At 32.9% G+C, this 72,089-nt stretch overlaps 2 protein-coding genes and 1 non-coding gene across 5 annotated transcripts; 1 reads left to right on the top strand and 2 right to left on the bottom strand.

Annotated features, from left to right (window-relative positions):
• Positions 1–17,498: 17,498 nt before the first annotated feature.
• On the bottom strand, positions 17,499–25,935 carry LOC127901117 (probable disease resistance protein At4g27220). Of its 3 annotated transcripts, none has more exons than XM_052437361.1 (5): positions 25,756–25,935; positions 23,035–25,538; positions 21,924–22,400; positions 19,209–20,024; positions 17,499–18,096 (listed from the first exon to the last, which is right to left on the bottom strand). In XM_052437361.1, exons 2-5 carry the CDS (start codon positions 25,510–25,512, stop codon positions 18,061–18,063), a joined length of 3,807 nt encoding a protein of 1,268 aa, XP_052293321.1. In that variant the 5' UTR covers positions 25,513–25,538; positions 25,756–25,935; the 3' UTR covers positions 17,499–18,060. The 3 variants fall into 3 exon arrangements, with proteins under 3 accessions (XP_052293321.1, XP_052293320.1, XP_052293319.1); XM_052437360.1 differs by having other exon boundaries at positions 17,500–18,136; XM_052437359.1 differs by lacking the exon at positions 17,499–18,096 and adding an exon at positions 18,312–18,762.
• A 20,757-nt stretch (positions 25,936–46,692) lies between these two features.
• On the bottom strand, positions 46,693–47,550 carry LOC127900801 (uncharacterized). The gene is made up of 2 exons (XM_052436034.1): positions 47,347–47,550; positions 46,693–47,250 (listed from the first exon to the last, which is right to left on the bottom strand). Exons 1-2 carry the CDS (start codon positions 47,548–47,550, stop codon positions 46,693–46,695), a joined length of 762 nt encoding a protein of 253 aa, XP_052291994.1.
• An 898-nt stretch (positions 47,551–48,448) lies between these two features.
• Positions 48,449–48,555, top strand: LOC127901562 (small nucleolar RNA R71). Its single transcript, XR_008053803.1, has one exon. It is a non-coding gene; the product is annotated as a small nucleolar RNA R71 (small nucleolar RNA).
• The last annotated feature ends 23,534 nt before the right edge of the window (positions 48,556–72,089 follow it).

Here is a 72,089-nt window from a genome sequence, read left to right as displayed (position 1 = left end):
TCTTTTTCCATTTTCTTCATTCCAAATTTGCTGCTGCCAAATTCTTCTTCTTCTTCTTTGAACAACTAGTTGCTGACCATCTAGATGGCTGCTTCAAACCATCTAGATGGCTGGCTGCTTTTGACACTTCCAGTGTTGTTAGGTTCTCAAAAGATGCAGAGGATGGCACTATATTTATCAAATCGTCGCACCACCAAATTTCTAACGTTTCAAGATTTTGAAAAACTGAGTCTACTTTGTATCATTATTTCCATATGTGCAGGAGATCAGAAAGTTCCCACAACTTTAAACTTTTGATCTGTGTAAGCATTCCAGCATGTTTCTCAACCTTTCCATTCGAAAATATCTCTTTGTATAAACTGTTTCTTAGTTCAAGCTTTTCCAGATTGTGAAATCTCTGAAGGAAACCAATTGACAAATTATCTGATTTATCACTCACGATTTCAAGACATTTATGGTGTGTTTACTTCTGGGTTTGGGGAATGGGAATGAAGGAATGAAGGAATGAAGGAATCAGAATGAAACCTATGTTTACTTGACAAAATGTAATTTAGGAATGTAAATAAAATATGTGGGTCCCACACAATTTGAGAATAAGGAATGGAAGGAGAGTTGGAAATGAAAATGTGGAAATAAAAATAAAATATTCTATCCTTCTAATTTGTTCATATTTCCTAAATTACCCTTGTTCAAATCACAAATAATTTTATTATTTTAAATGTCATTAATAATAATAATAATTATTATTATTAAATTTTATTATTTTAGTTATTATTAATTATTATTATTATTATTTTCATTAATATTATCATTATTAACAATAAAAATAACGATAAAAATAATAATTAATAAAAATAATTAATTTATCATTATTAACAATATTATCCTTATTGTTGTTATTATTATTATTAAATTTTATTAACTTTATTGATTTAGTTATTATTAATTATTGTTATTATTATTTTTATTAATATTATCATTATTAACATTTATCATTAATAATAATAATAATAATAATAATTAATAATAACTAAAAAAATGATAATATTGTTAATAATGATAAATTAATTATTTTTATTAATTTTTAATACTATGGATATTTTAGTAAATTAATTCTCATTTTTATTTCTCATTCTTATTTATTTTGCCAAGTAAACACATCAATAACATTCTAACACATTCTTATTCCTATTTATTTTTACTAAATAAATATTAAAATCTCATTCTCATTCTCATTTTCGTTCCGTCTATTTTCATTCTATGCCACCCCCATTCTCATAAAATAAACGTATCATAAAAGTTTTGAAAAAGGTGTCTTGGCAAATGGTCGTGGCACATTATTCTGACGTCCTTTCCACTCAATTTGAGTTCCTCCACGTTGGCGATTATGTAGGACATCCATGGGGAAAAAGCGGTTTCACGGAATATGTAGGACTATAAAATATTCTTAACAGGAAAAAGTAGGAAACATTAAATTGATTGATGTGTCAGGCCACAGCCAACTAACATGGAAAATGTTCTTAATTCTCTCTTCATTCTTCGTCAAATGAAATCTTAATTCAATTAAATTTTAGGATTTTTTTGGGTTAATTCCGTCCTGCCCCCAATTGTTTTAACATATTCCACCGCGCACTCAAATATTTCAACAATGCTTAATCCACACCCAAATCCGTTAATTTGACCATTTATTCTAACGATCAAAGAGCAAATTTAGAAGTTCATACCCTAAATATTATTTGATAATGATAAATTAAATTTATTTGATAAATTAATTGATGGGATTATTATTAATTACTTTTGATTAAGAATTTTTAATGTAAATATTAATTATTAGATTAACATTTTATCTCATTTAATTCTTTTCTAATTCAAGATAAGGGGTATTTCAGACATTTCATTAACTTTCAAATAGCTCCGTTAAAAATAACGGTCAAATTAAAGGAATTGGGTACCCAGTGAAAAATGTTGAAAAGTTTGAGTGTAAAGTGGAAAATATTGAAAAATTTGGGGGTTAGGTGGAAATAATCCTTTTTTTTTACATAACGCAACTAGTACTTTTCATTTAAGCAGAGCACTACCAGTATTTACGTCTCATCCCCACCTATGTTAGTGGGGCATGAACCCCAGCAGACTCTAAGAAACATTAAATATCAAGACTTCAAAACTTTCAATATCTAATTTATGAGTTCATTTAGTATATTTCAAAAAGAATCTAAACAAAGCCAACTGACGGTCATAATGACCTTCACTTCAAAAAAAATAAAAACCAATAAATAAATAAATAGAGATGGCGACTGGCGAGCATCATTTGAATCACTAAAATATTTGCATGCTGGTAAGCCATTGTGTGATTATCTTATAAAGCTAGTGCAGATTGTTTCCAATATTCTGTAATGGAATCGATATTCAGCAAAATTCATTGGTCTCAAAGCAACGAACACACCACTGATGACTTGAATGCAAGCACGCGTCCCCAATTAAGATTAACATGTATCAATATCTTAACTGGAAGCTGCCACAAGAAAACCCATAAATCCTTAATATTTTACAGAAGTGAACACTAAATTGGCCACGATCACACTAAGTTGGAAATTTAAAAGGAAATAAGGCTTATTCCACATGGAAAAAAAAAAGCCTAGGAATTAGTGTTTAAATATAAACATTAAACCATGTATGAGTAAGAATTATAAGGATAGAGACTCTCTCCACACGCGCGTGCGCAGGGAAGGTGCGAATCCAAGACCTATTTGGTTGAATTCGTATGCACCCACGCGTCTTGCGTACACGAATGTCAGCCCAAAATCATCCATGCAAGCTAGGCACGTTTTTAATTCCTTTTGAATTATTTCTTGCTGTTATGTAATTCAATTTTTGAATTGAATTGTTTAAATTAACATGTGGTAAAAAAAAGTAAAAAAATTTGTTATTCTCCAAAAGATTTTTCAAATAAAAATAAGTTAATATTATTTTAATTAAATAATTTTTTTAAAAAAATAAATAGTAATTAAAACACTTTTCTCTCTCTCTTTAATAAAAAGTAACTCCACAAAATTGAAAAGAGATAATTATTTCTTATTTAAAGAATATTAATTAGAGTGTTTTTTAAAATCTTAAATGCGGACGTGACTTTTTAAATAAGTAATAAAATCTTATTTGAAGAATTTTTTAAAGATGCTGTGAGGGAGCAAACAAGAGAGCAATTTTATTCATAAAAGAAAGAGAAAACACACGTAAACACTGATAAAGTAAACGCAGGCTATTGGTTTGTCAAAGTGGGTTGCTTCGTTTGCTGGTGTAGTTCTGACCTTAGTAAACTGAAAGCCAAAACACTTCTATGTTTATTTCTATCTCTCCTTGTTCTCCTTTTGCATTTCTTTCTCTTCGAAAAATCAAAGAAACTTCCCACTTCTCTCATTCTCTTATCGGAAGGCTCCTTTTTTTCTTTTTATTAATCAACTCTCTTTTTTTCTCTGTTATTCTCAAGGGAATTTTTTTTTTTTCTGTTAAAAAATCGATAGTCCAAATAATAATACGCATGAAATTAGGGCTCTGCCTCCATGCAACAATAGTAGTAGAACCAGCAGTGATTCAATCTCCACCCGAGTTTGAGTTTTGGATTCTATAAGAAACTAGCTCAAAATTTAGAAACCTTCGATTTTTTAGAATTTCAGTATAACACAATTTTACGGCTGCAATGCTATTAACTAATTTTACACATCCTACCGTAGAAACCACTCTTTCTTTAGATCTAATGGTGACATCACAAGAAGACAAAAATTGGGATACCATGCAATAGTTAGGGGAAAAAAAGAGTATAACAATAATATATGAAGACTACAGCTAAACTATAATGCTTTTAATTAATCAACATTTTTATAATAGAACAAATAAAAATTAAAAGTATACCATAACATTAATAAGAGTATAAAAACATCGTACCATTCATTAATAATACAAAATTTAATTCTAGTTTGATAGCATAATTTTTAGTTGTAAAAATATAAAACACAAATTAGTTATACAAATCTAATTTTAATTATAATTTGACAAATTGTTATTAGATTTAAAGTTACTAAATTTGGAAGCAAAGATTCAGGGACAAGCATCCTAGTTTGGGCTTTTGTAATATACAAACATATACAATAAACTGCTATTTTTGTATTTTTACTTATAGGAAGAATCATATAACTTTAAACAATAATCAAGCAAGTATTTGAGACTTTTATGAATTTTTTATACCACCCTCATGTTTTAGGGCGAATCTAGTGCATGCATGTTCCTGAAACTATCTGCAGGAGTGTCAAAAAAAAAAAAAGTTACTCCTATTGAATGCTTCATTTTGGTAAAAAATTCTTTTATCTTCAAATTTATCCACCATTAATCTCCACTAAGTACTGGGAATACCAAGAGATTGTGTTAGTTTGACCACTCCTCAACTGGAATAAAATCGTCTACATTACAAAACCACTCAAAAGTGGACATGCGATTCTGACGATGCACGTTTAAAACATAAACATAACCTAAACTTTAAATAGAAACATGAAACACCGACATACAAGATGGAAAAGAAAAACATACGGCCAGATGTGAAGGTATAAACTTGAAAACATCAATAATCTGCAAATGAGAGAACAAGCAAAAACAACCTTAGACACGAGAAAATTGAACTAAATTTGGAAAGTATAAATTGAATTTTCAATTAAATCCTAATCAAGATTTATAAGCAGCATGATTACATAGAAAAGATATCATCAAGAGATTTCCTGGATAATTCTAGTCAAAATGTAACAAACAGCTGTGGTTACATATCAGTTTATCAACAATCCATGTGCTCCAGATTCATGATACTCTATTAGAAAATTAGCTCTCGGCATCGCATTGGAATTTCAAGCCTGAATATATTTCTCTAAACTAAAGAAATGATTATGCAATTACTAAAGCCTATTCATAAAGGGAAACAATCCCATTGCCATGAACCTCTAAAAGCAAACGTCACTCGCAAGAGATAGAGCAGAAAATATAGTTAGAACCCAATCCCTATTGCCATCAGTATGTGACAGACGACCATGATGCAACCTTGCTGCTCTCAATCAGAAGAAGAAAAAATAATAAGTAGGGGAAATTATTTTACTATATCCCACAGACTTCAATAGAAAAGTAGAAATATCAGTAAAAGAAAGTGAAGGATTAACAAGACTAAAACTCAAATAATATGCACCAGATAAACGACACAAAACCCTTAAGAAATTAACTCATGAATACAACAGCAAAGAACAGATTTTTCAAATTACAAATCAATCACCATACGCCCCTGCTTAATTCATCACGTCAGTTTTTCTGTCAATACCTCTCTACCTCGCCATCACTCCACAACTATCTGCCCCTCATACAACTCGTAGGCATTAGCGACACAGCCACCATCCCACTTCCGCTAGTGATGAACTAATACGATTAGCAACTTCTATCAAGCCAACTACATTTATGAATCAAATTGTTGCAATTTGTGTGACAAGAGATCAATCAACGCCAAATTGCAGCCCAAGATCTTTAAATCAAACCAGACAAGATGCTTACGAAATTGAATCAGGATTAAGTCTAATAAACTTGAATAAACCAAAAGCAAAGTTGAAAATCGAGATTGAACAGAAAAAGAATCAAGAACAAGATGATTTAACGTGGTTAAGCGATTTGCATCAGCCTACATCCACGGAGAAACAATATGATCAGCTTGTATTGATTATCAAGAAGAATTACAGAGCCTTTCAGAGCACAATACACAGATCAAGAAGTCTCTAGAAATGATCCCAACTTCTCTCTATATAGATCACAGCCCTCCCCTGTTTGTTACACCAGAACCAGCTGTTTTAACAGCTCTGCAACTGATTTTACGAAGAACAGAAACTCACGTGATTGTGCACGTGCAATAACAGACTTTAACGACCTGGCTTGAGCGAGTGTAAGGCTTGTGACTAATTAAAGCTCAAACGGCATTTCGAGAAGTCGTTTTAGAGAGTGATAATAAAACCCATCAAAACGCTGCTTTCCATGTCGTTTCACTTATACAAAGTCATCCCAAAACGCAGCCATCCCATGTCGTATTGGTCAATTCTGATTTGCTTCACCAAATCCTCATCACAAATTCATGAACGACGTGCTCAACCTATAACTTTTACCCACAAAAAAAAAAAAAGAAATTATCACAACAAAGCATGTAGTGAGTTGCTTAACCAGAATAATCAAAAAAGAGTTTAGTTATTGCATAACATGTTACCTGCTTTCAGTTTCAAGAATTAAAACAAGAATCATGTTCTATGATTTTCAATCTATTGATAACCAAGTCATGCAATCCCAACCATAGTATGCCTTAATAGAGCAGGATGGATTTGTACCCGGCATGTTCAGATGACATACAAGCCACAGCTCAATATTGTGTACACAAATTCAACTATACAAGTAACACCAAAAAGAAAAAGAAGAAGAACGAAAAGAAAATTAAGGAAACCTTCGAGTTCAAAATCAATAAACCATTTGGCACAAATCAAATCAAGGATGGTTTCACATACCCAGAATCTTGTAGTAAGCTCTATAAATGATTGAGGTGCCATCAATAAGCGTTACTCTACCATTTGAGGATTTTGGATTTAATGCACTTTCTTCAAACTTCGCTGGATCAAGTGCCTCTACGGATAATGTTTAAAATTTGCAAGACCAATTCCACGTACATTTGTACTCAAAATATTAGATAGATGGCGGTAGCCCTAGGAAAGAAAAACCAAGTCCGAGAACATATCAATCAATAGTAGACTCCAGTAGCCGTAGGAAAGAAAAACCAAGTCCAAGAACATATCAATCAATAGCTGCATGCTAGTAATTGCCTCAGAAAAAATGGGGAAAAATAAAATATATAAAAATCTTTCTTTCTTTTTTTAGAAGAAATTAGAGAAACAATTATTAATTAAAAGAAAAAAAGAGTGAATGAACAAGATGTGCATAAAACTTTGGAACAACCTTAAGAATCACAAAGTGTATCTATTTACAACACAAACTGAGCACTGAACAACCATTAAACATCTTCTACCATGTGTAGAATAAACGAGGCACACATATCACATGCTAAAATTTTAATTTAACGTGAAAAAAGAAGATACAATTAATCTACATAAATCATATAGCATCAGAAAGCTACAATGAAGCAACTTCCTATTCCTATTTAAAACATTAAAAAGAAGGCTCATAACTTGGGGCGAAGCCAGAAAAAATTTTTTGGGTGGGCTAAATTTTTTTTCTAAGTCCAAGTGTTATCCCAACTGAAAATATAAGGCTTAATGAAAAATTTATTAATATATAAGAAAATAAATCAAATCCAAGAAACAATTCAATTACAATGCTCGTTCAGTCGTTGATAAGCTTCATAGCTGAAAATGCTCATTTAGTCGTTGCGGTTGAAATAAGAAGAATCAACACTAAATGAATCAATCTACTTATCAAAAAGTAAATTTGAGAATTTCTTGTCTCAACTAATTTTCGACATAATTCAGAAAGTGAAGAAATACATTGAAACTCAACAAGACAAAGCACATCAAAGCAAGTATCTAAGATTGAGTAAAATCTTGAGGATAAAACAGAGCTCAGAGTAAGAAGTTCCATCATCTGATATGTAAATATATTATTTAACTCCGTCAGCTGAAAATCTATTACAACATTAAACAAATTAATTGATAATAATGCTCCACAGTAACATAATCTTTCTGCTAATAAGAACGCATCGTATCTTTCATATGGTGATAATTCATTCCAACCACATCAATATGATGACTTTCACAAAATGATATCACACTTTTAATAAAAGTATCTCAACCATTCTCCCTTAAGCTTTGAAGAAGTAATTTTGTAGCTAATATTAAATGTATAGCATTTAAAATGTCTTGAGATTTCATTTGTAATGCTTGACAAAGTAAATCACTTATCCCTAAAACCTAATTCATCAAATGCAAGATGAAAACAAATTTAAAGGTTGACATTGCATCATACACACCTTTACCTTCCCCTGTATGTCATTATTCGATCCATTGCAAATCATCTTTTCAAGATACTCATGAATAGCACCAAACATACTAATCAACCTACTGATCGAAGTAAAACGAGAGCTCCAACAAGTTGCTTCAGGTCATTGTAATGAACAAATTTGATTAGCTCTTGTACCAGTTTCAAGCTCCCCAGAGGCAATCAAATCAATAATTTCAGCATTTCTAGATTTCAACTCAGAATGACGCTAACATTAATAATAGAATTCAAAGTTGAAAAAAATATCCATACATCAGACACATCTTTGGAAACTTTCACTAATGCAAGTTGCAGCCGATGAGCAAAACAATGTACATAATATGTGTTGTGCAAATTTTATTGAACTCGCAAGTGCACGAATCTATTGTAGTATAGATCAATGGTGATAAGTGTCGATCCCACGAGGAGGTGGATTTTAATTGTGTGTAGAATTAATTTTGTAAATGGGTGATTGGATTTGTGGTGGAAATGATTTGGAATTTGCTAAAACTTAAATTAAAATGGCGAGAATAAATTCTAAAATTGAAATTGAAATGGCGAGAATAAATTGAAGAGAATTCTATTGAAATAACGTACTTGGGTATCTGGATCCATATCAACATGCATCATGGGCTAAATATTCCTTATTAATGCCACTTAAATCATGAGGGGGAAATCCACACCTCATGAACCACACTCTAATCAATATGGTGCTAAGGGCTTATCGTGCCAAATAATAATAACCTTGTACTAGAGAGCCGGTGTAACCAAGGCAGTACTAGACAAGACTATTATTATTTGTCGACGAGAAGTCAAAACATCCACAAAAATTAGGGGGGAAAAGAAAATAAATTTACCAAATAAAGCTCATGGCACATGTTGAGACTTCACCTTCAACCCAAGCTTGAAAGAAAATTAGCTACTCATAATTGAACTAGGGGCAAAGTGGGAATTTATTAAAATACGTAGAAAAATACAAGATGGAGAAGAAATTACAGAAAATGAATCCCAAAAATGGATTCAGAGCTATCAAATTAGGGGGGAGAGACCCCCTTTTTATAAATACATGGAGTAAATCATGGCCATCGGATTAAAAATAGTTTGGACGCTCAGGATTGCGCCACGTCATCAGTCAACAGTACGCGGTTTGACCACGCAGATGAATAGTAACACGGTTTGACCCGGGTTGAACAGTAACGCTGTTTGGTTGAAAATAATCCTGTGTGATGCATGTACCGTACACGAGATTTTTCGTCCACTAATATGCTGCCACGTCACCATCAACAGTACATAAGAATTTTAGTCCAACAGGATCGTGACACCTCAATAGTCAATGCCACATCATCGGTCAATGTCACGTCATCGTTCGTCTATGTGAACAGTGTCGTGAACAGTGTCATGAACAGTAATGTAGACAGTACCGTACACGTGAATAATACCGTATATGTGAATAGTGTAATTTTTCCTTTTATGCTCCTCCTAAGGTTTTCGATTATCCTGAGTTCAAAAGTGATGTCTGTTTTGCCATCTAATCTCTCGTTTATTGTGAAATGACTATGATGCCCCTAAAATACATAAAATACTTAATTATAATAAAACACACGGAATTAAATCAAAAGAAGGTTAAATTCATAAAAGTAAGGGTGTTAGTAAAACTTATAGTGTAAAATGACGATTTTCTCCTTTATAAATATACATTTTCTAACGCTCAACACACCCCCCAACCAGCTTATTGCTAGTCCCTAGCAAATAAAGCGAAAATAAAATTCAAATCCAAAATGATTTTTTTTTTTAGGAACTCTCATGTTTATTCAATCAGATTAACGATAGCAATCAAATAAAAGTATAAGCATTATCTCCAGTGTAAAGCAACATCACACTTACATCAACCATCCACATGAATCAGCCTAGTAGACTTTGTCATAACTACCTTCAAGAATGACAGGTCAAACCCCAAAATCTCACTGGAAGTAGTGACACTCTCACAAAGAAATTAAACCCAATAAAAATAGTCACTCTAATAAATGGTAATTGAGAGAAAATAATTAAAAAAATGATATCACATGCTCTCACCAAGATGAAATAAATATGCCCTCAGCTTAGAAATAATACGATCTCAAGTCAAACAATCCATACCCAACTTGATCACCCATTCTCTTCAATATGATCATTTCATCATTCGAATCCTTAAATACTTTAGGGTGCGCATCAATCAACCATCCTATAAACCCCCTAAGAGTATAGGGGATGAGGTCATATGTGCCTTAGAATTTGATGGCGTAATGGAGTATGGGTGAAGTTTACCGAAAATAAGAGCATTATGATTGCTCCGAGTAATGATCATCCTCTAAGTGATATGGTTCCTATTGGTCAGCTTCCTGATTTTTTGTTTCTTTTCTGGGGTCAGTGTAGATGTCAGTACTCTCCTATATCTACACCTAATCTTGATGCTTCTACATCTGCTGTACCACCTCCAGATCCTTATGACTCCAAAGAGATTACTCTTCAACTTATGGACGAGGTGAGGACACTTTCAGTGCAGCAAACCAGCATTTAGCAACACATTCTCGAGGCACATCAGCGTTTCTCACAATAGCATCAGCAGCTCCTTCACGGACAGCGCCTCCTCTTTGAGCACTTTGGTATTCCGTATCCGTTTTCACCTCCATCACTACCACCTCAGTAGTATCTTTCTCTTATGTTTGTATTGGACACATCAACATTTATTGTTTTATATTCTTTTAATTTCTATTTTGGATTATGTGGATGTTTATGGATGATTGTTATGATTTTCATTTTTTTTTAGATTATGTGGATGTTTGTTGTGATTTTTGCTCTGTTTTGGATTATATAGATTTGATATATATGTTTGTTATGTTTTTCAATTCTGTTTTCGATAATGTGGAATTAATGTGATTGTCTTGAGATTTTAATAATTGATAGGGGGAGCATTTTACTCTTTTAAATTATGAAGGATGAGATATGATATGTATTTGTTTGTTATAACATTTTTTGTCATCATCAAAATTTTATAACATTTCTTGTCATCATAAAAAAAGGGGGAGATTGTTAGCCTATATGACTATAAAATATTGATTTTGATGATAACCAATCACATGTTTTGGATAAACAAGGAATTACACTTTATGGCTTTATAAAACAAGAAAATGAATATGTTTGAAACAAAATGTATTTTTGGAACTAACTGGATAACCGAATAAAATAAAATGGCAAACCGAAAATCATGAAGTTGCATTCTGGAGACAATTGGATTATCGGATAAGCTAAACGGCACAAGATACAACAAGGATATATTCTAGAAAGCAACCATCTATTCGGATTCACCAAGCGGCAAACCGATTAAGAGACAACAGCTCTCTAAAATTAAAATGGCTAATCGGATTCAACAAGCGACAAATCAGTTATCAGGAAGAAGCTCTCTCAAATAAAACGGCTACCTGGATAATAAGAAGTGGCAAACTGGTTATGTAGAAATTCAAATCTTTGACTATAATGGTAACATGAAGCGGCAAACCGATTAGCATAAATGGCAAGCCAGTTAGCACTAGAAAGTCAATAATGGCTAATTTTCTGCTCCAATTATAAAATGACTCAATCAAGTTCAAATGTATGGTGGACAACTTCTATTATCATTGAGCATTCTTCTGCAATCTGAGCTTAAAATTTGTGTATTCATTTCATTCATTTACATTGGACTTCATTTGTAATCAAATATATCGTGTGAGAGAAATTTATTTGTAATCCTTTTTGTAAAATCAAGTTGGGAGGTTATAAGTGTTGGGATATAATTGGGTTAAGAAATTAGGAACAATCTCTTGTTGTAAAAGTCTATTGACGCCTTGGAAATCAATTGTAAGCGTTGTTGAAGCCATGGAGGCTCGCTAGTGAAATCCTTAAGCCCGGTGAGCTTAGAGGCATAGACGGAGGCACGGTTGGCCAGACCATGTAAAAATCACATGTTTGCTCTCTCTTATCTTATTTCTTTATTTTTCATTGCACATTAATTTATTTATTTTGAATTGGTTGCTTTGTTTAAATTGCATTAAGTTTTAATTGGTTAATTTTAGAATCTCAATTCAACCCTCTCTTGGGTTGGTTAGTTAGTATTTTATCATATTATCGATGAAAATTTTTAAAAATAAGAAGAGTAAATAATTGTTTAGTTTCTATATTTTGATTTACATATATGTTTAGCCTCTATAATAAGTTACCTCAAAACTCCCCTTAGTTAAATATATAATCTTTACCTACCTTTTCTTTGCTTTTAAAATAATACCCTTCTAACAACATTCTTAACATTAATTAATTTATCTATAAAAATATATTAGCCAACAATTATAAATTAACCAATAAATATCTGTGTTGAAGAATTAGTATTTTTTGTACTTGTATAACAATCTTATTAATAATTATTTACAAACAAATTCATATCAACCAGCTTAAAGTAATGTTTAATATCTAGACAACAATCTTTCTAATAATTATTTTATAATAAAATTAATTTACCAAATTAATCCTAAAATTAAAATAATAATATAAATATTTGTGTAAATTTTTATGTTACATTTAAGATTATTGTGATAAATTATTATTTTTTATTAATATTTCCAAGAATATTATTGTAAGGATATTATTGTGAAAGGAAAGAAAAAGTAAGAGTGCGAGTGTAACATATTTAAAAGCTAACGTGTTTAGAGTTTTCTTTTTTTAAATGTAAAGATTATACGAATAGTTAATTGAAAATATAGAAACTAAATGAGCATTTACCCCAAATAAAAATTACAAACAAGCATATTGCTATCGAGCATATAGAAAAAGGTGGAGTCACTCAATAGTATGTTTGATTTGAAGAAATGAAAGTAGAGAAAAAGAGAGGAAAAAAAGGAAAAGTAAAGGTAATACAAGAAAAAGAGATGATTTCATGTCAAAATTTGAGATTGGCTCTCTTTTTTCCTCTGTTTTTCTCCCTCTCTCCTCTTCTCTGATTTCTTCCAACTAAATATGCACTTAGAGTAATTATCTTGACCTATGTTACTTGGCATGTTTGGTAAGAAATGAAGCGTGAGGAGAGGAAAGAAGGAAAAGAGAAAAAAATAAAAGAAAAAGAGTTGATTCTATGTCAAACCAAAGAATAAAATGAATTTGACTTTCTTTTTCCCTTATTTTCCCTCACCCCCCCTCTTTTCTATTCCTCTCCTCTCCTCCCATTTCTTTCAACCAAATATGTATTAAACCCATGTTTAGTTGGAAGAAATGAGAGCAGAAGAGAGAAATGGAAATGAAAGAAAAGGAGACAAAATGAAAATAAAATAGGCCAATCTCAATTTTTGCTTTTGTTTGATTTGACATGAAATTCATTTTTTCTCTACTTATTTTCAAATATTTTCAGTGTAATCATGTCTCTTGATTTATTTTTTCAATATTTTGAGAATCTATCCATATTGATTAGTTATTTTGAGAAGCTATCCATAAAAACTGCTGTAAATTTGTGGGGTGGGGAGAAATTAACTTTAAGAATAGTAGTGTAAAATTTTCAACAATGCGATTTTTTACTGACGGAATTCATTAAATAAGAAAGATACACTTTGTTGACTAATTGCATCTGGAAAAAAAAATTATAAATGTAGTGTTATTACACGTTGAAATTGTCTTCACCCTTATTTTTAGTGGGTGTAAAATATTTGGGCAGTTTTAGAAATTTTGAGGTGTACAGATTACAATCTTTAATTTTTAAATTTTAATGATTGGTTTATTGAGAAATTTGGTATGAAAGGAAATTTAGCGAATCCAAATATTTCCTTCTAAACTAAATTTTAGAAAAGAAAAATAATTTGATGATATTTTCACCTTACATTTTGTGTAAAAATACTTCAATTTTTTTATAAACTTAAGGGTAAAGCCTATTTAGTCCATATAGTTTAAGATTAGTGTTCATTTAGTCCTTGTATTCTTATAAATACCTTGAAACGTCCCTGCTATTAAAGTATTAATACCTCTACCGTTACTTTTTATTTCTTTTGACTTACTTTTACAATATTACCCTTTTGTAATAATTTTTTGTTTGGACATTAATAAAAAGAAAAATAATTAAATTACCAATTTAACCCTAAAAAATAAAAATAAAAATTTATATTATCAAAAATTGTATGCAAACTACCAAGTGTGCAAATGGTGCTTGCAAAAAAATTAATATAATTTTTTTATTTTCTAGGGTTAAATTGGTAATTTAATTATTTTCTTTATATTAATGTCCAAAAAAAAATTATTATAAAAGGATAATATTATAAAAGTAAGCCAAAATAAATAAAAAGTAACGGTATGGGTATCAATATTTTAACGGTATGGATATTTTGAGATATTTTTAAAAATACAAAGACTAAATAGACACTAATTTTAAAATATAAAGACTAAATGAACTTTTACCCTAAACTTAAAAAAAAAGTAATAGGTAAAGCCTAAATTTTTTTTTAGTCCCTTATCTTCTCCAAGATTCAAATTTAAATGGTTAAATAAAACTACCTAAAAATCAATCTGACACACTATAAAAAGCTTTTTATAAACTTCCAGTTTTATCCGTTGAGTTGTTGTAGCTATGTCCCCACCCTTCTTTTTTCATTTTTGTTCTTTACTTATAGCCATTTCCGAACTCCGACGAGGTGTCACTGATTTTCCCAAGAACAACACAAAAATCTTCTATTGTCTTTCCCATGTTTTTCAGATCTTGTTTGGAAAATAATGATGTTGAATTTTTTTTTTTTTTTCATAAGTTAGTTATCACAACTTCACTTATAATTAAGTTCACATATCAAAATTCAGTGATTAGAAAGATTAATTATAATTACCACAAAAAATATCAGAAAATTTATTACCCCCAATTTTAAGCATGGCGTAGCTCCTTCCTTCAATTTCTACTTCCAATAGTTACTAAAATATTCGAAGGAGGAAGCTAAAGGGGAACATACTTTCGAATATAAATAAGAAGGATGAGGCTACATGTGTCGTGAAAATTGTAGTAAACATTTTGTTAAATTAATAATATTAGGATTATAAAAAAATTAATTTAATTAATATTAATATATTGATAAATTAATAAATTGTTCATTGATGAAGAAATTCTTTATTTTTAAAAAACATGATCATGTTTATAATATTTATTTACCTTAATTTATATTTATTATGTCTAATTTGAAATAATAATTACTTGTCATACACTAGTAGTAATTAGATTATCGTAAAGTTCTTATTACATTGGTAGTAAGAGGTGGCCAATGGGCCGGATGGCACGAGGCACGGCACAGCACGTCACGAGCACATTTTGATAGAACACGCGGCACGGCACGGCACGCATGTGAGCTGTGCCAGGCTTAGATTTTAGGCACGTGGGCCTTAAAAGCACGGCACGATTAGAGATAGATTAAAGCACGCAATAAACACGTTTCATTTTTTAATGAAATTAAACTTAAAATTTTATGATTTTATAAATAACTTGAAATTGAATCTTTTAATATATTGGCTCAAGTTTTTTAAATTTATTTAATTGTTAGTTTCAAAAAAATTATAATTGATTTATGTTTATAATTTATTAATTAAATAATTGATATCATGATTTTATAAATATGTATTAATATTATTATAAACTATGATATATGACTACGTAATTCCAAGTTAACAATTAAGTTAACCCTTAAAAAAATTATTATTATTGTTGTTGTTATTTATAGAGTCAAACTTAACAACTAATATTACATTCTCTTATTACTATTAATTTATTATTATTGAATATGGACTTGAATTTTGAATTTTTTATTTTATTAAATTTAAATAAAGGCGCATGGATCGAAAAAAAGTAAATAGACTTGAAAATAATAAAACAACAATTTGGCATGCGCTCTTAAAAAAATAAAAAAGAAAAAAACTTAGTGGGCTATTTTTCCTAGGCAAGGCACGGCACGGCACGACATGTGTGGGCACGCCATAAATGGGCACGCCACGACACGAGTACGAGCACGCTTGAGTTTCTTCTAATGGGTGTGGGCCGGCACGGCATGGCCCGTTGGCCATCTCTATATTTAAGGAGCCTGTCTTGCTCTTGTTACAATACATATAAGAATTTTACATTATAAAAAGAGTTTGAAATGAGATCTAATTCTAAATTAATTTCAAGAAGCAGTAAACAATTTACAAAAGCTAAATGATATATTATATGAACTTAGTTTCAAATTAGGTAATTATTAATTTATATAATAAGTAGGTCCTTGAAAAAAATAGGATGATGATATATCATGTGGATTTAGTTTGAAATTAAATAATTATTAATTTATATAATAAGTGGATCTTACAGAAAGATATGATTTTTAGCGAAAATTATTATCTTATAAAATTATTAATTTATTAAGTATTATTTTATTAAAATATTGTTAATTTAACGAGTAATACTTTCTTAAAGTTCTCCAATTTAAGGCTGGTTCTATTTTTTTTCTTAATTAATAATTCACGCATCAATTGAAGTAGAAATTCAAAACTTCAGCTCTGAAAAAATCACTCCTTGACACAAGAGCTAAACATTAACTTTGCCCAATTCAGCAATACTCAATAAAATGCTCTCTAGACATCACTAACTTAAATTACTATAATAGCCCAAGATTATGTATTTAGCACTCTTCTTTTACTGAATTTCTTTCACCATTTTCCCCCTCTTCCTCTAACCGCCGTTAGTTCTCCTGTTTTATATACTTTCTTTTATTTTGAAGCATCTCTTGTCAAATATGACTTTTCATTCTGTCACACTATACAATGACAATTAACTGAATTCATAAATCGAAAATAAGAACAACGAAGCGCGCATCACTCTATGGGGTAGATGTCTCACGTCTATTAAACCAACGTCTCCAGGCACCGGAAATAAAATGCCACGGGGAAAATTCGGATATATATATATATATATATGCACATCCCTTATTATCTCAATATTACCATACTACTACCACGAATTATAGTTATTATTAGAAATGCTAGACAACACAGGGTGCCCAAGAAAGTAACATCTCCAATTTTCTGTTATCTTGATTTGGCAGCCGATTGTACAGATGTTAGGGATGGCAAAATCCTCCATGATTTAATTTTGTGGGATTTAATTTTGTACTCCCCACCCCACCCCTACCCTAATTCCCATTATATATAAATATATTTTTAATTCTTATTAATAATTTTTATTTTATCAATTATAATGTCAATTAATAATTTTTTTTTTAATTTTCATACAATATAAACAAGATATGAATGAAAAAAAATCCTCTAATATTTTTCAACTCTAAAACATTGTTATATTTTCTTTTCTCTTTTAAAGTGCTACGCTCTTTAAATATTTGTCACTTTTAGTATCATTTCAAGATATTATTTCAAACTTTTAGATATTTTTTTAAAAAAATTTAAATATTTTATAATATGATGATAATTTTATTTTAAGTCTCTAATTTTTAACTTACTAAAATAATGTATTTATACATTATAAAATAAATAAATAGGGAATGAGATAGGGATGAAGAAATCATTCCCCACATAGGGATTCTCCATCCCCACCCCACTAAATTTATTGGGGAATTGGGTGGGGAATGAAGGCAAAAATTTATAACAGAGTGGGGAATGGAGTAGGCCTCCCCACCCCCACCCCACCCCATTGCCATCCCTAGCAGATGTGCAAACTCGTGATTGTGCAGAACTCCTTCATGAGCTATTGAATCTTCACATCTTTCTTGTTTAAGTCAATGACTTCTAAATAGCTACTGGTTTCCCACCTTTGTCATTTATGTAAGATGACGGCCCCCATTTCTTCCAAAATCCACATATGGCTTTTCTGTAAACCATTTCTGAGTGGTAGTTGCTACTTAAGCGAGTGAAGAAGTACATTTGCTGGCGACAAGAATCATGTTTATAAAGTTGTATGTCTTTGATAAAATGAGAACCTCCTCCGTCAGTCAGACCAGACACCTTCCCAATTTAGGCAAGCCACCATATCTTCTTACACTGTATCTTCTTCAGTTGGATTGAATACCACACCAGGTGGAAGCATCACCTAAGATGACTAATCATTAGCAATACTTGATAAACACACACACACACACAAAATAAACAAATAAAAATACGGAAGTTTCAAACAAACCTCACGATAACAAAATTAACAATACATTTCTTAAATTATTTTCTTTCATTATTGTTTTTTTAGGTTGGATTTTAATTTAATATATGTGTTGAATAAAAAAATTATGAATTTATCATGTATTCTTACAGAGAAAATAGATAACCGCTGTACAATTTTAATAACACTGCAACCTGAACTACATCTCACAATAGTGCGAAATTGCTTATCTTATTAAAATTGTACCAACCCAAAGGATGAAGTTAAAAAGGGCACTATATCTTAAGGACGAAGCCTCCCCATCCAATATCAATTACTTTGTTTAAGCATATAAACCAAATTATCAAAGTAAATATAACAAACTATTGACTTAAATAATTTTTTTTATTTCTTTTTAAAAGGCTATCTAGGTAGTGATGAAAATTAGCCATGGCTGCCAATGAGAGTTGGGAAGCGTTAGTCCACGGTGATAGCTTCAACAAGAGAGAATGACGGCAACTCTATTGATGGCATAGGAGGCGGAGATAGAGAAAGCGAGATGAGAATGGCACCATAGGTGGCAACTGGAACAAGAGATATGAGAAGAGATCAATATGATTTGGCAGTTATGGTAAAGATTATACGTAGGCCTTTGCCATATGTTTAAATTTAAAACGTCAGATGTTTGATGGGTATGTACAATGGGAAGCAATAAACATCCTTCTATTTGAAAATTTGCAAACCTGCTCCCATTGGTATGGAATAGGAAGCAGATCTAGGGGATAATTAACTGCAGCTACATTATTAGAGATTCTACATGAACGTTCCTAGTAGGCGATATTTGGAGAGATGAAAATTATACCCTCAAAGCTATTTTACAGAATCAAAATGAAGAAAGACAGAAAGATCAAGTCAAAAGAATAGGGGATTTTCTAACATCTAGCAAAAGGTATTTTTTATGTTTTATTAACAGAATTATCTTTAACTGCAGAAAAGAATTAAAAAACACCCACAAAAGAGAAATTCGTACCTTATTATTACATAACTTCTGTATGGTTGTATTAAGGTTACCCTCCCAACACCCTTTATCTAGGCCCCAGTTTTTGCGTACCTCTCGTAACCTTGGTGTGCTTAAGACTCCAAAAGAGAAAATCATCATCTTGGGACAATCTATCACAAATAAATCTTCTAGAGATGGGAATTTGAAGGTGCAATTGCCAGAGCAGAAGCTTGTCAGACTGTCTAAACATTCAAGTGACAACCACTTCAATCTGCTGAAAACAATCTCATCTTCTTCTACATCTCCCTCACTTGATATTATTTCTGTCATCAGCTTACATCCATCTATCCTCAGTTTCATGAGACAAACCAAACTTTTAGCAGTGGATGAGGATACCAAGTTTTTCAATCTTTGGCAATAAGATACTTCCAATGTTGTTAGGTTCTCAAAAGATGCTGAGGATGGCACTAGATTTATCAAATTGTTGCACCACCAAATTTCTAATGTTTCAAGATTTTGAAAAACTGAGTCTAGTTTGTAGCATTGTTCCCATATGTGCAGGAGATTAGAAAGTTCCCACAACTTTAAACTTTTGATCTGTGTAAGCATTCCAGCTTGTTTCTCAACCTCTCCATTCGAAAATATCTCTTTGTATGAACTGTTTCTTAGTTTCAGCCTTTCCACATTGTGAAATCTCTGTAGGAAACCAATTGAAAAATTATCTGATTTATCACTCACAATCTCCAGACTTTTAAGATTTTGAAAAAGGTGTTTTGGCAAATGGTCATGGCATATCATTGTGATGTCCTTTCCACTCAATTTCAGTTCCTCCAAGTTGGCGATAACCTGCACATCCATGGGGAAAAAGCAGTTTCACAGAATATGTAGGACTATAAAATATTCTTAACAGGAAAAAGTAGGAAACAATAAATTGATTGATGTGTCCAGCCATAGCCAACTAACATGGAGTACATTCTTATTCTACAACCAGCCTGAAGGATCCCCTAAAAAGACACCCAAAATCAACACACTATGAGATTTTCCCCACAATTCCATTTTTCCTTTTTTCCCACCATACATTTGGGACGAAAGGAAAAGCCAAGATAATTCTCTCTTCATTCTTCATCAAATAAAATTTTAATTTGAGTACATCTCAAATCAATAAATTCTTAGGATTTTTTTAACATAACACAACTAGTACTTTGTTAGACCAATAAAACTTATGTTAGGCGCAAATATAAAGAGGCAGGGACAGGTTAGTAATTTTAGGAGTAGGGGCAGTTTAGTAATTTTATTTATTCGTTAATTAGGGTCCAAGTATAAATAAGAGATTAAGGAGTCATTTAGAGTTTATGTTGAGTTTTGTCTAGTGTTAGGAATACTTAGGAGTTTTGAGAGAGATTAACCTACCTCTCGAATGGTAAGTCAGGATTGTTCTTTCTTTTGATTCATCAATAAAAATCAGCCCTAATTTATCCTCATGTCCTATCATACTTTTTATTTAAGCAGTGGGCAACTAGCAATTACATCTCATCCCCACCTATGTAACCGGGGTATGAACCGCAACATACTCTAAGAAACATTAAATATCAAGACTTCAAAATTTTTCAATAATTTTATAATTTATGACAATTTATGGGTTCATTTAGTATATTTCAAAAAAGAATCTAAACAAAGCCAACTGATGGTCATAATGACCTTCACTTCTCAAAAAAAAAAAAAAATAAATAAATAAATAGAGATGACAAGCATCATTTGAATCACTAAAATATTTGAATGCTGATAAGCCCTTGTGTGAATATCTTATAAAGACAGTCCAGATTGTTCCCAATAATCTGTAATGGAATCGACATTCAGCAAAATTCATTGGTCGCAGATCGACGAACACACAGCTGATTACTTGAATGCAAGCATCCCCAGTTAAGATTAACATGCATCAATATCTTAACTGAAAGCTGCCACAAGAAAACCAATTGAAGATCGTAAAAAAGTCGGTTTTTCACTATAGGCCTAGCAAAAGAAAACTTGGGATAGGACCCTATCCCATGGGATCTCATTAAATTGGCCACAATCAGACTACTAAGATCACTAATTAGAATACACGGGTTTAATAGAAGAATAATTGCTTTCGTATGATCTCAAGATAAAATCTTTGGAGGAAGATGGAAAAAATTTAGGATAGGGAGTTGAAGCTGCAGTGGACCTTAGAAGGCTCTTGTTAGGAAAGAAATGGTTGTTCCTTGAAGTTAAACAGGTTGTAATCGCTTATAGGAAATAAATTATTTCTTGCAACCTCTGTAACTAAGAAGTTTCAACACTATTCTTTCTTCTTCATTATTCTAATTGGGAAGAAGTTTTGGGTTAGTTGTATATGTTTTATTGCTTATTTTTATGATAGAAGGATTTGGCATAGCGCAAGGTGGGTTCTATACTCATAGGTTTTCTTGCATATCCCAAGGATGTTTTAGGTCTCAATTATCTGCATTTAGTCAATTTTCATCTCCTAATTCATAGATGAGATAGCTTAGCTTTAGCTATTCAATGTGGACTTCCTGCACACTCTTTGTAAGTACTTTCTCTACAATACAAAATGTGTGCACATGCGTGTGACAAGAATCATAGTGACCAATATTGTTATGTTACAACTTTAGATAACATAGGGGTGAGTTAAAAAAAAAAAGAAGAGATTTTCAAATCTCTCTCTTCATATATTTATTTTTAAAAAATTGGAACTAGGTCACATACCTTTTCGACTAAGAAGAGGGACTGCTGTGCCGGAATAATGAGTTGACCTGCCACATTACTCTGAAAACCAAAAAATCCTGAAGTAAATATTTTAACTTTGTCACAACCATATACCTCCAACCTTTTTAACAATGGCCATTCTGAAGTATGCATTCCAGAATAGAATGTTCTAAGCTCTGACAAGTTCCATAGTTTCAAGAAAACGACTTTTGGAAAGACAAATGTAGCAGATGCTTCTGCTCCTCCTTCCTTTCCAACAATCTCCTCCAATGCAGTGCAGTAGCATATCTCAAGGTGTTTGAGCTGGACAAAGTTTCTAACCATAGAAGATGGAAATAAATATTTTAATTTGTCACAGCCATGCACAATCAAGCATGTTAAATTTTGAATGCAAGACACTGTTGCAGATTGGTTGCACCAAATCTTTTCAGTACCAACTGCGCAAAGTTCCAAGGTTTCCAAGTTTGGGAACACAACCTGCAAAAATAGTTCTGGTTTCAATTTCTGTCATATACGGTAAATGGGTAATAAATTTTAGACAGATGACATCCCATAAGGGTTAAGAATTTCTCTTTCTCCGCGACAAACTAACATTCAACTTTTCCATGCACAGAATTTCGCAACGACATTTTAATAAAAAATAGTTTTTCCTAATTCCAATAGTAGTTGAACCAAGCCTGTACCAAGCTCTTCTCTTTTCGATAAAATTACTATATAGGCACAGCAATTGCATGTCGATTTGCAGCTATAAATTAAAGATCAAAAGCAGTTCTGAGCAGCCTAAGGTTTAACGAAATTCAGAAAACTTCAACAATTAAAACCAAGAAAATGTAATGGAAGAAACCATTGACACAGTAAATACGCACATCCAAACACATTAATGATGCATGCAGCATCATTTAAGAACCATTAAAGAGAAAAACCTTCAATCTAAGGAGACAAATAATGATTGCAATTATAAACCAAATGGATCCTAATGGTTTAATGTGAATTATAATACATTAAGAGCTGAGTGAGGGCGGATACCCTTTTTTCTTCAGGGTTCATTTTTCAGTTCCTTTTTAACAACTCAGAATAAGCAGAAAGAATAAAATTGTAGAAGCAGAGGTACCATTTCATTAAAAAGAGGAATTGGAGTGTCAAACTCATCCTTCAGAATGACTTTATTGGTCCATCTATGAGTTGTCAACTCCCTATGTGTTTCTTTTGCTGTAGCAGATGCCTCCATTTGAAAGTAGAAGCTTCTGAGCCGCGGAAGAAATTTTAGAGTCAAGGAGCGTAATTGACTGAACTCAATCTTATTCACTTCCTTGCAGTCAACATAACCATCTCTTTCCATCATGAAAATTTCTTCCACATTCTTGCATTTAATCACTGTAATTGTTTGGAGTTGTGGAAGGCCTCTGGCAATAGAAAATGAGAAGACATTTTTTAATCGATCACAATTTCTCACTTTTATTATTTTCAAATTACAGAAAGACACTGCTGTAAGTTGACTATGACATATCTTCTCCATGTGAATCAGGTTATGAAGAACCAGTGACTCCAAGAGAGGAAAGGCATCAAAACATACCCAGGCCGTTGAGTCAGTGATACATAATATGAAGGGATTATTTTGGACTTGGAGATGCTTCAGCTGTGGAAAGCCCTCTCTCTCTAAATCATACAGAACATTCTTGATCCCTGGCACTTCGTCCAAATAGAGGTGCTCTATTCCCTTCAACTGCATGAGGATCTCATCCAAGTAAATGCTGGAACAGAGCTTGAGTTTTAATGCTCTCGTATTGTCAGACTTACCAGACCAGTCCCATTCATCTCCAATGTATATTTTGTACCTTTCCAGCTTTTTGGAAAACAAACCCTTTGGTAGAATCATGGCATCTTGTATTTGAATTTCCAAGGTAGTCAGCTGAGACAAATGCCTCAACTCCTGAAGGCTTGCATTACTTCTTTCAATGTTGAGTCCTTCAAACTCCCATTTGACAGAAGTGTTACCCATATACAGTTCTTCTAGTTGGGTTAGCTTCGATATAACATTTGGTGGAATAACTTTTAGATTCCGGCAAAAGCTCAAGTCTAGACACCTTAACTGAGTCAATTGACCTATTTCATTGGGCAACCGCTCAATATCTGAATCGACAAGGCTAAGGATTTCAAGTTTCTTTAGGTTCCCGATAATAGATATGTCTCCCACTACACATTGATCTAGACATAATGTTTGAAGGTTTGATAGGAGATGAACTGATGGTGGCAGCGACAAGAGCTGCATCTCGGACAATGCTAAACCTCTTAGCTTTGACATCCCCGTGAAAAAATTTTCAGGCATTTTGAAAAAAGGATCCTTGGAGTTCATACAAAAAAAATCAAGTTGAGGATATTCCAACCCTTCAGGAAGCACCCCAGTTTTAATATCATTAAGGAAGACTGCACTGCAGTTTTTCAGTATGTCATTATTCAGCCATTCAACTAGAATGTCATTTCTCACTCTGATCACATGATGATCTCTGGATGCAATTGATATGGCAACATTACGAACAATATCATGCATAGAAAACCAGTCTTCGGTACGACCATCAAGCAATAAACAAGAGTCTTTGAGTATGTGGACCAATGCATATACTCTATCTCGTCTTTCTTGCATTGTATAAATGCCTTCAAATAAACCTAAACCCATCCCATGTTTCAACAGGTCCATAACAGAAGCATCATAAGGATGTTTCAGTAAACCACAAAGCAAGAAAGCTGACTTAAGTACCTGATCTATCAAATAATTGTAACTCAACTCAATACTTGAATACACTAGTGCATCCAGTTTTCCAGCAGAAGACCTCAATTTCAGCAAAGCACCCTTCCACTCAGACAACGGCTTATTTCTTAATGCTCTTGCAACTATTACAATGGCCAGAGGCAAACCTCCACATTCATTGGCTACCTGAATAGCAATCGATTCCAAATCACTATCTTCAACATAATCACCTACCATCTTCTTAAAAAGGCTCCAAGCTTCTTCTTTATTTAAAACAGAAACACAGTAATTATACTGAGAATGCATCTCACTCACCAAAATATCTCGATATCTAGATGCGAGTAATATTTTACATCCCCTATGAGCATTCCCAAAAGGAATTCCTACAGTCACCAAATCTATACTTGTGCAAATATCATCCAATATAACAAGGATCTTGTTCTCCTTCCACAATCGGTCAAATAGTGTCCTTGCTCTTTCAGATTCAGTCCCCTTACAGAGTTCCAGACATAGCTGGTCAGCTATTTCATCTTGAATCCTCTTAACGTTTGCTGTAGAGGATGCCAACACAAAAATAACCTGGTCAAAGAGATTCTGTTTCTTGGCTTCAAAAAGAACTTCGTGCATTAACGCCGTTTTGCCGACACCACCAATTCCATACACTCCAATCATGTTGACATTAGGAGAGGTTAACCAATCTAGTATATCACACAAAATGGACTTTCTTGATTCAAAACTCTTGTATCCTTGGTTAGATCGAAGCCACATATCTTTTGAACCGGTAATCCAAACATCATCCAATTTTCCTTCTTTTGCAGCAAAAGTGCCAACAAATTCAGCCATTTTCAGAGCTTTTCCCTTTCCTGAAACTAAATAACAGACCAGCAATCGACAATGAAAAGATAGCAAATGATTCTTCGTTCGTTAAAAAAAAAAAAAGAGTATCACTCGTCATCAATGAATTGCATTCACATAATAATATATGTAGATCTGCAAGAAATTTGGGTATTTTTAACTGATACAAATGACCTGTATCATGCTGGGGATAAAAAAAGTATCAATTAAATAATTCATATTCATACTTACGTTAGCTACTTCAAACCCCAACGCCAATCAAACAGAAAGAAATACGAGCTACTCTTCGCCTCCGCAGCCGCGGAATCGACAAAGAGACCAACCGTAAGTAAAACGGCGACGTCAGGAGGAATGCTTGAGAGGTTAATTGCTGTCTGCGCTTTTCGACTTAGGGTTACTGGATTTGTTCCCTTTTTTTTTTCAATTTTAGCTTATATATTTTTCAATACAAATTAAATTAAATTAATATTATAATTAAAATTAATCCAAAACCGAATATTCGATTTTTATACAGGATAACTCCATATCTATATTTTTTTAAAGGGTAATTTTCAGAAACCTCCCTTGAGGTTTGATTTATTCTCACTTAGATAGAAAGTATTCATGTATTCTCAGTAACCTCCCCTATCGTTAGTATTCCTACTCTTAGACCGTTTGTTGACTGATAAAATGACCAACATACCCTTGACTTCAAAACAACACATTTTTTATATTAAGATTAATGTATAGTATGTACTATTGCTTAATACTATCATATTTGTTTTGGTGCCAAATAGATATAAACACAATGAAAGTATTAAATCACCCTTCTCATTTTCTAAAATGACTTAGCTAAAAGAGAAAAAAATTTGAAGTCTTTTTTTCTGGGGGGTAGGAAAAATTTGAATTTTTTAAATAGAAAAAATTTGAAATTTAATTTCAACTTGCTTCTAAAATAATTTCAACTTGCTTCTCAAACTCAAGATATAAGATAAAGCATTCATCTTCCTTTATTAGTAACAAACCACCACCGCAAATATCATTTTATCTCCACATCAATTATTTACAAACTCTTTCAACAAAAATCATGAGACTCCATAAGGCATTAATTTTGATCATTTATCAACAAATGGAGACTGCAACATTAATGGCACACGCAAGAGCAACAACTTTGTTCCCGCACCTTCTTGCATGTCATGAGGGTCACTGCCAGCCGTAGCAATCCATTCCTTTTGCTTATCCACATCTTTGTATGAATATAAATGTCAAAGTGTGTTGCAATTGGGGAGTCATAGTTCTAAAAGCAGGGTAATGTCTGTATCACCACAAAACCAAGATGGACAAGTTCATGAAACACAAAAAAAGAAAAACTGGCCAAATAAGATTAAGAATGAACATTTCCAACATCATCCTTCCCCAAGTCAACAAGCATAATATGCTCTACACATTGCTTTTTATCATTCAAAATTTTCTTTTCAAACACTAGATTGTCATTAGCAGTCTTGTCTTTTCTAACAGTGCCAAGGGGTTGATTAATAATCTTTCTTTGTAAATAATGATAAAAGGTGAAAATCTGCAATCATCACAACAATACAAACAAAAATTCTGATAGTAGAAAATAATTAATGCATAGAGTGGGAAACAAATCTTATATAGTCATTATGTATCCCTAAAATCAAAACTTAAGGAGAAAGAGAAAAAAAATGTGAAATTAATCATCCCAAAATTCCTTCAAGTATTACTAACCTTCTTCATACTAGTAAGAATTTTTGGACTAAAAGCCACTAGTAAACTCGATTTAACATGATTAGAGAAATAAATAAATAAACAAAAAGCTTGGAAACTAAATATTATTTCTTGACAAACAAATAGTGTTAGGGAAAAGCAAACAAACTTGTAACTAAGTCATGTATGGACTTGAATTAACATCTCAATGTTTTCATGTATGGACTTAATATGATGTGGAAAATGTGACCAGGAAGGACATATTGGACATATTGCTTGGTATGCAATGCAACCTCCTTGTATGCTTCACTTGTCATGCTTGACCTCTCCAATTTCGGACCAAAATGTTGTGTAACTTTATTGAACCTAAGCAGAGCTGTGGTCTGAAATTGCATTAAAAATAAAATGTCAAAAAAGCTAACTAGAAGAAAAAACAATGAAGAAAATGATATTGAAAAATATAAATTGAACGACAACAATTTGCAGAATTTTTAATGCAACTATCCATGCTTCCATTTATACAAAACCAACAAGTTATCACTAATCATAGGTTAATATAATTTCTCCATCACAAATTTATCTGGTTTTTCCACATATAACCATTACTTTATAATTTCAGTGCATGCCCCAATAAAGCCATATAATGCACTTCATTGTTGAAACTTTTTTCCTTGAATTAAAACAGACATGCAACTAAAATAGCTCATGTGCACCCTAAACCTATGGATCTAAAGAATACAGCAAACCATTTCATTTTTCGCAACCCAAGTCATGTAAATAACACGATAAAAACCCAAAAAAAAATTCAAAAACCCCTTTAACAGAATACTACCTATATACACTTCAAACTATCTTCAACATACATTTTTATATTTAATTTTACTATAACTATCATGAATCTATTGAAAATAATCATAAGAAACAAATAAAAATCTAAAAAGTTTTCAAGAACTATTTTTCAATCAATCATAAAGGCAGCAGAGATATTTAGCTCTATGTTCAACGTGCTTTTGCAATACTCATTTAACTACAACTAACACTAAATGATGGACAAAATCAAAAGCAACAGCAACAATCTTAAAAAAATTTCAAGATCCATTTGCTAATTTTTCACCGAGACTACCAATTTCAGCTAATAAAACTAGCATGCATTGAAAGAATTAATACCTTATTCGTGGCTTAAAACAGTGGGATGATTGGCTAGTTGTCGGAAAAAAAAACTCAATCGCGGTCGTGAATCATTCGTAGCCGATATTAGAGCTGGCTTCATTGTCATGGTCTTTAATTTATGGCCAAAGTACTTTATCAAAGCATTAGAAAGAAAATGAAACGAGTTTGGCTTGGTTGCTTTGGATTTGTGGAGTAGAAAGACGAGAACTTTTAATTTTGTTAATGTCTATTGAATAAAAGCGTGCTTCAACGTATTCTCCACTGGATATTAACAATGGTCAAATCATTTCCAAAGCCCAATGCGAAAATATTAAGTTAACTTGAATAGTTTTATCATTAGCGTGTTTGATTTACAATCTTGCCCTCACTACTCAACATATACTAAACGGAATACTGACGTCAGGGGAGGCTACTGAGAATACGTAAATACTTTCTATCTAAGTGAGAATACACCAAACCTCATGGAGGTTTCTGAAAATTATCCTTTTTTTAAAAGTACGGATCTAAAATTTTTGGGAACGGTTAAAGTACATGCATATATGTGATACATGCAAGCAGTAAAAAAAAAAGGAAAAAAATAAGAATAACTTGACAGTCAAATATTATAAAAAAAATTGGGAGCAACTGGTTGCCCCTTAAATGAATTAAATAATAATAAATATAATAATATTTAATTATAATAAATAAAATAATAATAAAATAATCATTATTTTAACATTAAAGGACACATAACAATAAAAAATTATTTTTATAACAATAAAAAAGAGTTTCAAGTTTAATGGTATAAGTATCACATTAATGGTCTTGATTTCATGTTTATTAGTCCATTAATTTCATTATTGTCATGGTTGCAAGTTAATGATCTCAAGTTTCATGTTTATTACCCTAAGTTTCATGTTCTTTCAGTTTCAAGTTTAAAAATCCAGGTATCACGTTAATGGTCATAGTTTCATGTTTATTGGTCAATTATTTAAATGATTTTCATGATTTCAAGTTAATGATCTCATTTTTTATGTTTATTGCCCTAAGTTTCAAGTTCATTGATTTCAAGTTTAATGATTTAGATATAAGGTTAATGGCCATGGTTTCATATTTATTGGTTCATTAATTAAATGATTTTCATGGTTGCAAGTTAATGATCTTAAGTTATATTCATTGTCCTAAGTTTCAAGTTCATTCAGTTTTAAGTTAAATGGTCCAGGTATCAAGTTAATAGTCCTGATTTCATGTTTATTGGTCAAATATTTAAATGATTTTCATAGTTGCAAGTTAATGATCTCATTTTGCATGTTTGTTACCCTAAGTTTCAAGTTCACTGGTTTCAAGTTTAATGATTTAGATATAAGATTCATGGTCATGGTTTTATGTTTATTGGTCCATTAATTAAATAATTTTTAAAGTTGCAAGTTAATGATCTCATGTTTCATGTTTATTATCCTAAGTTTCAAGTTCATTAATGAAATGATTTTCATGGTTGCAAGTTAATGATCTCATATTTCATGTTTATTGCCCGAAGTTTCAAGTTCACTGGTTTCAAGTTTAATGGTTTCGGTATCAAGTTAATGGTTAGAGTTTCATGTTTATTGGTCCATTAATTAAATGATTTTCATGGTTGCAAGTTAATGATCTTATGTTTCATGTTTATTATCCTAAGTTTCAAGTTTAATGGTTTATGTATCAAGTTAATGGTCATGGTTTCATATTTATTGGTCTATTAATTAAATAATTTTCAAGGTTGCAAGTTAATGATCTTATGTTTCATGTTTATTGCCCTAAGTTTCAAGTTCATTAATGAAATGATTTTCATGGTTGCAAGTTAATGATCTCCTGTTTTATATTTATTGCCCTAAGTTTTAAGTTCAGTAGTTTCAATTTCAATGGTTTCGGTACCAAGTTAATGGTTGTGGTTTCATGTTTATTGGTCCATTAATTAAATAATTTTCAAAGTTGCAAGTTAATAATCTCATGTTGCGTGTTTATTACCCTAAGTTTCAAGTTCATTAATGAAATTATTTTTATGGTTGCAGGTTAATGATCTCATGTTTCATGTTCATTGCCCAAAGTTTCAAGTTCATTGGTTTCAAGTTTAATGGTTTCGGTATCAAGTTAATTAGAGTTTCATGTTTATTGGTCCATTAATTAAATGATTTTCAAGGTTGCAAGTTAATGATCTCATGTTTCATGTTTATTGCCCTAAGTTTCAAGTTCATTAATTAAATGATTTCATAGTTGCAAGTTAATGATCTCATGTTTCATGTTTATTGCCCTAAGTTTCAAGTTCATTAATTAAATGATTTTCATAGTTGCAAGTTAATGATCTCATGTTTCATATTTATCTCATGTTTCATATTTATTGTTCTAAGTTTCAAGTTCAGTGATTTCAAGTCTAATGGTTTCGGTATCAAGTTAATGGTTATGGTTTCATGTTTATTGGTCCATTAATTAAATGATTTTTAAGGTTGCAAGTTAATGATCTCAAGTTTCATATTCATTGCCCTAAGTTTCAAGTCAGTTTCAAGTTTAATGGTTCACGTATCAAGTTAATGGTCCTGATTTCATGTTTATTGGTCTAATAATTGCACGATTTCCATAGTGCAAGTTAATGATCTCATGTTTGAAGTTAATGATTTAATGTTCCTTTAGTTTCCCTTGCTTCCCCCGAGAAGTTTCACCATTTACCATGGAAACCAAAATCTTACTTTGAATAACAAATATTGTGTTGTAGGTCAAGATGAACCGATTAAATAGCATGCAAATTGGTTTGAAATCAATGTGGGTGAGTAATTTCAGCAATAAGAAGTGAATGAGGAGTTGGCATAAGCAGCCAGCAGTTACTGCTGCTAATGGTCCTGCTGCTAATGTATATTTTGGGGACATCAATTGCTACTGATGTTGGCATAAGCAGCCAGTAGTTGCAGCAGCTACAGAAGCAGCCACCTGCAACAGTAGTAGCCACCAGCAACTGCTGGAATGCCAGCAGCAGCCAGCAGCTGCTGCTTATGCAGCAACAACAGCAGCAGTTGCTGTCATAAGCAGCTAGCAGCTGCTACTATTGCTGCATAAGCAGCAGCTACAGAACCAGTAATAGCAGCAGCTACCAACTACTACTGCTTTTGTAGCAAGCTACTACTACTGGAATGCCAGCAGTTGTTGCTGCATAAGCAGTAGCAGTAGCTGCTGTCATAAGCAACCAACATTTAGTGCTATTACTACAATAAGTAGCAGTTGCTGCTTATTATCTTCTAGACTTCCGAATTCACATATTAAGAATTAATTGCCTTGCCATCGAAGGCTCGACGAATATATAAAAAAACTTCCGAACTTGTAAAACAAACTTCCGAGCATGTAAAACAATCATCCAAATATATAAAACAAACTTCCGAACTTGTAAAACAAACTTCCGAACATGTAAAACAACCATCCAAACATATAAAACAAACTTTCGAACTTATAAAACAAACTTCTGAACATGTAAAATAAACCTTTGAACATGTAAAACAACCATCCGAACATATAAAATAGCCATCCGAACATAAAACAAACATCCAAACATACATAATGGCAAAAAGAAATGAAAACTACTGAGGCGGCAGAGATGGTGGTGGTGGAGGTGGAAACAGATAAGGAATGCCAAAGTGCTCGAACATGAGGCGTTGTCCGCGAAGGAGCTGCTGATGCTATTGTGAGAGATGCCGGTGCTCCTCTAAAACGTGCTGCTGAAAGCTGGTCTGCTGTACAGAAAGTGTCTTCACCTCATCCATAAGTTGTTGAAGAGTAACTTTGCCGGAGTCATGTGGCTCTATAGGTGGTACAACAGATGCAGAAGCATCATGATCAAGTGCATAGGTAGGAGGGTCCTCACGTCTACGCTAACCCTAGAAAAGAAGTGAAAAATCAGGCAGTTGATCAACAGGAACCACAGAATTCAAAGGGCGATCATCACTCGAAGCAAGCATTGTTTACTTAGTTTCAGTATACTTCACACATGCTCCATTACGCCACTCAAATCCTAAGGCATACACGACCTCATCTCCTATACTCCTACAAGGTTTACAAGATGTTTTGTTTATGGACACCCTAAAGTATTTAAGGATCTGCATGATGAAATTTCCATATGGAAGAGCACGACTGATCAAGTTAGGTATGTAAAGCATGATGCGTATAACGGTGTACTTGAGGTTAACCGGACGATGCCTGAGGATAGAATCAATCAAAGCAACATCCATGTGGGTAACATCATCTAAGTGCCCCGACCTAGGAAGAACAATATTCTGGATTAAACGATGTAAAATACGGGATTAGAGGCATAGACATTGAGCACGGAAATGGATTGTACAGACTTCATCGGAAAGATCAATACGCCTACAAATGTTTCTAACGGTATCAACATGAACAAAGTTATCAATCTTTCCTAGAAGAATATATTTCTAACCCATCTTCGGAGGTTCGTAGGATAGAATTCAACTCTGTATCATCAAATTCAATCAAAACTCCTCCAACGTTGGTGATTACTCGATTTTCTTTCTCCGTGGAAATATCCATATTCGAGTAAAATACTTTCACTAAGTCAGGGCATTAATCCAACCAACTTCCTCCAACAATTGCAACAAATTTCTATTGCTAATACTAAGACTACGAAGCCAATCAGGCAGAATATAAAATGTATCAACTACCTTACGGGTTATGAATCTTTGGCGAAAACGGTTGGCCAAACGCTTGTCCGAGAAGTGTAAATTAGGTTGTTTTACAGGGCCCTCATCTTTCCGTGGCCGTTTGGGTGGTGGAATTGCTTCTTTCCCTTTTGGGAGGTGGAATTGCTTTTTTCCCTTTCTCTTTCGCTCTACGTGGCCTTGAACTTGACATTATGATTTTTCAGCAATTTGAAGAGGAATATATCGATTAGATGGAAGATAATGATGTAAAAGGGATATATGGGTTTAATTTCGGTAAACATTTACCGAAGATTGAAAAATTGGTGAAGTAGCAAGTGAAAGGGGTTTACAACCTAGGTTATATCGGTTTCGACGGTTAAATAGTTTTTTTTATAGATTTTAGAAAGACCAAGTGGTGGGAAATGATTTCTAAGATTGAATTTAGGCTATGAACTGATTATAAATGGTGGCTCTTTAGAGTGAGAACATCGGAGAGAGGATTCGGCTTTTAGAGAGAGAAGCAGCTGACCGATTTTGTGATGAAGAAAATGAACAATTTTAAGAAAAGGGAAAACGGCTAACCTTTACAAAATAATAGGCTGACTGTTCAAGTTCTAGAAATCATCCAAAGCGAAAACGGCTAGCCTTTTAATTTTAGAGGCTAGCCGTTTCCCCTCCAGTGAGCACTAAAAGTGAAAACGGCTAGCCTTTAAATTTTAGAGGCTAGTCGTTTCCCTTCCAGTGAGCACCAAAGAGAAAACGACTAGCCTCTAAAATGTAAAGGCTAGCCGTTTATGCTTTGGTGCTCCCTGGAGGGGAAACGACTAGCCTCTAAATTTGAGAGGCTAGTCGTTTCCACTCTAGTGAGCACTAAAGTAAAAATGGCTAGCCTCTAAAATTTTAGAGGCTAGCCGTTACCCCTCTAGTAAGAACCAAAGCAAAAATGGCTAGCCTCTAAAATTTTAGCGGCTAGCCGTTTCTCCTCCAGTGAGCACCAAAAGTGAAAACGACTAGCCTTTATATTTTAGAGGCTAGCCATTTCCCCTCTATTAATCCAACCACAGTGAAAACGACTGGCCTCTAAAATTTTATAGGCCAGCCGTTTGTGTATGAAGAGAACAAAACGTGAAACCGGCTAGTCTTTTATTTCAAAGGCTAGCCGTGTAATGTCCAGAGAGCACAAACGCGAAACCAGCTAGCCTTTTGTAGTTAATAGGCTAGTCGTTTAAAGGATGTTCACGTTCTGCATTGAAAGTGGTCAGCCGGTTAATAGGTAAAGGTTAGCCGGACATACAAATGTTTGTAATTTGAAGGAATTGATGTATCCACCAACCCAAGCACCAACCAAACTCATAATTTAATGAAGACATTCAATGTGCCAAAAACATAACCCACGCACTACTCTCTTGTTTTAAGTCTTAAACTAGGTCAATTTCATGCTCTTGAAATGGTAGAATCTTGAGGCAAGATAACCGGAGAGCATGAAAACATCTTCAGATGTGGGAAGCATTTTTGCATGGGTGTTAGATCTCAATGATAACCTATGAAACCGATGCAAGCACATACTTTAATTGGTGGCCTCATAATAACTTGTAAGTGATTTCCCATGATATATGAATTTGCTTGACTAACTTTCTTAGGTTGTTTAACTAACTCGGATTTACATTATGCATAGTTGAGGATGGTACACATACTTGGAGGATGGGGGATAATCGCTAATAATGCACTTTTTGGATCTGAACTGAAGGGGCAGAACGAACTTTTTGGAAATCATTAAGTTATGTTATCATGTAAGAAGTGAATAATGGCAATGTAATAACATATTTTGTGTACTTAGTGATAATAGCAATATTTACAATAATTATCTTCCTTTGAACAAGTATTAATTAAGACAACCGGTTGACGAAGAAAAAAAAATCAAAATAGCCCCATAAATCCCTCTATGGCTTCGAATGGATCATCAAAAAAATTTACATGACTCGTCTGTCAACTCCAGTTACAAGCTAAATTTAGCAAAAGTTTACAGTTGTGAATGAAGTCAGCAAAAAATTATCATAATCTATATTCACAATAATCTCAGCCCTTCCGCCTGAAACGACGTTTTGTGCAACTATTCTTATAACCTTTTATGGTGGACACATTACGAGGCTTCACTATTGATGCCAACTTAGATTCATTTATGTAAGTTGCAGCGTTACTGTAGTGTGCATTAGCGAACACCAATAATTGATCGCGTTGTTCGTTGAACGGAGAGTCTATTTTATTTTTATGCTTATTTGAGTTTATTGTTTTCTATTCCATTAAGGCGTTAGATTAATTTGTTGTGCAAATTGTATTACATAATTTTTAAAAGCCCAATTCACCCCCCTCTTGGGTTGCGTAACTTGCATTTCAATTTTCTTTCAAAAAACAATTCAAACATTTAATAAACAAGAAAAATCATCAAACAACGCAATCATTGAATTTATTAACAAAGAAAAAAATAAATTTTTTTTTACATACCTAAAATCAGCTGTTCTTACTAGGGGTGGGCAAAATCGGGTTCGGACCAACCCGATCGGATTTCGGGTTGGTCGGGTTGGCTAAAAATCGATCTGAACTCCACTCGAACTTATAACTCGATCCGAATTTAATTCGGATCAGATCAGATTGGGTTAAAAAGTCGGGTGGAGTTCGGATCGGATCGGATCGGATTCGGGTTAATTCGGGGTCGGATTAAATTCGGGTTATTCGGGTCAATTCGGGTCGGGTGTAATCGAATCAAATAGTGTTCGGGTCAATTCAGGTCAATTCGGGTTATGGCTAATTTGGCAATTGGGGAGGTGAAATTAGGAAATTAATTTATTATAATTTTATTGTATTTTTTCCTTAGGGGTTTTGGTGATGGAAAGATTGTAAAAGTCACATAAATAAGCATGTCTGTTTGCACAATTTTAAATAGCTCTATCCGTTATAAAACAAGAATTTGTGCACTTGCAGAATTTGTGCACTACTGCACTTGCACTCGAAAAATAAAATGAACTTGCCATTACTTTTGCTTTTCTTGATTCGGTTTCTGTTGAAACTAAAGCTTATCCATGCAAAAATCTCTCTATATGGAGGAAAACCAACCAAACTTGTCAATACAAAGAAAAATCTTCAATGGAGTATGTCATCAATGCTTTATGCTATAACAAATACTCACACCTCTGCCATTTAAGAATGAAAAAAGTTGAACTATCATATGCATCCTATAACCAAAACTTTACACAGTCAAATCAGAAAAAATAATATATGCATGGTATCTAAAATTCCAAATAGTCTAAGCTGGATTCTAGTCTTCGATTTTTCTCAGAATTCTTCAATTGGTTTCTTTTCCACTCTTGTCACCTTGCTAACTAAGACATTTCTCTCCCATCTTCCTTGTCCTCCCTCATTCATCCATCCATTCATTTCAACCAACAAAAAAAGAAAACTACTATAGAATTAAATTCAAATGATTCAAAATTAAAAATTAACACAAAGCATAAAATTAAAATTAACACAAAGTTTAAATTTAATAGTCTCCATCCAAAGCGCAATGTCCAATTCTAAAATCTAAACATTAATCTTTAGAACACAAAATTAAACATAATTAAATAGTTTCCATTTTCCAAAACACAAATGACAAAGTTCCAAAATCCAAAACACAACAAAGTTTAAATGTAAATCTTGATCAACTTCCTCCACGGCTCCATCGTTCCTCGCAAGCGCTTTGACAACTTTTAACTTCAATTTCTTCTACTCCAAGTTGAAGAATTGAAGCATATATCCCTTAAAGAAAAATTGAAAAAATAATATATGATAACCGTTTAACTACTTTCTTTATATGATAATTGAAAAAATAAAAACACACATGCCCAATTCATATATGATAACTGTTTAATTGAAAAAATAAAAAATAAAAATAATATATGATAACCGTTTAATTGAAAAAATAAAAAATTGAAAAAACACATATGCCCAATTCATGTGTGTACTTGATTAAATATAAGAAAAAAATTTTTAGTCAATCGTGGCTTATTTCATGGCATTCATCACCAAGTAAATTTAATAATAATCATAATTCCTAAGTAATACCATTCCGCCAATTTCAATGTGTCTAAAATAAATAAAACAATTATAATATAACAACTATTGTCTATTATTATAGTGTAAATTACAACCTAAACATATAATATGAAATTATAAATAATAATATCTATTAAGAATTACCTTTTAAATATCCATAACACCCATATCAGCGCTCACTGTTTCCACCGTTGAAGCTTGTGATCTTACAAACTCTTTAAAATGTAAAAAAAAATGAAATTAGTAACTTAAGTACATGTAGATGCTATTTATAAAGTTATAATACATCTTAACTTTATAAAGTATTAGAAAAATATTACCTTCTTATATCTCCATATGGAATATTTGCTCTTTAATATCTTCCTGAAGGTTGTAGACAGGATTAGCAAAAAGTTTAGCTTGTAACCAATTTTTGGTACATATCAATGCCTCAATCATACAAGGGGTCAAAGAACTCCGATATTCATCAATGACGGGACGCCTAGTGCTAAAGGCAGATTCAGATGCCACTATGGAAACAGGAACAACGAGGACATCCCTTGCAATTTTCTTTAATATCGGATACTTCGATTCATTAACCTTCCACCAAAGCAAAACATTGAGCTTAAGATTGCTCGGATCTTCAACTGGATCACTCAAATATCATTTCACCTCAGATACTACTCTCTTGCCCTCATTCTGAACAAACACTTTCTGAGCATACCCAAGGAAAGGGCGAGAAACTCGAAAAATGTCATCACCATCACCACTAGGAACCTCCGGCAAACCAACCTCAGTTGTAAAATAAGGAGAATAACTTGTGCCACCATAGCTGCCGCTAGGAACACTCTCACTACACATTAATGGTGTGGAACTAGAACACATTGCACTATATGCATCATAAAGCTCATTCAACAAATCTTTCACTGCTTTGGTCATTTCTTCAACTTTCCAACCATCATTGGCAAAAATGATCTCAAAAATATGTTTGGCAAAGTCCATTTTAGCTTGTGGATCAAGAATAAAGGCAACAATCAACATTTTATTTATCTTCCCTGAAGACTCCCAATATTTTATCAAAATTTTCCCTCATAGTATAAGCCATAGCCACCACCCAATGATCTTTACTTGCCTCTAATGCAGTCAATGAGCTCTCAATTAAGCCAATGGTATCATAACAAAGATTAGAAGTCACACTCAAAGAGGCAGAAAATAACAATGAGGCATCATAAAATACCTTCAAAAACTTCACAATTCGTTCTGCACTCTCCCAATCCTCAGGTCCAGGCGAGCCCACCCTCTTAGCATTATTTTCTTTCTCGAGAAAGTATGTCTCATACGGTTTATCCACCTTTGCCATTGTTGGTAGGTTTTATAATCAAATGCTATTGGTGTCAATGTGCAAGTGTATACAACAAGTAATAAAGTGATGAGTATTCAAGATCGTCTCCATAAGGATTGATGTTACCAGAAATATTGTAGCAATCACAATAGTGCAAACTAATTTAAATCTGAAGTTTAACAAACGTAAAATGTGTTCTATCGTAATTAATGATTGTGAGAGAATAAAGTAAACAAAACAGTAATGAAATAAACTAAACTAAATGTGTTTAAGATTCAAGTGAGACTATGGTAGTTGAATGATCAAACTCTCCTTATGGACTGACTGTTGTTCATCAAGTTGACTCCAATTGTTACGGCAAGTGCTGCAGCACTGAGCGGAATTAATCTGCATCCTCAGTTGTCACATATTGGAACTTTCATACCCTTAAATACACTAGCAATGACCAGTTGCTAATCTACTCATGATATGTCTTTATGATCCATTTTATCTCTCTACCCTACAAGGTGAACACCTATGTCTAGTGTGTCACAAATCTTAACTTCAAGTATTGCCCTTATGGGATTCAAGATAACTTAATCCAGGAAACTTAACTTAAGATCAAGTAATACTCTAATAATATCCGCTAATACATGCTATTTTGCTGTTCTGTGTTAACTAGAACTCTTAAATGGATGGTCAACCGAAATAACAGTTATATTAATAATAACTACTAGAGTATAACACAACAACAATGACATAATAACACATAAGAACAGTCAAGAACCCATTGGATTGTTTGTCACTTAACTACAAGCAAATCTAGTTCATATTCTGAATAAGTAAAACAATCATAAACATGTTGTTCACTGGATACATTAGAATAATTAAAGGAAGAAGATAAATATAAGTTGAGCATGGTAAAAAACAAATCCAAATAATTCTGCAAGATTCCTCAATGTTGCCAAAACAGCCCTCATCAATTCCGATCTTCTTCTTTTTTTCTCTCTAATGATTTTGATAATAATTCCCTTGCCGCCTTTATATGTGGTACACGCCTCTCTTTTATACTGCAAACTAGGGTAAAACAAAAGTCCATAAGCGTGTATGAGTTAAATTAGGAAACATGCAATTCACGAATCTGCTGCTGGCCTGCGCCTAAATTTTCTCCTGCATTGCTCCCAGATTGTTATAGCACTGGTTACTCTAACATCTGCTACAACACTACACTACTTCCGATTGTGCTTTACTTCTTTTGCGGCTATCTTCTTTCCTCCTCTTGCTCATTCATTGTCTCACCATCCCCTCATGAATTAAGACTTTCTAAAAACCTACAATAATGCACATGTTTTTAGCACCAATTACTTTGATTCAAACAAAACTTATTAAAACTTAACTAAAATGAATGTTTATGCAAAATATAACCAAAATGTGATAAAAACACCTTATTTGTCCTCTAAGTAATCTTGATTTAAGTCTAAAATTGATGTAATAACTCTCATTTCCTAGAGTTATCACACCCCCAAACTTAAACCATTACTTGTCCTCAAGTAATGACAACATAGTAACACTTCACACAAACAATCATGCAAAATAACTTCAGCTCTTTTATCACATTTGCAAGGATTCTTCCCTTTCAGATCACAATCTCAATCATGCAACGTGACCACAGTAAATCAATTGTAGACTTAAGCTTCTTTCTGTCCACTGTATGTGTGTGCTACTTTGATTGTATTCCAGAGATGCTATAACATCACCAAAAGACTGCATGAATTTCAGCAGTAATAAAACTTCATTCATATATGGGGTAACATAAATTTCACATACTCAAACTGTGATGATTTTAAAATTGAAAAACTGGAGAGTATTTATCCTCCTCACTGCAACATTTATTTTTCATGTGAATGTCAATCAATTGTAATGATGACACCCAATTACTCAAATCATGCACAGATCAGAGTTGCTGTAGTAATATCTGTAATATAGTCTTATCTAAAGATATCTTTTACTTAAGGCTGAACATGGGGCTCATGAACAGACTTGGCTACTCAATGCCTTAGACAGAAGACTTTTTTTTTTTTTTAAGTGCTACAGCATTGCTCATAACTCTTGCTACCTTTGAACACAATTCTGCATATAGGGTACATACTCAGATCTGGTTATTCAGTAACTTGAGCCATTGGAACAGAGTTTATTTCATAGTTATCACAGTCAATCAACTTACTTTTTTTCCCCAAACTTAAGATCTTTTCTACTTTTTTGGCTTTGCTCTAGCAATCTCATACAATTCAACCAAAGTCTAAATGTCAGGACAGAATTTCAACCTCTATCTATAACTATCTCTACTTGGTATTCTCATAAATCTTGAATAACACTCAATGTATCTTCATTAGGTTTTTAAATCCATACACAAATATTAGAAAATAGAGCTTCACACAACACACGTATACGCATAAACACAAACATTCGGAAACACAACCCCCCCAAACTTGAGAATGGTTGTGTCCTCATAAACATACAGAACAAAGACACACAAGTGGACAATGACATGGAGGACATTAGAAAATACCACACAATTTGAAAAACATACTGAAAGAAAAGTTTTTATTTTTTATTTATTTTTTATTTTTTTAACAATAAATTAACTAGCAAGGAAGGGATACTCCCTTGTAGTTGGGACTACTGCAAATGGCGGGATGATATCAGCGCTTATTGGATGCACTGCGCAGCTTATCCTTTGGTGAAGTTTGTGGGAAAGTGGCTGGCAATGTCTTTGTCTTTTTCATCACTCGGCTGGCGAGAGGAGTTGCGGCTGGGGTAGGTTGCGTAGTTGACACCGACCTGGTTCATTTTGATTGAGACGAGGTTGTTGTAGCAGTGCCTTTAGACGTACTGCCTGTTCTTCTACTGGATTGTCGCAGACTGGTACGAACATGTTGGCTAGGAGTCCGCTGTGGAGGAATTAGAGTGGATGCATCAGCTGCCTCCCTCAGCTGTGATGGCAGCAATGATATTAAGTAGCTGCTTGGCTTCTGCAGGTGTAGGCATAACTCTGGTTGCTGCAGCAGCTAGCTCTGCATCGATTTGCTCCATTTCATCTTCAGAGGCTGGAGGTGTTGCTATTTTTGCCTTGCCCTTGCCCTTGTCTGCAAGGACTGGAATGGAAGGTTCCTCTGCAGGGTCGTCATCTTCCTCGTCTTGAATAATGTGCCTTTTCCTGGTTTTGGAATGAGTGGGAATGGACAGTTCCTCACGCTCTTTCTCAGAGTTGTCCTCTGCCTTTGTGGGTGAACTATCAGTTGCAGACTTGTCACATTCTTTCTCAGGTTGATCAGATGTTTCAGTATCTTCTTATTTAACCTCTATTTATAGTTCGGCTGCAGCTGCTTCTTCTGGTTCAACTATGGCAGTGGCTTCTTCACTGGTTGCTGCTGGAGCACCTATAGTGTTGGTATCAAAATTGTACTGCTGGAGCAATGAATTAGGGAGGTTCCGGTGAGTGCGTTTCATGTACAGAGCAAATTGGTGTAGTTGGTTGTCCAGGTGCTAAAGATAGCTCCAAAACTGATGGTTTTCCCTCTGCTGAGCTTCAGCACATTGAGTTATACTGGTGCTGAGCACCTGAATTGTTTGTTCTAAACCAATAGCTCGTCTTGCTCCTGTTACAGCAGCTGGTTCAGTTGTTATGCCAGTACTCTCGCCAGCAACTTTCTTAATGGTACGTGCCGTAAAGGCACCATCATTCTTGATGTGGTCATCTCTCGCGTCAAGACGAACACCAGATACTACACAAATGCTAGTGATGAGTGAAGGAAATAGCAAAGCAGTAGTTTTGTGATTCTTAACTGAACAGTCCTTGATTTATTTTTCGATGATGCTACCCACATCTATGGGAAGCCCTCGAACACTGACATATAACAAGACCAACCTCTCTTGTGAAACCGTAGTAGTGTGACTGGTTAGCATAAGCTTAGATTTAAGAAATTTCACCCACACCTTAGCAATAGGTTTCAAATCTATCCTATTAACTACATGCCCTTCCTCGTTAACCCATAGTGCCCCTTTGATTGTAAGAGTTGTGAAGATGGTGTTCCATTTTTTTGTGGTCAATTTATCAAGCAACTTGGCATACTCACAACTAATTTTAGTAGGTAAATTATAAAAAGTATTTATAACGCGGGAGTCTAATGGAATAAGTGTGTTTCTTACCCAAATATTATGCTAATCAGGGCTTACCAAATTGGCGTAAAATTCCTTGACTATTGGTAGCATAGGATCTCGAGGGTGGTTGCAAAATTCTAGCCATCCACGCTTTGCTACAGCATTGTGTATTGTTTGCACAATTTCGGTGAGTTGTTCTGGAAATTGAAATCATTTTTCTTCTAGAATTTTATGCGGCTCGATGAATTCTTCATATTTTTCTTCAACGTGGTAACTCTGGAAGCGTGAAGGATCTTTAAGGCAGCTGGCTGTTTTCTTATACCTTGGCATTGCTATAGTAGTAACAATTTGAGGCTAATTTCCCTGAGAGTAAAATGAGAAGAAGAGGTTAAGAATTATGAGAGTTGTACTTGCGAAAGAGATGGGGAATAGTGTCGTAGATCACTACGCACAGTGACTCCCTTTTATAGTGGACTTTAAGTGAAGATAAATCCAGTAACTAAAGATAATTGAGGGAAGAACATATTTTGAATTTAATATGTATATCCCTAAAACATAGGCCAGCGATATTAATGCACTAATTTCAGAGATTTTTTCGCAATTGCTATCCAAAGCCATGCATCCATCTGTCACGATTTTATCTCCAACGGTAAATGAGAGGCTCTAACTTTTAATTTACTATAACAGTAAAATTGGTTGTTGCAGCATCCATTTGCGTACTCTAGCAACGGCTACATACCCTACGCCAATACCCTCTGACACGTGGTTTGCCTTTGTACTCTGTCACCATACAACCCCACTGGTTACAATGGAAATTTAATGTCACTCATACTTACCACAAAAACTAAAACCAATTCTAAAATCATAATTAAAAATAAAGAGGTCAAATGATAGCAACATAAAAAAATTGCAATGATGTGAAAAGGTAAAACTAAGTAACTGGAATTGAAGAACAAGATTAAATAAAATGGGAAAAAAAAGGGATAACCGTCAGCAAAACCAAAGATGATCAAACTTAGTTTGAAGTGGCTATCTCTACAATGGGTTGCCCCCCATTGAGCGCTTGATTTAAGGTCCTTCAGCCTGACCTTCTTTCACTGCTCAATAGATGGGTTCTTTAAGGAGTAAAACCTCCTTTGAACACTCTGCTGCTGGGTGTATATAATGCTTAACCCTGTGTCCATTAACTTTAAATTTGTGGCCTGTTTGTTTATCTAAAAGATCAACAGTACCATGAGGATAATACTTTAACAGCCTAAAAGGACCAGACCATCGTGATTTTAGCTTTCTTGGAAATAATCTTAATTTGGTATTGTGGAGCAACACTGGTTGACCAGGGTTGAACTGCCGGTGTTGAATATGCTTGTCGTGCCAGTGTTTTGTCCTTTCTTTATAGATTCTAGCATTTTCATATGAAAATAGCTGTAATTCATTAAGCTCACAAAGTTGAAGCTTTCTTTGCTCTGCTACAACATGAATGTCCCAATTTAATTTCTTTAGTGCCCAGTGTACTTTATACTCTAGCTTTAGTGGTAAATGACAAGCCTTCCCATAAATAATTCAGTAAGGAGACATGCCAAGTGGGGTTTTGTATGATGTTCTATAGGCTCATAGAGAGTCATGCTACCTTGTGTCTGACTCCATATTTTGCCATAACTGTAGCAAAGACTTTGTTACAAAAATGAGTACCTTCATCACTAATAATTGCTTTAGGAGTGCCAAACCTAGAAAATATGTTTTTCTGAAGAAAAGTCACCACTACTTTAGTATCATTGGTAGGTAATGCTGCAACTTCTACCCATTTAGAGACATAATCCACGGCAACGAGGATATATAAGTTCCCAAAGGATGGAGAAAAATGTCCCATAAAATCTATTCCCCAGATATAAAAAACTTCCACTTCTAGAATGTTGGTCAATGGCATTTCGTGTCTTCTAGTTATGTTCCCTGTCCTTTGACACCTGTCACAATATTTAATAAATTCATAAGTATCTTTAAAAATAGTGGGCCAGTAATAACCTGATTGCAGAACTTTAGCAGCTATTCTGTGACCACTAAAATGTCCTCCATATGCTGCAGCATGACATGATTCCAGTATGTGGGGAATCTCTCCTTCTACAACAAATCTTCGTATTATTTGATCTGAGCACAGCTTATATAAATGTGGGTCATTCCACTGATAACTTTTAACATCATGCAGAAATTTCTTTTTCTCCTGAAACTTCAGCTCAGGTGGTAGCAACCCACTTACTAAATAGTTAGCAAAATCTGCATACCATGGAGATTCCGACTACTGCAGCATCTGTGCTTGTTGTACTACCAACAGTTGTTCATCAGGAAAAGTTTTAGTGATGTCTTTTTTTGTCAATGTGCTTGTGTCTGCTTCCAGCCGTGACAGGTGGTCTGCTACTTGATTTTCAGTCCCCTGTCTATATTTAATTTCCAGATCAAATTATTGAAGTAATAAAATCCATTTGATTAATCTTGGTTTGTCATCCTTCTTTGAAATTAAGTATTTAATAGCTACATAGTCTGTATATACAGTCACTTTAGTATCCACCAAGTAGGCTCTGAATTTGTCAAAAGCAAATACTACTGCCAGCAACGCTTTCTCTGTAGTGGTGTAATTGATTACAGTTTGAGTAAGAGTTTTACTTGCATAGTATATAGAGTGAAAAACCTTATCTTTTCTTTGCCCTAATACTGCTCCAACAGAATGATCACTAGCATTACACATCAATTCAAATGGTAAAGTCCAGACTGGAGATATAACTACTAGAGTAGTGATCGGAGCTTTCTTTAATTCTCCAAATGCTTTATGACAATCTTTGTCAAAATGAAAGGGCTTGTCATGTTCCAGGAATGAGCATAATGGTTTAGCTACCTTGGAAAAATCCTTAATGAATCTTCTGTAAAATCCAGTATGACCCAAAAAACTCCTTATACCCTTTATTGAAGTGGGGGGTGACAGTTTATCTAGTACCTCTATCTTGGCTTTATCTACCTCAATGCCTTTTTTAGACACCTTATGACCCAATATTATTCCTTCTTGCACTATGAAATGACACTTTTCCCAATTGAGTACTAAGTTAGTCATCTCACATCTTTTAAGAATTTCTTCCAAGTTGTGTAAACAATTCGTGTATGTCTCTCTAAAAATTGAGAAGTCATCCATGAAACTTCTAAAGTTTGCTCTACCATATCAGAAAAAATAAACATCATGCATCTCTAAAAAGTTACGGGAGCATTGCACAACCCAAAGGGCATTCTTCTGAAGGCAAATGTTCCATAAGGACAGGTAAATGTAGTCTTCTCCTGGTTCTCTGGAGCTACAGTAATCTGGTTGTAGCCTGAATACCCATCTAAGAAACAATAGTACTGTTTTCTTGTAAGTCTGTCCAACATCTGATCTATGAATGGAAGTGAGAAGTGGTCTTTCCTTGTGGTTTTGTTGAGCTTCCTGTAATCCATACATACTCTTCATCCAGTGACTGTCCTTGTAGAGATAAATTCATCTCTCTCATTAGCTATCACAGTTATCCCTCCCTTCTTTGGAACACATTGAATTAGACTCACCCACGAACTGTCTAATATTAGGTATATGATTCCAGCATCCAACCACTTGATGATTTTTTTCTTCACCACTTCTTTCATAATAGGGTTTAGTCTTCTCTAGTGCTCCACTGAATTGCTGTAGCAATCTTCTAACAGGATTTTATGCATGCATATTGATGGGCTTATCCCTTTGATGTCTGCCATGATCCATCCAATTGCTCTTTTGTGTTTTCCCAGCAAATCTACTAAACTCTGTTCTTAACCTGCATCCAAAGTAGAAGAAATGATCACAAGGAGTGTGTTGTTTTGACCAAGATAAACATACTTCAAATGTGAAGGTAACAATTTTAATTCAAGACTAGGAGGTAATTCAATAGATGGTAAAGTTGTTTTTACTTCCCTGTCTAAAAGATTCAGATGCTCAATAAACCTGTTGTGCCTATCAGGTTGCTTTTCTTCCATCAAATCTATCTGATTTGCTGTAACATCTTCCTCTTCTACATCTTCAAAGGTGATGACTTTGTTAATTTCATTACTTCAGTATCTGTCTATTTTGTCTGCTACAATAAAATCCACAACACTTAGGAAATTGCAATCTTCTACTTCATCAGGACTCCTTATAGCCTCTAGTACATTAAATGTGACTTGCTGATCATTTACTCTCATGGTGAGCTCTCTTTTCTGCACATCTATCAAAGTATTTCCAGTTGCTAGAAAAAGTCTTCCAAGTATAATGGGCACCTCTTTATCAGCTTCGAAGTCTAGTACAATGAAGTCTACTGGGAAGATGAATTTGTCCACTTTTACCAGTACATCCTCAATTTTTCCTTCAGGGTATGCATGAGATCTGTCAGCTAATTGCAGAGTGACTGTTGTTGGTCTGCATTCCCTTACTCCCAGCTGCTTAAATACAAACAATGGCATCAAATTAATACTAGCTCCCAAGTCACAAAGTGCTCTGCCAGCATGCCTAGTTCTTACAGGGCATGGTATTTTAAAACTTCCTGGATCTTTCACTTTTGTAGGAATCTTACTTTGGAGCATATGACTGCTTTCCTGTGTTAAAGCAACAGTTTCAAACTCTCCTAGCCTTCTCTTTCATGCCAAGATGTCTTTTAGAAATTTTACATAATTTGGCATTTGTTCCAAGGCTTCCACAAAAGGTATATTTATGTGTAATTGCTTCAGTACTTCCAGGAATTTACTGAACTGCTTGTCTTGTTTTTGCTTCTGGAATCTCTGTGGGAAAGGTGGTGGATGTCTAAACTGCTGGGTAGCTTCAGGAGGTACGAAACTCTGTTTGTTTGGTTTGGTGTAGGTAGTGGCAACTGGTATTATAACTTTTTCAACATGTTCTGGTTGATTTCCCTCTGCAGTTGCTGTAGCTTGGCCCATGTAACCAATGCCTTGATGGTTGGGTTATTGTAACATGCTTCCTTCTTGGGGTGGTTTTTGTAAAGAATTAAATTCCTTACCCTTGTTAGTCACATCAATTGGGCTGTCAACATTCTTTCCATATCTCAAATTAATTACTTTGCAGTGTTCTTTGCCCTCTCTCCTAGGGTCTTTTGTATTGCTAGGTAAACTTCCTTGAGTCCTGCTACTCATTGCTGTGGCAAGTTGTCCCATTTGATTTTCCAAGTTCCTCAAGGATATTGTTTGACTCTGCACAATTGCTTCATTCTTTGCAATGCATTCCTTAACCAATGCTTCCAGTGAAGTGATTGGATCCTGCCTGATATGTTTTTGCCCCTGACTCTGCTGATGAAATCCAGATGGTTGAGTGTTCTGATTTTGTCCATTTACTGCTGGAGCATTTCGATTCTGACTGCTCCATGAGAAATTTGGATGTTGTTTCCATCCAGGGTTGTAAGTATTTGAATATGGGTTGTTTTGAGGCTGTCGATTGAAATTACCCATATAGTTTACTAATGCTGGATTTCCAGGACAATTATCAAAGTCATGTCTTTCACCACAGTATACACAAGAAAGTTCAGCAACTTGCTTTACTACTGCTGGAGCAGATGTCATGGCTTTTATCATGTTAGTCAATGAGGTTACTTGCGCTGATAAGCCTGTAATTGCATCTATGTTATGTACCCCTGCTGATCCTCTTGCTGCTGGTTGCCTGGTTGATGGCCACTGATAATTATTATTGGCAATTCTCTCCAAAATTTCATAAGCTTCAGTGTAAGATTTGGATAACAGGGCTTCATTTGCTGAAGCATCCACCATTAACCTTGTACTTGGATTCAATCCATTGTAAAAAGTTTCCAATTGAATTCAACAAGGAATGCCATGATGAGAACACCTTCTGAGCAGTTCTTTGAATATTTCCCAAGCCTCGTACAAACTCTCATCTTCAAGTAGATGAAAAAAAGTAATCTCATTTTGCAACTTTGCATTTTTTATCGGTGGGAAATATTTGATTAGGAATTTATCAGCCAACTCATTCCATGTAGTGATGGAATCAGATGGTAATGAATTTAACCATGCTCTTGCTTAATCTCTTAAGGAATAAGGAAAAAGCCTCAGCCTTAAGGCGTCTTGTGTTGCTCCAACAATCTTGAAAGCGTCACTCACTTCCAATAACAATTTAAGATGGAGATGAGGATCTTCATTTGGCAATCCATTGAATTGACCAACTGTTTGCAATATTTGAAACATTACTGGCTTCAACTCAAAATTCGCAGCTTCTACTTCAGGTCTGATTATCCCAGGGTGTACAACTTGAGGAGTTAACACGGCATAATCTCTAATAGTTCTCTTTGTTATCAGCCATGTAAATAATATTGTTATTGCCTGGTTGTCTCTCGCTTGCATGTTCATTCTGTTCTTCTTGAATGTTGACTAGTTGTAAAGGCCCGTAAGGGTTCAGATTTCCCTCATCCTGCAAATTATTCATGCTTGAAACAGTTTTTGACTTCCTTTGTTCTCTTCGCAGTCTCTTAACAGTCCTTTCAATCTCATAATCGAACTAAAATATCACAGATCTGTCTTTGCACATGCAAGTATTGATATGCCCATAAATAGAATGAATTAAATCAAATTTGGTACTATCAAGATTTAGTTCACACTTCAAAAATAAACAATCAATTCCCAGCAACAGCGCCAAAAACTTGTTGGTAGGTTTTATAATCAAATGCTATTGGTGTCAATGTGCAAGTGTACACAACAAGTAATAAAGTGATGAGTATTCAAAATCGTCTCCACAGGGATTGATGTTACCAGAAATATTGTAGCAATCACAATAGTGCAAACTAATTTAAATATGAAGTTTAACAAACGTAAAATGTGTTCTATCGTAATTAATGATTGTGAGAGAATAAAGTAAACAAAACCGCAATGAAACAAAACTAAACTAAATGTGTTTAAGATTTAAGTGAGATTATGGTAGTTGAATGATCAAACTCTCCTTATGGGCTAACTATTGTTCATCAAGTTGACTCTAATTGTTACGGCAAGTGCTGCAGCACTAGGCAGAATTAATCTGTATCCTTAGCTGTCCCATATTGGAACTCTCATACCCTTAAATACACTAGCAATGACCAGTTGCTAATCTACTCATGATATGGCTTTATGATCCTTTTTATCTCTCTACCCTACAAGGTGAACACCTATGTCTAGTGTGTCACAAATCTTAACTTCAAGTATTGCCCTTATGGGATTCAAGATAACTTAATCCAGGAAACTTAACTTAAGATCAAGTAATACTCTAATAATGTCCGCGAAGACATGCCCTTTTGCTGCTCTGTCTTAACTGGAACTATTAAATGGGTGGTCAACCGAAATAACAGTTATATTAATAATAACTACTAGAGTATAATGCTATAGCAATGACATAATAACACATAAGAACAGTCAAGAACCCATTGAATTGTTTGTTACTTAACTACAAGCAAATCTAGTTCATATTCTAAATAAGTAAAATAATCATAAACATGTTGTTCACTGGATACATTAGAACAATCAAAGGAAGAAGATAAATATAAATTGAGCACAGTGAAAAAAAAATCCAAATAATTCTACAAGATTCCTTAATGTTGCCGAAACAGCCCTCTTCAATTTTGATCTTCTTCTCTTTTTCTCTCTAATGATTTTGATGATAATTCCATTGCCGCCTCTCTATGTGGTGCACGCCTCTCTTTTATACTATAAACTAGGGTAAAACAAAAGTCCATAGGCGTGCATGAGTTAAATTAGGAAACATGCAATTCGTGAATCTGCTGCTGGCCTGCGCCTAAATTTTCTCTCGCGTTGCTCCAGATTGCTATAGCACTGGTTACTCTAACATCTGCTACAACACTGCACTATTCCCGATTGTGCTTTACTTCTTTTGCGGCTATCTTCTTTCCTCCTCTTGCTCATCCATTGTCTCACAATCCCCTCATGAATTAAGACTTTCTAAAAACCTACAATAATGCTCCTGTTTTTAGCACCAATTACTTTGATTCAAACAAAACTTATTAAAACTTAACTAAAATGAATGTTTATGCAAAATATAACCAAAATGTAATAAAAATACCTTATTTGTCCTCTAAGTAATCTTGATTTAAGTCTAAAATTGATGTAATAACTCTTATTTCCTAGAGTTATCAGCCATTCTATCAAATGCTGCTTGAAACTTCATCGTAGTCATCAACATTAAATAGATGGAATTCCACCTAGTAGGACAATCCAAAACAACCGTTTCATTTGGACATTTCACCTGTTGAGCACACTGTTTAAATGCATGTTGCCTCATAGGGGAGGATCTCACATACTTTACAGCATTCCAGATGGCGGCAACACTAGGTGCAATTCATTCAACCATGAAACAACAATCAAGTTCAAAATATGTGCACAACAACGGACATGCATATACTGACCCGCTAATACAATTGCATCATCATTCCTCCAAGCAAGTAATTGCATAGTCACATAATTAACAGCAACATCATTTGTACTGGCATTATCAACAGTTATTGCAAAAAACCTCTCTATCCCCCAATCTTGTAAACAAGCTACAATATTTTTACCGATCGTTTTCCCTCTATGATCTTCAATCACACTGAAACTAATAATCCTTATGTTCAAACATCAATCACTATCAATAAAATGAGCTGTGATCACCATGTAACTCATGTTTTGAACAGAAGTCCATAAATCAGTGGTAAAAGACACTCGTTGTTTGTTGTTGCAAATCAAACTCTTCAACATTGTCTTTTCTTCCAAAAATAAATCCATAACATCCCTACCAATAGTTCTCCGAGATGGCATAACAAACTGCGGAATGGGTACACTACACAAATGTTTGAACCCTTTGTTATCCACATAACTAGGTGGCAACTCACCCATAATGATCATTTTGCGGACTGCCCTTCTACAAGCGTCTTAACTCTACCCTTTAGCCAAAACCATATTACTTGCATTTCCTTCCCCACCCTCAGTTGTCAAGTTTTGTTGACTTCCCTCTTGTTGTTCCCAGAATGTCTTGTATGCAAAGCAAGCCAGTATATGATTTCTCATATTTGTAATCCCATCACGCCTTGAATGACATTGATATTGTTTACCACAATAGTTGCACTTGCATTTGTTTGGATTGTCCTCAAGTAAAGTAAAATGATTCCATGTCGCAGATCTTTTCTTCATCGCTGGTCTTTTCCGCTTTGCCTTTTAAGTTCCTTCCATTTGAACACTTTGATTGTCATCATCACTTATCGAATTTGATCTTGAGTGTCCAGACATCTAAACATACAAATTAATAATTATTAATCATTAATTCATAAATTAAAACACAAAAAGACTATTAAAAAAATCTACTTAATAGTTAGTATTACAAATTGATTCAAATAATTGTTAATTTAATTTTATGAAACGTTTTGAAATCGATATTTCCAATTTTCCACCATAATGTTTATATATGATCAAGAATTCAAGATGCATATTCCATAAAAGAAAACCAAGAAATTAATGTAATTATTTAATTTATAATATCTAATTATCCATTGGCCAAAATAATATAATATTAATTACATATCTGTATCTTAAATTCTTAATTCTTATTATGCCCACATTATATGTACTTAACCACTTAATATTTACTTATTGGTTATCATGCAATTAATTAAATTGATTAATTATTTGTTGAAGTTGAAACTTGAAACTACTGCAATTAAATTGGTTCATTTTTTGTTGAAGTTGAAACTATTGTACAAGTACACATATCATATGACATATATAATTATAATTTATATTGTAACATAATATTTAATTTTAATTTTTAATCTAACATTACTATTCATAAAAAAATCAATTATTAATAAGTAACAGAAAATTAATACCGGATTATTTTCATTTTATTGATAAAATTTAACAATCTATAATTATATATAATTAACATACAAAGTTGCAATTAACATTTCTCATATAACATGTAACAAATAACAATTATAATTAATCATTAATGCATATATAATTATATATTATATACCATCTCTTAAATAAGTATAAAGGTCGGATTCACTTATTCGGGCTTCCAATTTCCAAAACACAAGAGAATGAAGAGACTTTTTGAGACTGGAGGCCGTGACCCGTGAGGCGTGAATGGGTGTGGTGGCCGGATCTCAACACTCAACAGCCGTGACCCGTGAATGCCAATGGTGGAGACTAGAGTGGATCGGAGGCAGCTTGCAGGTGGATCTTCAATCGGACTGAGTGATGGTGGAGTGGAGGATTCAAGGCGTGGATCCGGCGCTTGGTTGCAGCAGATCTGTAAATCGAGTCACGATCTTCGTGAATCAGCTTCGGCTTCGGTTGGCGTCGTTCTCAGCAGCGGTTATTGCGTGTGGTGGCCGGATGAAGCTATCTCCTTGACTGTGCGTGTGTGTTTGTTGTGTGTGGTGAGCGACAGAGGCCATAAGGCATGAATGGGTGTGGGCTGGCTGCTTGTGCTTGACAGCTTGAGTGCTGGTTTCAGTGGTTTGTGTGTGACAGTGAGGGTTTGTGATACCGTGAGGCCGTGAGTGTCTGAGTGACAGTGAGGGTTTGTGAGTTGTTTACTTTGCTTGTATTCTTTTCTTTGTGAATTACTGAATTGTTTTGTTGCGGTGAATAGTTTGGACTGAATACTGACTTTGTGAATTATTGAATTGTGTGGTGAATACTGTAAATCCGTGAGTGTGTGACACTATGAGTGTGATTCAGTGATTTTGTCGAGTGTCGTGTGAGTGTGTCATGTGTGTGATACTGTAAATCTGTAATTTTTGCTAAAATTCCTTTTTTTTGTCTCAACCCAATCGAGTTTTCGGATCGGATCGAGTGAATGATTGGGTTGAGACAATTTCACCTGATCGGATTTTGTTCACCACCCGATCCGATCCGAACCCGAAATTTTTTGGATTGGGTTGGGTCGGATATTTTGCCCACCCCTAGTTCTTACTACCCAAAATAATTAGAGAAATTATCCTTAGAATTGAACCACCTTGACTACATCATATTTCCATCTTGCTCTACTAAATTTTATTCTTAAAAGTCTATAGAATCCTATATTGGTCACTCTGATACCACAAATGTAAAAGCGTAATTCCACTAACAATGTACTAAGGTGAAATTGAAGTGAAACTGCATTTCATCAATTACATTTCTAAACCACGAAAGTAATATCCAATAATAATTTTTCTAAACCTCCAAAAGAAAATAAGTAAAGAATAACACATCCTTAAATAAATATTGTCCTATAGGAAGTTAAAATATTCATTCCTTGTTAATGTAACATTATTCCCTAAAAGAAACTGAGCTCTTATTCTTCCTCTTAAGACCATAACCTCATATCGTCTAACTTTATCTGCAAAAGAAATATGGTAACGAAGGGTGAACCGTTCACTCAGTAAGTAAATTCATTCACAATACTAAAAACTATTAAAATAACATTGATTGAATTTTATTAGAGAAACTAGAAGCAGCATGAATAGATCAATTAACTAGAAATTAGCTAATAAATATCTTATTCCATCAATAAGATATTTAATAATGGAGCTTCTTCTTTCGTATTAGGGTATATGCTCTTTTGTATATTCCATAGTTGCTAATGGATGGTAAAATAATGGTATTGACGTTGGAAATTCCTAACAAAACATCAAACTGCCATAGCTAACACTACTATCATCACTGTCCAAACTTGAATCATAAAAAGTGAGCAAGGTTGGATGTATAAAACTATTATGAACCCACATAAATTAAAAAGTAACGGTTATCGCTTTTCAACTAATGTCTTTATGCCACATCATCTTGGCTACATTAGTTTGTATAAAACTATTTGTGGCTCTATTATTATTGATTTTGAAAATAATATTTAAATATTTTTATCTCAAAAGATGGGACATTTTTTGACATATTGGACTCTTTTCAATTTAAAGATACTTTGTATTTAATTCATTCATTGTTTCATCTAGCATTGTTTGATGAGTGTTGATAGCATTATAAACTATTGTATAAACTTATTTTATAATGTTGTCTATATTTATTGGTTAAATGAAATTACAAAATAATAAAAATAAACAATGTGGGTTAACAGCTATTTAATCTAAACAAGATGAATTATATTTCATCAATTTGTAGAAATAAATTTATACAAGAGTTTGTATGATATTTTTTTTCTTAATCCATCATATATTTATGTTTTTTTTTCAACATATCCAAATTCCAAAACAAAATAGAATGAATTATCCTAATTTAGATAAATAAAAATAAAAATTAAGATGCAAACATATATAAATGGCAAAAAGACTCGACCCGAATTTTGGTCTGATTGATCCGACTCGAATTTTTTGAGCTTTGACCCAAATTTAAGTATCATGAATTGGGCTTGGACCTAGATACTAGGGCGTCATTAAATTAAGGTCATAGTGCAAGCCATATATGTCTTGACCTAACTCGACCCTGAAACTTAAAAAAATATATGTTTATTATTTACATAATTATATAGTTGAGACCTTAAGTAATTTTTATACTTATGTTACTTTAAATAGGTTCAAAAGCTTTTAAATTTTAACATACATGGGAAGGCTATGTTCATTTTTTTAAATTTAAATTAATTAAAAGTAAAAAATTTTAAAAAAATCATGGTCAAACTCAGCCTTTCAAATAATCGAGCTTGACAAAACTTAAAAGTAATTTCTAACTCCCAAGTATAAGAGGATCTTGTTATATTATAGGTCAGTGAGTCCAAGGTCGATTCACAGAGAAAAAAATTAATTTGTTTATTTTATTTTATCTAAAAATGAAAACAAAACTTCAATATAAAAAATTAATTTAAATGAAATTATGAAATTAAATTAGTTAGGGTTATGGATCCACTCTTAGTAGTAAATTAAATTTAATAAATTCTCTTTACCCTTTTTTTAGATTTATTACCCAAAAGATTAATTATACAAATTATTATTATTTTCCCATTAATTTTTATTATGGATTAAGTATTTATTGTGCCAAAATTTAATTTGTCTAGAATAAGTCAAAATACCATTTTACCATACCCTATATTAAGATATTAAGAATTTATTGTGCCAAACTGCCTTATTTGTCTACGATAAATCAAAATTTCAAAATATAAAATAAGTATAAAATTAAATAGAAAATAATTTAATTTATATAAATAAGAATACAATTTGATTAAATCATATTATTATTTAGCTAAGAATAATTGAAATAAAAATAATTATTAAAATTAAATTACTCATAGTTAAAAGTAATAAAAAAATTAGAATTGAAAATATAACTAAATTTATTTATAAAAATTATTATGAAAAATATTAAAAACACACCAAAAAAATAAGATTACAGGGAAATTGAGAGAAATTGAGAAGAGAGATGATAAAAAATATAAAAATGAGGTTTTATTTATAGAAAAATAAGTTCATAATCCAGTGTTTTGTGGTTCATTATAAGCTTCATGCATGCGCTCCTTGCAACCATTAGATCAAAATCCAACAGCAGGTCAAAATTTAAAAGTTAACATTAAATGTGGCATCTTGTGAAGCGTCCGATTTGGTCAAAGAACGGTTGAGATTTTGCGGGTTAATAGTTGGATCGGGTCGACCCGAATACAAAGATTCGGATCGTACAACCTGCTTCACCAACCATTGCCATATGGCACAATCGTGGCCATTGAATCATGAATGGTTGAGATTTAGTCAAAATTGCCAGCTATCCCATGCACTTATATTTATTGTAAGCTCATTTTATCATCTAATTAGTGATCGGTCAACAGAAAAAGTCAATTTGTTTTTACACAAGCTCAATTTTAAGCCGATCTTAACATATCTTAAGGTTTTTAGACTTCTAAAATCTAAACTTGACATCCGTTTATCTGTTTGGAGCCTAAAATTACGTGAAATCAATATTTTATCTAATAAACACACAAAACTACATAAAATTAAATATAGTGAAGACATAATCAATAATTCCTAATATATTGGATAAACACAAATATAAATTATAATATAAGCACAAAAAAACATTATTATCAAACAATTTTTAATGCTAATCAGAGCTCATTATGGGCTGCAAACTTTTATTTCGATAAATATGCCTGACTCGACCCATTGCCATTCCCATGAATGCACAATTGATCCATTATAAAATTATTAGTTAAATTCATAGCAATTCTAAATGTGTTACTATCATTTAAATCTCATACAATCTAAAATTGTAAAATATATAAAAATTTTATACTGGTTTTGGATTGGGTCAACCTAACTAAACAAATGAAGGACCAATGAATGAAGGAATAAAGGGTAAATTAATTACAATGGGAAATAGTTCTTTAGAATTAAAAAGAAACAAACACTTAGAAACATGACATAATGTTTGTAAAGTGACACTAAATGTGATGTGAAACAAAAAAATTTGTAACCCACACATAGGACTACTAAATTGAAAGAAAAAGTGGTAAATCAATTTTGGAGTGGTAAATTGTTCTTCACAATCGTAAAAGAAAAAAAAACTTAGAAAAATGACATAGAACTTATGAATTAACATTAAGTGTAAAATAAAACAAAAAAATTGTAAACTATACATAGAACTAGTAAATTAAAGGAAAATGGGATAAATTAATATTGGAGTAATAAATTGAAATAAGAAATTGTAAACGAAACAAAAACTTGAAAAAACACATAAAACTTGTTAATTGACATTAAGTGTGAAATGAAACAAAAATTTTATAAGCCACACATAGGACTAGTAAATTAAAGTAAAAAGAAGAAAATTAATAGTGGAGTGGTAAATTGATTTTCAGAATTGTAAAAAAGATAAACACTTAGAAACATGACATAAACAATATGAAATAAAACAAAAAATTTGTAAACTACACATAGGATTAATAAATTAATAGAAAAGGGGGTAAATAATGTTGGAATAGTGAATTGAAACAAGAAATTGTAAACAAAACAAAAACTTAGAAAAATGGCATAAAACCTGTAAATTGACATTAAGTGTGAAATAAAAAAAAAGTATAACCACATATAGGACTCGTAAATTGAAGGAAAAAGAGTTAATTAATATTGGAGTGGTAAATTAATCTTTGGAATTGCAAAAAAAAAACACTTATAGACATGAAAAAAAACTTGTAAATTGACATTAAGTGTGAAATAAAACAAAAAATTTATAAACCACGAATAAGACTAATAAATTGATGGGAAAAAGGGGTAAATTAATGTTAGAATAGTAAATTGGAACAAGAAATTGTAAACGGAACAAGAACTTAGAAAAATGACATAAAGTTTGTAGATAGACATTAACTGTGAAACAAAACGATAAATTTGAAATCACACATAGGACTAGTAAATTGCTGGAAAAAAATATAAATTAATGTTGGAGTTGTAAATTATAATAAGATATTATAAATGAAACATAAATTTAGAAAAATCACATAAGACTTATAAATTAATATTAAGCGTGAAATGAAAAAAAAATTGTAAACCATACACAGAATGAGTAAATTTAAGGAAAAAGGGGTAAATTGATGTTCAAGTAGGATATTGGAACAAGAAATTGTAAACGAAACAAAAATTTGAAAAATGACATAAAACTTGTAAATTGACTTCAAGTGTGAAATGAAATAAAAAATTTATAAACTACACATAAGACTAGTAAATTGAAGAAAAAGTGGTGAATTAATGTTGGAGTAGTAAATTGGTCTTCAGAGTTGTAGACATAACACAAACCTAAAAAAAAGACATAAAATTTGTAAATTGACATTAAGTGTCAAATAACACATTAATTTTGTAAATCATACATAAAATTAGTAAATATAACCTCCAACTTGAACAAAAAAGGATAATTACATGTTGCTTAGGTAATAGGTTAACTATTTATTTGGAATTAATTGTTGAGATTTTTCATTCAAATTTAATAGTTCATGTTCATTACAGAATCAATGCTGTAATTTTAATTACGGCACCATAGAATGACCCAAATAAAAATAAAAATTACTATCGTAGAATAATGATTACGAGATATGATATATCAATTATAGCAAGTCACAACTCATAATTTACAACAATGAAATACCGATTACGACAAATCACAACTACAAAAATACAAATATCAATTATTAATCATGAAATAACATTTATTAATCACAACTATAGAAATGACAAAGGTTAATTCTGTCTCGGTCTCGATGGTGAGTTAAGCAATTTTCTTTAACTAGTCATAAAATTTCAGATTTTAATCTTGATATCATTTATTCATTTAATAAATCATGAATATAAAACAATTAGATTTTTTAACTAGTCTTAAATTAATTTTAAAAATCCTCGGAATAAAATATATTAAAATGTTTAATTTCAATTTATTTGTAAAATCATAACATTTTATATTTATTTTTCATTAAAAACTTTTATTTTGATATATTTTGGCCCATATGCTATTAATGGCCCACGGACTGCGTCTTAGCCCACTAATAGAGCATGTCTATTGTAGGTCTTTTTATGTGCTATACCTTAGCCAATCTTTAATCGTTCTGTGCTTTTAAGGCCTATGTGCCTAAAATTCTAAGCCCGGTGCAACTTGCATTCGTACTGTGTCATGCCACTTGTCCTACCAAAATGTGCTTGTGCAATGTCGTGTCACATGCGGCCTAGCCCATTGGCCATCCTTAATTGTAAAGTCTATTGATATTTTTGCACTAAATATCTATCGAAACCATTTATATTAATTCCAATTTAAATTACTAGACAAAAATTTAAGAGTCTCTTTGTGGAACCTCAATAATTGCTCTCACAATTCTAAAAGTAGCATCTCACCACTTGCCCAAAGTCGAAGTGATATCGAATAGTTTCCTGAAGAAAAGCACACAAGTAGCTATTTTAAGGAATAATTTTGAGTGGAATCCACTTGGTGTAAGTAACAAGTCAAAAAGTTGTTTCAAACTCCTCCATGAGTACTTTGGAGTGGTGTTATGCTTAATATGATGCGCAAGTGAATGAGAAAATTTTGCTCAAAGTATACCCATAAAGTTGGAAAAATTAAAGCAAATGCATTTATCCACATGGGAAAGAGAAAAATGTGTGAATGTTAATATATAATTACTCATATGTATATGGTTAAGAATATAAGCATAAATGCTCTCTCTCGCTTGTGCCCATGAAAGGCGTTCAAATCCTAGCCTGATTAGCTTGACTCTTATGCCCTCATCCTCCGTAAACAACTGCTGGCCCAAAATCATGCCAAGCCCACTTTAGCCATGTTTTTATAATTTTCTAATAATTTTTTGACAGTTTAAAGTGCATAGAATTATAGCAGATGTTACAAGTTGTCAATTACAGTTTTAATTTTCAAATCTATATATAGAATAATTAATTTGTTACAAATAGATTTTAATTGGAAATTGAAGGTAGCCGTTATAGCTCCTTAATGCAATATATTTTATTGAGGTATCTGATAAGAGTATACGCAAGTCCAAGTGAGAAGCAAAACCCAACAACAAATATGACGAATATGCATGGGCACATGCAAGCAACCATGCAAGCCAATAACGAAAATGCATGGGCACATGCAAGTAACCATGCAAGCCATGCATGAGGTGGGCATCACGTTCCTTCAAGGACTCTTCACAAAATCAACGGAAAGCTTACTACGTCAAGCCGTATTGATGAAGAATTCAGATTTAATCATGATTCCTTTAAGATTATTATTTACTTCGAAATTATAGCTAAGTGGTTTAATTGATTTTAACTACTTTATTTCATTAATTTTGTTCTATAAATAGACTCGAATAATTCAATAAAAAGATATCAGACTTTTATCTAATTCAATTAGCAATTGCGGTAGTTCTCACCCTAAGAAGAACAAATTATTTGCTTGTTGTTTCCGCTAATTCTGACTGGGACCTATCAGTATCCTATTAGCACATCTTCATTCCTGTTAGGCACCATATGCAAAATAAAAAGTGCATAAAAGTTTTCTTCCTCCTCTGAAGTTTATTCTTGTCAAAGAGTTCGAGCACAATAGATGTCCACTGTGAAGCATTTCAGAGGTGTTGTTGAAATTGTTTTGTTCCCATTGTATCCTAAGAAATATATGTTGTTCAAAACCTAAAGCACCCAACAGTAGGTGATGAATTTATTTTAAGGAAATTGTCTAGTACGTGGTTTTCTTTAGTATTTCTGATTTAGTTTATATTTCTGTTATAGTTGTAACTTTGTACAGTATTTCTGATTTAGTTTATCTATTTCTATTCCTGATCAAATATTGATTATTGCTGTTCGTTGCTATTAACAATTCTATTATACCCACAATGTTGCATGTTTCTGACACAAAGTTGAAGTAATGAACTATATTTTTCTCGTGGGTAATCAATGATAATTACCCACTAAATAAAAAGATAACAATAAACAGCAGCAAAATTTGACCCATTATTCCTTCATGTTCTTTTTCTTCCACGAAACAAGGCAAAGTTCAAGCTTGCTGCCATGTGGGTGTTGTTTGTAAACAAAACTTATACCTAAACTACTCAAATCAAAGCCAACACTTTTTTTTTTTTTTGTAATTGAATAATTTTTATTTCATATCGTTTGCCTTCTATTCATTTGGAAAGTTAAAGCGTCTCTTATCTTGATGGATTATTTTAAAGTTTTTACCCCTATTATTACATAATAATTGTCAAATTTTGGCCACCACCTTATTTAGGGGTGGCCAATATTCGGTTTACTTCAATTCAAACTGGCAATCAAACTAAACCTAAATCAATTGGTTTATGATTTTATGAACCAATTATAAATCATTTATTAAAACGAAACCGAATTGAAACAAGTTAGTTCAATTCAGCTTGGTTCGGTTCTATGGTTTGGTTTAGTTTTGTTTTATTTGGATAGAGTAATTTTACTTTGTTTATTCAATAAAAAAAATTGACATAATAGTAATATACTATTAGTTCAATAATAATCTTGAGTTTATAAATCTACAAACAATAAATAACATAATAAAGTCCAAGAATAATTTGGAAATCTACTATAAATTACAAAAGAAAATTCAAAGTCTCGTTGCCAATTTTGTGTCAATGCCAATGCTTCAACCATTTCAGAAGTCAAAGAACTTCTATATGAATCTAGCGTAAGCTAGGGTTTTTAATTTTTAATTTTTAATTTTTTGTTTTCATAAATTCTTTTTTTAATTTTTCTGTGAATTGTTTCGTTTAGTAGTTTGGTTCGCTTTTAAACTGAATCAAATGAAAACTAATTGATTTAGAGATTTTGGACCATTTGGTTTTACTGTCTGAACTAAACCAAATGCAAATCTTTAGCCTTATCTATATGAAAATAAAAATTTGTAAACTTGACGAGCCAATTAATGGGGTTTAAGCAAATATTGATTTTTAGTAGAACTTACAAAAATTGGTAAAAATCAGAGCGCCAAATATAAATATGGTTAAATTTTCAACCTTGGGTGGTGGACGAGCGCCAGGTGGCGGCCTGCTAAATCACCACCAAGATCAAATAACCTTAGACATTACTTGGTTTTTAGATGAGAGGTACTTGTTAGTATGAATTCAAATGCTATTGGTGTCAATGTGCAAGTGTACACAACAAGTAATATAATGACGAGTATTCAAGATCGTCTGCACAGGGATTGATTTTGTCAGACTTGCTACAGCAATCTTAACAGTGCAGATTTTTTTTAATTAAAATAAAACAATTAATGAAATTAATATACTAATTAAAATAAGAACGCAATAAATAAAATGTAACAAAGTAAATCATCACGTCAAACTCAAGGATAAAACCATCGAGAATATAGAGTAGTTGAGTGATTAAACTCTCTTAATGGTTTTGACTATTTTTCTAATGTTTAGCTCGGTTGTTACAACATTTGCTATAGCACTGAGTAGAATCCTTATGTATTCTCAGCTGTCGCATGTTGAATATCTTATATCCATATGCAACCTAACAGAGACCAGTTGTTATATCAACCTAAGATATAGCATTACATGCTTAGGTGCTAATTACCCTACAAGGTGAATCCCTATGTCTAGTTCATCACTAATCTTAGATCAAGCATGACCCTTTTGGGATCAAGTTAAACTCAATCTATGAAACCCAATCTAAAACCAAGTATTGCTCTGATATGTTCCACTAAGATAGGCCCTTTTGTGGCTCTTTCTTAGCTATTATCATTAAATAAGTGATCAACCGAAATAATGAATAGAAATAAATACTATCAAAACAAAATGCTATAGCAAATATACAGAAACTCATATTTTCAGTTAATAAACCATCAAGATTGTTTATCACTCAACCACAAATAAATTTAGTTCATGGTTTGCAAAAGAAAAATAAAAAACAAAGTTTTAGCCATCAAACGTATCCTCAAGACTAAAAAGTAAATAAAAAAAAACAAGAGAAGAATAAGAAGGACTAAGTTCCCGATTGATTTCTGCAAATTCTCCTCTTGTGTAGCCCTTAATCTCTCTCTTAAATTATGTCTTTCTTTTGTTTCTTTATGGTTTTTTTTCTCTTTGGGTGACGGCTCCCCCTTTTTCTTATGATGTGTGCTCTTTTTATAGTTGAAAATTAGGGTAAACGGAAGCCTAGGTCACATATCTTCCAGATTAGGAAACTACATATCGCAATATTCTGTAAAATTTTCTCTGTCGTTATTCCAGAATTGCTACAGCAATGGCAATGGTTGCTACAGTGACAATTGCTACAGCAACGGCTGCAGCAACTGCACTGTTCAAGATTTGTTTCAATTCTTTTGTAGCCATGTTCTTTCCTTATTTTTGCAAACCTATTGCATCAATATTCCTTCCTTGAAATTTGAGCTTCCAATCACTTACAATTATGCACACAAAATTATTCTAAATCAAGCAAAATTTATTAAGAATAAACTAAAATGAATGTCTATGCAAAATATAACAAAAATGCAATGAAAAGATATCATTTACTCTCTAAGTATTATTAATTCAAGTGTAAAAGTACCATGATAACTCTCATTTCATAGAGTTATCAGTACTTCATTTTCATTTTATATTAAATAAGTGTATTTTGGATACTTCGATGAGGGATTTTTTGGATTTCGATCAATCCCTTATAGGCTTGGCAAAAAAGCACGGGCTTTATGCCCAACTGGCATGGTAAATTTAAAGTTATGGGCTAAAAAATTTAAAGGTCGTTCGTAGTAGGCCTGGTCATGGGCTTGATGTAAAAAGAGTAGGCATGGTCCGAGCTTTATAATATATAAAATAGAAAACAATTCAAAGAAAACAAAACAAAAAAATCTTGAAACACAGGCTTTACGATGTAGGAATGACAATGGGCACCGCCCGCAGCGGGTTTTCCATTACAAAATCCAAACCCACATAAAATTTAAATTACCAAACCCACCTGTAATCCGTAGTGGGTTTTAATTTTTTTAAGAAAACTCACCTGCTGTGGATTTTGACAATTATCAAACCCGTAATGGTATCCGACGGATTTTTTGTGGATTTGTACATTTAAAATCACAAATGTTCAATAAATAAATTTTTAATAATAACGTTAAATTCCACATAACATACACAATTTTAAATTTAACCAATAAAAATGAAAAATTAAAATTTTAACATCAATCCAACACAAATTCTCAAATTTAAGTATAAAATACACAAATCTATTAAAAAATACAAACTAATATCTAAAAATAACAATTACATTTCATGTTATCATTCAACACAAGCTCCAAGAGAATATCTTCATTTCATTCAGCAGCACCCATTCAACATGATGCCTACAATAATGATTAAGATTAATATTTTCTAAAAAATAATATTTTTCAAATATTAATCCGAAGAAAATTATAATAATGAATAATTCATGCATTAAGTTAAAGAAAAATAGTCCATACAAAAACACTGGTTATTTGGCACTTCGCATAATTACATTATTTTCTTTAATTTTTTTAGATTTAAATATTTTTCAATTAAAATTAAATTAAAAATATTTAAAAAAACATTGCGGGTCTAGTGGATATCCATGCGGGTATTCGCCAGATATTAGACTAATACCAAACCCACCTACATCCAAGTGCGGGTTTCAATTTGTAATACCAAAACTACCCACAATCCGCAAAATTATCTGCAGTGGACAGGTTTTGGTGGGTGGGTTTACGGGTTTGCGGGAAAAATTGCCATCCATTCGTATCCCTATTCCCTAAACCTAAATTAGATAAGTAAAACAAAAGCATTGTAGACGCCAACCACCAACCGTCAACCGATAACAACCACACCCTCACTGTCTCACAACAATCATCGCCATTGATCGTTGCGAACCCAGCACGCTACACTGTATGTTAGAAAATCACTGCAACTGGTAGCTGGTAACCACATGAGTTGAGAGCCCAGCATGCGTCGAACTAGCACCAGCAGTGGCTACAAAACGACGGACGTAGCAACAACAATCCCAATCTAAGTTTTGAACCCACCATACGCACATGATCTTTGAGGTACAAAGAAGTACCAGTTTCATTTGCTTGTTTATTTATTTTGGGCAAAGTTACAATTTGCAATAATTGATTTTCAAATTAAAGTTACACTTTAATTAGGAGCTTTCTTTTCTCATATTTGATTAGGAAGCATTATTGTCGATTTTTTAATTGCATTACATGTTTATGCATTTAGATTTTCAATAGATTTGGAATTGTAATATTTATAATTTCACAAAATAAAAAAATAAAAAAACTTTGCTAGCATAATCTTTCTAGCCCAATTGTGAAAGCATTTTATAACATAGATAGCTTATGGTCTAAGCAACCAAATAGACCAATTTCTACCTATAAGTTAGAATAATTTTTGGGGAACTTGTGTCTCAGAATAGTTTTTGGCGGTTTAATTACATTAATATAATGTGATACATGCTTTAATTTTATGTAGGATTATAATGGAGAATGCTTCTGATTTACTTGTGATTGCCGAGTTAGAAAATGCTTAGGAAGAAACATGGACTAGAAAGAGAAAAGAAGATAGAGGGCTATCTCAAATTGTTGGAACCATTTCACAAAGATAAATGTTGATCGGGTAGAGAAGGCAAAATGCAGTTATTTTGCAATAGTTCTTAGTTATGGATCAGGAACCAGTCACTTGAATAGACACACTAGATAAATTCATGGTTTTAAATCAACTGACAATAGAAGAGGTTCTTGAGAATAAGCAACACTTGGTTAAGACAGAAAAAGTTGAGCTTGGAATTCAAAAATTTGATCTATTGGTTACCCATAAAAAACTTATAACAATTGTTGTAAAGCATGAGCTTCCTCTTAGATTTGTATAGTATAAGGTGTTTAGAGATTTTTTTTATTATTGCAACTCATTGGCGTAGCCTATGTCCAGAAGCACTTTAAAGAATGAGATCTTTAAGTTATATAATGATGAAAAAGTTAAGGCAATGAATTTGCCAGAGGTTAATAATAGTAGGGTGGCAATTTCTATAGACATGTAGATTGTTAATAATCAAAAGAAAGGTTATATAATTGTTATGGAATATTTTATTGGCAACTCTTGGCATTTACAAAGTTGAATCCTAAGGTACTTTATTAAATATTAAAATTTTTATTTAATATTTTTTATAACTTTGCATAACTTTTTTTTAGTGAACAGATTTATATATGTGCAAGCTCCACATACAGTTGATTATCTTTCCCAAATTTTAATGAAGTGTTTGTTGGATTGGAATCTGGTTAGAAAGATATCCATGATTACTTTGTATAATTGTTCTACTAATGATGCAATGATTAAAAGATTAAAGGGATTGTTGTCAACTAAGTCAATGATACTGGGTGGTAATTTTTTTCATATAAGGTGTACGGCTCATATTTTGAATCTAATTATGAAGGATGGGTGGTTAATGATTGAAAGTGATATTGTATGTGTTAGAGACAGTGTGTCTTATTAGAGTTTGTCACCAAAAGGGGTGGAAAATTTTACATTGGCATGACGTTAATTGCAGATGGATGTGAAAAATTTAAGGCCTAATTGTCCAACCTAGATAAATTTTACATTTGCTATGCTTGAACTTGCAGTAAAGTACAAACATGTTTTTTTCTCTACTGTAAACACTTGAGTTGTAATACGAGTGTTTGCTTACTAATGGGGAATAGGAGTTGGCTAGGCATATGTTAGATTATTTAAGGCCTTCTTCAAGTTAACTGAGTTATTTTCGAGTACAACATACTCCACTACTAATCATTTTTTTTTCCGTTGGTTTGTAAAATGAGGATTTCAATGAAGAGGTGGCAAACATCAGATGTTCCTACAGTTAAGAACGCAAATAACATGATTGAAAAAATTTTAAAGTATTGGGAAGAGACTATTGGGATATTGGTTATAACTGTTATTATTGATCAGATACAAAATTGTGTTGGTTAATTATTACTATCCTAAGATTTATGGAGTTGGTCTTGAAAATCAACTTAAGAGAGTGCGTGAGCTTTATGATAAAATAATGAATTGAGGTCAAATCCACAACTCCGAGATATACTATTGTTGGTGAGTCTTCCACCTTAATTGTTGTTCCTTCCAGCCAATCACCTGTTGATTTTGATAATATAGATGATATAAGTGATTTTGATGTGTATGCAACCCAAAATTGTCAATTTATTAGTCCGAAGTCCGGCTTGGATAGGTGTTTGGAGGATCTTTTAGTCAAAAGAATTCTGGACTTAGATGTTTTACAATTGTGGAAAACGAACAAAGGTAAATATCTTATTTTGGCTAAGATGGCCGAGGATTTTTGGCCGTACCTATGACAATTGTTGCCTCAGCATCTGCTTTTAGTACAAGCGTAGAACCTTAAGTTCAAATCATAGCAAACTACATCCAAACATGTTGGATGAGATCATGTGCTCTTAGCATTGGTTCTAGGCTACTAGTTGACAAAATATAAAAATATTCTTTACAAAAAAAATTACTAATTTTTTTTCTATACAATTTATTTTAACACTTTTTTTCTTTGGTTAGGTGGAGTTCTTCAAGAAGAACTTTTTACTAGAGAAGAATTGAAAGATGAGGAAGAAATTATTATCTTTCCTCACATGTAAATGATTTTATCGCTCTCTCATTATTTTTCTGTTTCATGGTAATAGTCGAGGAAAAGTTCACTTATAATTATATCATTCAACGAATGAACAAGATTGGTCATTCCATTTATGAACTGAGATAGTATTTTGAGGTAGAGCGCAAAGAATAACAACAGTTTAGAGAAACGGTCATTCAAATGTTTATGAATTTGTATAATAATGGTTCATTTAAATGCTTATACTGTGATTATTTAATGAGATGCTCGAATACGGTGAGCAAGTTTAACATGCAACAATTGTGTTCTTTTAAATTTTAATCTGATATAATTTCTTAATAATCAATTAATAATCATTGATTTAATTTCTTATCTCTTAACGCCTTGAAGTTTGGTTAATTTTTTAATCTCCATGTAAGCTATCTACTAGGTGTTCTAAGCAATTATAGATGATTGTGATGTCCATTCATTACATTATAGCAACAACCTGAATAGCTATATTGATGCGTGGGAAGACATAATATCAAAATGGCTCTTGGACATCAATGTGGTGTGTATTACTACACAATCCAATGGACTTTGTTTTTTTAAGCAGTTTTAGACATAACAATGACAATAAATTTATGTTAATTTTTTTATATGCATATAGTCATTCTTGTGAATCTAGGCGGCAATCATTGAATAATAGCCCAAACGGACCTTCACGCCAAGAGGGTGTGGCTTTATGACTTGTTAGGACATTTCGTGATAATAAAACATATTTAGGTCGATTCAAGCCACTTGAAATCATCTTCCCTCGATAGCTAGAAGATATTGGATTATATAACATTTGACATAAGCTACAGAGTGCCAATCCTTCGAAAATCATAGTAGTTAAAGATATGCCACAACAAAAGGCTGAAAGTGGAGATTACAACATTTATTTGTTGATCTTTATGATGTATTTAATGTTCGGAGTCAGACTTCATTTTGATAGTAGCCACGGGAGTACCTAAGGAAGAAGATTGTTGTGGATATATTTAATGGCCATATTAGATTGTAAGCCACTGCAATCATTTGAATATTGATGTGTAAATATTTATTATTTTGAAGGTACTTAAGTAGATACAATTTATTGTTATACTGATATGTTTAGTTATAAAAAAAGTTTAGATCAATTTACTAATTAGTAAGCAATAATAAATAAAATAAAATACTTCATTTACTTATAATTGTACAACATACAAAAAATAAGAGTTTAAAATACATAATTACTAGAAACGATATAACTAGTTTGGATTCAATGTAAGGGGATTCTTACATCTCTTGCAACTATGACCTGATTCATTGCACCGCTTATATTTCATAGTCCTCTGCTTTATATCCTCACTGATAAAAGGTATTATGACCTCTCAACGATAATCAAGTGGCGGTGCTTCGATCGGTGGGTCAATCTTCATTTCTTGGATTTTTGCTTAAACTTCCCAGTTTGCGACATCGCCAACTGGCTCTACTGGTTGTGCATATGTCATCATCAATGATTTCTTTGTGTAAAAATCAGAACAAAGGCTTATCTAATCTGCTTAGACAGTCAGACAAGCAACAATTACATGCGCACAAACAAACTGATTAAGTTGGAATACTCTATAGGAGTAAGTCTTATTGCATATGTCAATTATCTCTTCTTTAATACCACCACCCCAAACATGGAATGGATGTTGGGACACAGGATGAATGGTTATTCTTTTAGCTAAAATTCTCTGTTCAGTGATAATTTCATCTGCCACATTGTTAGATGAGTACTCATCAATTCAGCCACATTTTTTCTATTGTAAAATCATTACTACAATGTTTTTCTAAAGTGATCAACAAAATGAGTAATAGAAAAACTTTGTAGTTCCCTCATGAAAGAATTCACGCTCTTTGTGATGTTAATAGTAAGATTACTATAACTCCTACCTTCGAACTCAAATCTTGCCCAATTAGATGTACCCACATTATTCTTTAAGTAATCAGCAGCACTCAGGTGGAGCATCCACAAACCTTTAAAGTTTTCTTTTAAATTCTTTGTGTTCGTATGTTTTTGTTGCATTTATAAAAGCACGCTCAAATTCATCCTAAATAGCTTTGGACATTCTGAATTTTGACTTTATGTTACCTTTGACATGGTAAAAGCAGATGCCATGAGCAGCATTGCGAAATACTTTCACAACAGCTCTGTTAATGGAAGTGTATCGATCATAGATAACTATTAACTCTGGTTTATTACTATTCACTCCATGTAACTTCGTCATAAACAATTTCCAAGCATCATTTTTTCTGAATCCAAGACTCCAACGGCTAACAGATACAGTTGATCGTTTCCATCCAGCCAAGTTGCCACAAACATGCTTCTATGATATAGCCCTTTTAGATGAGTACCATTTACAACAACCACTGGTCTGATATACTATATAAAACCATTGATGGAAGATCCAAGAGCTATAAAGTAGTATAAGAAAATATCATTTTCATCTTGCTCGAGGTGAATAATTGTACCCTAATTTGCTTTAGTCAAAATGTGAGAATATTTGCGAGGTAAGTTGTATGACTCTGCAAGATTCCCTCGTACTATTTCAAGACCAATTTCTTTGGCCTAATATGCTTGTTAGGATGTTAATTGGATACTATATTCCTACTACATATCGGTTATGATGTTAGTTAGAATGTGTATCTATTTTTCCTCGATAAATTTATCTGCGATAATATAATCAACTACCCGACTCTTTACTCGGCGAAGATTACTAGGCAACACCTCATTCGAATAAGTGTGTATATTGTCAACTCTCTTTATTACCCAAGAAACGTTCTGCTCATTCGAACATCTGATTACTGAAATACACCATTTATACGATTTCAAAAAACAGTAGGCCTCAAAGTGTGTCATTGTGGACCATGCAATCGTTGAAATCAAATTTATCCCTCAAGGAAACATTGCATAGTTCCAATATTAACTCATTTTTCTCAGTAAACAACTTACCTACATCAATATCATCGAATTGCAATTTCTAACTAAGTCTGGAGCAACCAAGTTTGAAGGCAAAACTAGAGCAAGACTTACGAAGGGGTCAACTGATATCCCATCCTCAAATAGGTCGTTGGAAGAATAGGTCAACTGTCTCTATTATTAATAGCAATATCACATTGATGCTTATCCTTATCATTAATAGGAATATCAAAATGACTGGCACACACATCATTAACTATATTATTAAAGTGAGTGTCCTTCAAACTATTATATGGTTCCACACAAACATTGTCAGCTTCTGTGTTTTTGATGTCATCAGCAGAATCATCATTGTTGCAAAAATCATTGTTGTAATGATGTCGTAAATGGTAACACCTTCTCTTTAACATCATCTAACATAATTATGTTGTCATTAATGGTGTCATTGTTCTTTTAGAGTTTAGAATACTATTGCTGCAACGATATTGTTTGTGGTATTACTTATTCTATAATATCAAGGATAGAGTCGTTTGCTCTAAAAAAATGTCAGTTTCTACAAGTGGCTCAAGATCTTCGTCCCAAGCTTGAGGAGATATGGTAACAAATATAGGAATGCATATGTAGTTGACCACATCAAAGGCCATATATATCACAACCTTAACCATTTAATCATTACATATGTCTAAGAGTAGTGAACATGCATGATAGATCGTGTTACTAGATTTTAAAGTTGTCTTTATTGTGATATTATATTTATTATAGTTTATCTATAAAACTTTATACACTTTTGTCAAAAATTGATTAAACGTACAATATTTCTGAACCAAAAAAGTTGTTTTCATGGCATTTATGTACTCCATATGGCCATATGCCAGCGTCTTTCATCAATTGTCGTAACACAATTGAAGCACAATCAAATCCATTAAACCTGAAAATCATTAAAAAAAATAAGATTACACATTTTAGAGAATTTGATTCTTCTCGTCGCAAACTTCGAAACGGTATATTATATGCCCAAAATGGACACATGTAGCCTAAGTTATGACTTTCGAAAAATATCCAAAACTTTAGTAGGACAGTCTGTGTTTATATGCGACAGACGCCTGTCCCATTGTCTGCCTCACTAAACAACTTGTCTTACTAAATTTGGGTTAAGTTTTTACTTCGAATTTCTATTGTTTTCGATGATTTTTTTATTTCTCTACTCAAACCAAGTATTTTAACAAATTATATTGTTTTATGAATGAGAAATAACAACATTTACAATAAAAACATGTCAATTTCGAACCTAAACACTAAACTTAATATATAAAGAACATATTGTCCAAGAACATATACTAACCTTAAAAACCTTCTCAATTGATGATTATATCTTCGGTTATATAATTCTTATTTGATGGGATTTGGTGATTTGTTGAGAGTGATGAATTTGGATGATTTGTTGAGAG

Source organism: Citrus sinensis, chromosome 3, assembly GCF_022201045.2.
Source record: "Citrus sinensis cultivar Valencia sweet orange chromosome 3, DVS_A1.0, whole genome shotgun sequence".
NCBI lineage: Eukaryota > Viridiplantae > Streptophyta > Magnoliopsida > Sapindales > Rutaceae > Citrus > Citrus sinensis.
Note: the sequence above shows the minus strand (reverse complement) of the source record. Positions and strands in the feature narration are given on the sequence as shown.

What these genes read in the sequence shown, in the direction of transcription:
- LOC127900801 (XM_052436034.1), bottom strand. Translation starts at nt 47,550, where the DNA reads ATGGGCCAAGCTACAGCAACTGCAGAGGGAAATCAACCAGAACATGTT. An exon ending in AGTTCAGTAAATTCCTGGAA is followed by an intron (nt 47,251 to 47,346) that starts GTACTGAAGCAA and finishes TTGGCATGAAAG; the next exon opens with AGAAGGCTAGGAGAGTTTGA.
- LOC127901117 (XM_052437359.1), bottom strand. Translation starts at nt 25,512, where the DNA reads ATGGCTGAATTTGTTGGCACTTTTGCTGCAAAAGAAGGAAAATTGGAT. An exon ending in CCCTCTTCTTAGTCGAAAAG is followed by an intron (nt 20,025 to 21,923) that starts GTATGTGACCTA and finishes ATGGATGTGCAG; the next exon opens with GTTATCGCCAACTTGGAGGA. An exon ending in AGAAGTTATGTAATAATAAG is followed by an intron (nt 18,763 to 19,208) that starts GTACGAATTTCT and finishes CTCTTGTTCCAG; the next exon opens with TTGCCACCTATGGTGCCATT.